This window comes from Pseudorca crassidens, chromosome 12 (assembly GCF_039906515.1).
Source record: "Pseudorca crassidens isolate mPseCra1 chromosome 12, mPseCra1.hap1, whole genome shotgun sequence".
NCBI classification, from domain to species: domain Eukaryota; kingdom Metazoa; phylum Chordata; class Mammalia; order Artiodactyla; family Delphinidae; genus Pseudorca; species Pseudorca crassidens.
The window spans coordinates 67,932,290-67,993,581 of NC_090307.1; the positions used below are offsets into that span (position 1 = coordinate 67,932,290).

The window sequence follows — 61,292 nt, forward strand, 5'->3', positions numbered from 1 at the left end:
TTTTTTAAATGCACACTGACATGACAGCTGTCACATACAATCTAACAAAATTGTTTCGAATGAAGTTAAAGAATACTAAGTGCTACTAGAGCCATCTTATGGAAAAAAAACAAACGAACCTTTTGGCTCACCTAGGTATTAATGATAGCCCTCTAACGGGGGAGGGGAGAATGGGACGGTGGAGTTTATTTCTTCTGATATTATTGCCCTCAGTATTTTCTGATTCTTCTGTAATAAGGAGATACTGCTTTTTTCATAAGAAAAAAAAAATGTGCCTGATTCTAAAGCCAAGCTCCTAACCTCTATACCAGATTGTAAAGGCTGGGCCTCCTGGTCTGCCCTTATCTTTTTGTAGCTCTGAATACCTTCATGCTTTCTTTCCCCATCAGTACTGACTCTCAGGAAAGGCTCTGCTTGCCCCATTTACACTGAGCTATTGTCAACTGACTCACAGGTGACTACGTATATTCTTCCTCTCAGGGCAGAACAGCCTAGAGCTGTGGGCATGAAGCTCTACCAGTGGAATGGTAACTATCAGTAGCCAGGTAGGAACACGGAGGGCCTTCTGGTCACCCCTGAAATCCCTGGACACAGGGAACTGCCCACCTTGGTTATATGCAGGAGCCTAGCCAGGGTGCAAACTTAGCCTCTGCTTCCAGAACAATCAACAAATACATACAGCTACACTTACAAGGCAGGATCCAAGCTTGAGGCTTATGCAACACTAGACAGAAAGCCTCTGAAATCCAGCCCACTTTTAAGACCCAGTTGATGATGACCTAGACTCAGGAGACCTGAGTTCAAGTTCCTGCTCTGCCACTAACTCCCTGGGAAACAGCAGTCCCTCTATTTTTCCTCTCCTGGCCTCAGTTTTGCCTCTGGTAAAGGGTCAGGCTTGGACGGGGTGACTTCCAAGTTTTCCCTCAGCTCCGCTCTGGGCTACTCTGGATCCTCCAGTTGTGTGTGTAGGCCTGGGACAGGGTCCAAAGAATTCCTCAAGAGTCAAACGATTAACCATTGGGCTGGGTCACTTCCAGAAAGGACTCAAAAATTAACCTGGTTACTCCTGTTTTCCCCTTTAATCTTTACCATCCACACTCTGGTGAGGCATCGTTCCTTTCCTGCCTGCATGGTCCGGGTGCCATCCTGCAACCACCTACCCAGGGTGCGCCAGTCCCTGCCCCCTCAATTCCCCCTCCCCCTAACTAAATTATGCCAATCCTCTCTCCCCCCAAATATTTTCTGACTTCCCAAGGCCCTGTGACCACAGCCCTCTGTTCAACTCTATATACTGTGCTATATCCCAGGGGAAGGTGCTTAGCACAGACTACCTGGGGTTGTAGTGACCTCTCCTATAGCCACTTCTTCCTACTTGGCTACTCCCCTTGGGGGTAGAAACTGTGCTGTGTTCAATCTTTTATCCTATGCACGGGTTCATTGTTGAAGATGCTGGAACACTTGAAATGCCTTTCACTGAGCTGAGAAACAAGGTCTGACAATGAGGAAATGTTCTTAACTCTTCAGAGTGCTTGTAAGCTCTCTTAGCTCCTTGGATCCTTATGGGAACCCTGTGAAACCAGCCAACCACTTAACTGGAGTGTGAAGCACTTAACATGGAGGTGAAGCAATCTCCTTAAGGCCACGTGGCAAGTTGGTGGTAGAGCACAAGCATATGCCAGAGTTTTTGCCTACGAGTTCTGGGCTTTGGGGTGTGTGGCACGCAGCAAAACCATAGCCTCACCCTCTTTTTAAGAAACTGCAGCCAGTTGCAGCCTCCATACCAACATATGGACACACACACACTTTATAAATACCTTCACACTGGCTCCAGGCTGCTCAGGGCTTCACCTCTTTAGAATCTCGGGCTGTTTCTCTCCCCACTTTCATCATCACTATTTAACAGTCCAGCACAGTTCCCAGCCAGATCAATACACTTTTCAAAGAGAATACAAAGGGCCAGGAGACACTGAACTTGGTCCCACTTGCTCTGGCATGCTCTCCTCAGCCCCTCCCTGTGCACCAACTGCTTAGCAGGGAGAAGAGAGGCATAAAAGCTTTAGAGTGTGGGCAAGCATCCAAGCACACAAGTGGGAGCTGAGCTTCCCAGTCAAAATATCTTTGCCCTGTCCAGTGTCCATGGAAAAATACTTTCTCCTCACAGCCACCACCTTTGCAGTTTAGCAGGGTCATTTAGGAATCTGTAAATAGATGCACATATTCATATGCATAGGACTCTTAGGTGCCAGTGTTTATAGACAGGTGCATTTATGCTAGTGTGTGTCGGGGGTGGGGCAGTGAGGGGGGTGCGTTGTGTAGGTATAATGTGGACATCCGTGGATGACATCTGCAGGTACCCTCCTGAAAATGCATACACATGTAGATGAGTATGTGGGTGGGCAGAAATCACCATTCACTCATCAGTTCAACACAGATGTATTGGTGTTTCTGGCACTGTGTGAGGCTCTGGGATGAATAAGACACAGTAGATGGATAGGTACACACCAGAGTACATGAGTGGTAGGTGTGTTTTTCAGTACTATGTAGATGTCTATGAAATCACTGCACATATGTATGTGTACGTCAGGGCCTACAGCAAGCTAGGATTGCATAAGTGAGGGTGCTTCTTCTGTCAATGCTGCAAGATGCTGCTATGCTCTCTCCCCAAGCCCCAGGGATCAGATCTAAACAGCCCTCACCTGAGCCTTGGGCAAGAGAGGCATCCTCTGCCCACTGCTCTACCAGGGAAGAAGTCTGACGTGTTGGGTCTCCCTCAACATTCCAGCCATGCCACCCTCCCCACCCACAGGAAGGTGAGGCAACATTTCTTGATAACAGGGCACCGAGAGTCCAGGCTGCTGGAAACCACCTGAGCTTCACGTGGTTTTATGGTTTCATAGTTAATGTTTGGCCCTGGGTTATTTCTACTCTAGGAGGTAAGCTGGAAAAGGCAGGGGAGAGATGGAGGCAGGGGAGATAAGGTGCCAGGTCACCTGCAAGAGGCACCCACGCCAGCAGTCACCTCTGGCACCACAATACCTGCAGTGTTCCAGGCCCTACCAAAGGAGGGAGCCACCCAAACAGGAGAGAGCAAGGGCTTCTGGGGACAGAGGTGGAAAAGAGAGCCCTTACAAAGTGCACCTCAGGAGCCCAGTGTCCCCTCTGCAGCCTTCAAATGGATGCAGGAAGTCCCTCTACCAACATGTCAGCCGGCCTCTGCGTGGTCACCTCTCAAGACACAGAAGCTCACGACCTCCAAGATGCTCTCTTGAAAATTTCTCTTTTATACTGGGACAAAAATCTACCTCCTAGCAACTTTCATTCATTGGTCCTACATTCCCTTTCAAAAAAATTAGTCTTCCTAGGAGTAACTGTCCTTTGATTAATGTCTCCAGAAGGTTTCAAATGCTAATACATAACCTGGGAAAAATACAGTATTATTTTATAGTTTATTTGAGTATTTTGCTTTCCCATTTGAAGTCTTTAAACTCCTTAAGAGTATGTATGTATATGGATGTATTTTTATGTATATACATGTACACACCATGTACATATTTTACATTTACTGTGGATGTATATATAATATACTTTCTATGTATATACTATATATATGTGTGTGTGTATGTTTACATATATAATGTATTTACCACCATTTAATTAATGTTTACCATACCAAGGACCATGCTCAGAGTTCATACTATCTTATTGCATCTCCACAGCACTATAGAGCACTATTATTCCTATCATATCAAAGAGAAAACAGATTACCTCAATACCTCAATTGAGGTCTCCCAGCTATGAGTAGAATTCAAACCCAGGTCATTTTGATTTTAGGCATGTCCTATTAAGCACACTATAATCTTTCATATGCCTTGTACACAGTAAACCAAAATAAATGCTAAATAAGTGAATTATTCATTTAATTAATTAACTAACCCATCCATTCCCAGTAACACTTAGAATAGGTGAGTTTATCACATTAATTGGCTGCATCTGGAATGGGTGAGATGTAGGACAAATGAAGAGAGAGAACAAGGAGACAGTCTGGGGTCTGGGCCACTTCACCGGAAGACAGGAACTCTTGACTTCAAGGTTTCCCCAGCATAGCTGGGGAGGGAGAGACAAGAAAGGAAATGCGGTGAGCTTCTGACCTTTGCCCAATCCCTGAGTACCTAGAATGCCCTTCTCTCCCATGTCAGCCTCTCCTCCTTCAAGATCCAACTCGAACGTCACCTTTTTCCTGAAGTTCATCTACCCATTCTTTCTCTCGAGGCAGAATTATTCCTCCTTCAGCTGTGTTCCCACTGAACTTCACACACACCTCGATTATAACACACATCACATCATGTTGTATTTGTCTGTCTGTCTCTCTAGACTGCAGCCCTCAAATGCTGGGCTTTATAGTCTCAGGGCCTAGGACAACGCCCTGCAGAGATGGCACTCAATGAACATATGTTGGGAGTGAGTCAGTGAGTGAGAGATCAGAGAAAGTGAGGGCCATCTTGTGGAAATAAGGGAACCCCTGAGCCCAAACCGGACCAGGAGTTGGTACCCCACAAATGACGTGTAGGTTGTCATCACTGTCATGGGCTACTACTATGAGGATTGGGATGGCAACCTCCTTATTCTCCACGGCCAGGGTCCTCCAGAAACCTCCCTACCGTTTCTGGTGAAAGCTGAAGTATGAATCACCTGCCACTCTAATACCCTTCACATTGGGGAGATCGGCCAGCCAGTCTCCCACCCTTCCTCTAGCTGTGCAAAGAGGAGGGGCCCCCCAGTTGGAAAGTTTACCAACCCAATATACCCAGGACTAAGAGGGAGAGTCTAGGAAACCTTGGAGGCCAAGAAATCTAGATAACTGGGAATGAGTAGACTGTGGACAGAAGAATTCAGAGAGGCCAAAACAGACAGAGGCTACAGCGGGTAAGCTCCAGATAAATAAACAATAAGGAACCTTTCAGGGCAGAGGATAAGAGCTCCCAGAGACACAATTGTTACCCCTTGGGAATGGCACAGCCAGCAGAAAAAGCCAGAAGCCTGAGGCAAGGACTGGGATGCGGCCAGGTAGAGAAGGAGTCACCAGGATGTGTGAGGCAAAAAAGGCTCTTAGACTGCATGTTTAATATCTAAGTCTAGCTGTTTCCCAGAGCCCTTTAGGGAACTCCCACAGTTTTTCCCAGAGCCCTTTAGGGAACTTCCAAGGTTTTTCTTATGGAACCTGGGGGCGAATTCACCAGGCTTAGATCAAAAGAATCTCAGACTGTGCCACAGGCATGTCTAAGAAACTCCTCTGGATGATACAGTTCTATCCATCAGGGCTTGATTCTATCCAAACAGGGCTTGATTCAGCTCAAAAACAAGCACATGAAAAGAAGCTCAGCATGACTCATCATCAGGGAAATGCAAATCAAAACCACAATGAGACACCACTGCACACCCACTAGGCTATAATCCAAATAAATAACAAAAGATAACAAGCACTGGAGAGAATCAGAACCCACATACATTGCTTGTGGGAATGTAGAGATGCAGCTGGTGTGAAAACCAGGGTGGTGGTTCCTCAAAAAGTTAAATGTAGAGTTAGTATGTGATCCAGCAATTCCACTGCTAGGTATATACCCCAAAGAGTTGAAAACATATGTCCACACAAAAATTTGTACGTGAATGTGTATAGCAGCACTATTCATAATAGCCAAAATGTGAAAACAAGCCAAATGTCCATCAATTGATGAAAGGATAAACTAAATGTGGCATATGTTATTCAGCATAAAAAGGAATATTGATGCATGCTACAACATGGATGTACCTTGGAAACATTATCTTGAATGAAAGAAGCCAGGCACAAAAGGTCACATATTTCCATGTATGTGAAATATCCAAAATAGGTAAATCCATAGAGAAGAAAGTAGATTAATGGTTGCCAGGGACTGAGGGAAAGCAGAAATAGGGTGTGACTGTATATGTTTCCCTTTGGGGTGATAAAAAATGCTTTGGAACTAGATAGAGGTGATAACTGCACAACACTGTAAATGTACTAAATGTCACTGAATTATACACCTTAAAATAGTTAATTTTATGTTGTGTGAATTTCACCTCAATTAAGAAAAAAAGACCTGGGCTACCAAGGCCATTTAAATCACTGCGTAGGCACTGCCTTCTCACCAAAGTGGACACCGTGCCTCTGCTTAACAAAGTCAGGGAGTCACAGCTAGGAACCTTCTCTACCCAGCCAGGCAGTGAGGCAGGGCTCCTCTTCCTCACTCTGTCTCCACCTCAGCAATTCTCTCTCTGTGCCTAATGAGGCCACGGGTGCCCCCAGAGCCCTCAGAAGGTGTCAAAGCAGAAAATCAGGGCAGAAGGGAGCTCCTGAGCACTGACCTTCCTCTGAGCTCACTGTGTGGCTCCTTCACAGTTCCCACAGCCAATAATTCACCAGCTGCCCAAAGCACTGGTCCTGTTAAAGGGGCCCAGGCTGGTGAGGGAGACTTTCTCTGCTTCCCAACAGATAATGACCATTTACTGATGGCCTACTATGGGCCAGCACAGCACATGTTATTTGACTTGATTATCATAATAAACCTCACAATAAGCCTATAAAGTAGATATTATCAGGGCCACAGTAGGACTTTCATGGATCCTAGGCACTGCTGCCCTCAGGGATCCCTTCCTGAACAAAAAAATGTTTAAAATTGTATTTAATGACTGCATTGGTATAAATATATTAACATTGTCTTAATGTTGTATATTAAGACATTTTCTTTTACCTAAAAGTTTATCTTTTTCTAATTTGAAAAGAAACTAAAACATTTCCATGAGCCCCTAAAAATATCATGGGTCCTAGATGTTGTACTTTCTGTGCCTGATGGATAAATTCATTCCTAGATATTACTGCCACCATTTCACAGATGAGAAAACTGAGGCTTAAATTACAGAGCTAAAAAGTGGTAGGAATAGGTGTATGGTCGGTTAATTTTTGACAAAGGTGCCAAAACAGTTCAATGGGGAAAGAATAGCATCTTCGACAAATGGTGCTTGGGACAACTGGATATCCACATACAAAGGAATGAAGTCGGACCTCTACCTCACACAATATACAAACATTAACTCAAAATGGATCAAAAACCTAACTGTAAAAGCTAAAACTTAAAACTCTTAGAAGAAAACATAGATCTAAATCTTCATAATATTATGGTTTCTTAGATATGACACCTAAAACACAAGCAACCAAAGAAAAAATAGACAAATTGGACTTCATCAAAAATTTTTAAAACATTTGTTTTTCAAAGGACACTATCAATAAAGTAAAAAGATAATCCACAGAATGGGAGGAAATATTTGCAAATCACTTATCTATTAAGAACTCTTTTTTTTTTTTTTTTTTGGCTGCTTCGGGTCTTAGTTGCAGTGCGCGGGCTCTTCATTGTGGCACACGGGCTTCTCTCTAGTTGTGGTGCACGGGCTCCAGAGTGCATGGGCTCTGTAGTTGCCTCACGTGGGCTTAGTTGCCCCACAGCATGTGGGATCCTAGTTCCCCGAACAGGGATCGAACCTGTGTCCCCTGCATCGGAAGGCAATTCTTAACCACTGGACCACCAGGGAAGTCCCTGATAAGAACATTTTTAAAACTTTCACAACAATTAAAAACCCCAATTTAAGAATGGACAAAGGAAATAGAAATTTCTCCAGAGATATGGGAATGGCCAACAAACATGTGAAGTGATGTTCAGTGTCATTAGCCACTAGGGAAATGCAGATTAAAACCATGAGATACAATTTCACACTCACTAGGATGGCTTTTTTTTTAAAGGAAGTAACAAGTGTTGGTGAGGATATGGAGAAGTCAGAGCCCTCATACGTTACTGGTGGGAATGTAAAATGGTGCAACCTCTTTGGAAAAATAGTTTGGCAGTTCCTCAAAAAGTTAAACATAGAGTATGATCCAGAAATTCTACTCTTAAATATATCCCAAAAGCAATTAAAATATATATTCACACACTTGAACACAAATGTTCAGAGCAGCATTATTCATAATAGCCAAAGAGTGGAAACAACCCAAATGTCCATCAAGTGATGAATGGATAGACAAAATATATTCTATCTACTCAATGGAATGTTATTCAACCATAAAAAGGAATGAATTATTGATACATACTACAACATGGATGCAACTTGGAAACATTATGCAGAATGAGAGAAGCCAGATACAAAAGGCCACATATTGTATGATTCCATGTTATATGAGATGTCCAGAACAGGCAAATCCATAGAGACAGAAAGCAGATTAGTGGTTGTCTGGGACTGAGGGGAGAGAAGAATGGGGAGTGACTGCTAACAGTTTCTTTTTGGAGTGATGGAAGTGTTCTGGAATTAGATAGTGGTTATGTTTGCCCAACTTTGTGAATATACTAAAAAACAATGAAATGTGTATTTCAAAATGGCCAAATTTATGGCAGGTATATGAATTAATCTCAATTTTTTTTAAAGAAAAAAGTGATTGCGGTTATGGTTGTATAACTGTGAATATGCTAAACACTATCAAAATGTACACTTTAAATGAGTGAATTGTGTGGTATGTGAATTATATCTCAATAAAGCTATTACCAAAAAAATTACTGTCCCTGGCAGTCCAGTGGTTAGGACTCCATGTTTCCACTACCAGGGGCCCGGGTTCAATCCCTGGTCAGGGAACTAAGATCCCCTCAAGCCATGTGACACAGCCAAAAAAAAAAAAAATTACAAGACTACAGTTCAAGTCCAGGTCTTCCCATTCCCAAATAAATTCTTTTAACCATGACATGACCCAGCTTTATTTGCAGGCTGACTAGTCCCTGAAGAGCTCTTTATCTCCCTCCTTTCCCCATACAAGCTCCTTTTTCACTCCCTACCTTGTCCTGCCCTCTGAACACCAAAAGCTCCAGGCAAGCGGTTTCTTCTTTCTAAGTGGTTTCTTCTTTCTAAGCAGTCCCTCTTCAATTGTTCCCAATTGCCTATAATCTAAAGCCAAATCTCCTCACCCTGGAAATCAAGGCCTCTCAAGATCTAGCACCAGCTTTCTTTTTCTAGTACTCTGCTCCACACCCCCAACATTCTAGCCAAACAATTCTTTCTGCCCTTCCCTGAATCATATCCTTTCCTGATGTCCCATGTGCCTAGAAAACCCTCTCTCCACCCCTCTACAGTACAGCCAAATCCTGCCCCTCTGCTCTGACACCACCTGGTAGCTTCTTTGAGTTCAAAATTTTACACACACACACGTACTGGCATTAATTCTTCCTCTAGTTCTCACAGGTCTCTATTTACACCTCTATGCATTTGTCCCTGTGTTAAGGTATTTGGACATATGTTCCTTGAAAACAGCAAAATAAACAACCCAGAGCACCCAGCCCAGTGTCTGGCACACAGTGGTACTCACAAAAGTCATGCTCAACTAACTGAAGTGAATTCAGTCTCACTCCCAATCACCTCACTTCCCTTTTTCCCCTAATGGCAGTTTTCCTGCCAATTAGAAATGCTACAGGCAATTTGAAGAAGGTATTTAGAATACTAATGGATGAAAATGGCTTTCAGCCACGTCTATTTCATATAAATTAATCGCTGTGAGTTTTATGGCCTTGGTTGCCTTGACTACACAACTGTTGGTGGCATACCCTGCTCAACTCAAGGAGTGGAAGTATTCCCCTGCCAGGTGACGTCAGCCAGGGGTGATACAAAGGGGATGAGAAATCAACATCTGAGGTATCAGTATCTTCCTGCCTGAGCTCGCTGGGATCCCTCCTGCCTCTTCCTCAGCTCCAACTGAGACAGCCAAGGAGTTGGGAAACCCAAAGGGTGTGCTGCAATTCTGCTCTGACAAGGTCCCAGGAAGGGAGAGCCAAGCCAACAACCCCCACTTTGGGTGTAATGTAGGGCTGCCCTCAGCAGAGGTGCCCTGCAATTTCCTAACCACCACTGCCCCCTTGTGCCCTGACTGGCCACATCCAACAATGTCCCACCCGCCCAAACCTCTAATGCAGCACTGCCCAACAGAAATACAATGCAAGCCACAATGTAATGTTTAATTTTCTAATAGCCACATTTTAAAAGGTAAGAAGAAACAGGTGAAATTAAGTTTAATAATATATTTTATATAACCCAGTATATCGAGAATATTAGCACTTCAACATGTAATCAATATAAAAAATTAGTAATGAGATAGTCTACATTCTTTTTTCCACTTTAAATCTTCAGAATCTGCTGTGGGCTTCCCAGGTGGAACAGTGGTTGGGAATCCGCCTGCCAATGCAGAGGACACGGGTTTGAGCCCTGGTCTGGGAAGATCCCACATGCCACGGAGCAACTAAGCCCGTGAGCCACAACTACTGAGCCTGCGCTCTAGAGCCCATGAGCCACAACTACTGAAGCCCGTGCACCTAGAGCCTGTGCTCTGCAACAAGAGAAGCCACCGCAATGAGAAGCCCACACACTGCAACGAAGAGTAGCTCCTGCTCACTGCAAGTAGAGAAAGCCCGCACACAGCAATGAAGACCCAAAGCAGCCAAAAATAAATAAATAAAATAAATAAATTTATTTAAAAAAACAATCTGATGTGTATTTTACACTTGCAGGACACCTCAATTCAGACAAGCCTTTTTCTTTTTTTTTTCTTTCTTTTTTCTTTTGTTGTACGCAGGCCTCTCACTGTTGTGGCCTCTCCCATTGCAGAGCACAGGCTCTGGACGCACAGGCTCAGCGGCCATGGCTCACAGGCCCAGCCACTCCGCGGCATGTGGAATCTTCCCAGACCGGGGCACGAACCCGTGTCCCCTAGCATCGGCAGGCGGACTCTCAACCACTGCACCACCAGGGAAGCCCTAGACAAGCCTTTTTCTTTTCCTTTTCTTTTTTTGATGTGGACCATTTTAAAGTCTTTATTGAATTTGTTACAATATTGCTTCTGTCTTATGTTTTTTGGTTTTTTGGCCCCGAGGCATGTGGGATCTTAGCTCCCCAACCAGGGATCGAACCCTCACGTCCTGCATTGGAAGGCGAAGTCTTAACCACCGTACCGTCAGGGAAGTCCCCAGACAAACCATTTATGTTAAGTGCCCAACAGCCACACATAGCTAGGGCTACTGTGCTGGACAGCTCAGCTCTAGTGCCTTGACCAGCACTGTTCCTGCTGGCCTAACCAACACTGTCTCGTGTCCCAAGCCACTGGTAACTCTAGACCAATCCTCTCCCCTAAGCTCCAGGCTCAGAGAGCTAGCTGCCCTCTCAGCCCCTCCACTTGCCTAACAAATCTCTGTAAGTTCTCCAAAACTGCATTCTCATTTTCCACCCCCAAACCTATCTCCACAGCCCACTCAACTCAATGACATCACCATCCATTTGTTGCTGGAATTAAAATCCAAAGGGTTATTCTTTTTCTTCACCCCCACCCCACATCCAAGCAGTCATCAAGTCTTATCGGTTCAGCCCATAAATACATCCGATTACTTGCCTCCATCTCCACTACGACCACCCTCGTCCAGGCCAACATCATCTTGCCTGGACTATTGCACTCACCTCTAAACTGTGTCCATTCCTACCCTTCCACCCCCTCACTCCACACCCACAAGGAGCACAAAGGGATCAGACCTCTCACATCCCTCAGACTGCTCACATCTCTCCATCAGCTTCACAGTGCCTTCTAATAAAATCTAAACTCTCCCTGCTTTGCCACACCCTTCATTAACTGCTCCCTGCACCTCGCTGCCCATCACTCTCCCACCAGACTTACACTGCAAACATGCCAAACTCATTCCCACTTCCCTCTGTCTGGAATGTTCTTCCTCGAGACCTTTGCATGGCTGGCTCCTGCTCATCATTCGGGTCTCTGAGCGGCCTTCCCTCACCATCCTATCTGCCAAAGTGTCCTCATCCTTAGTCATTTTCTATCCCATAACCTTGTTTTTATTTTCTTTATAGCATTATTCGTCACTCCCTGAAGTTGCCTTCTGTCTCCTTCCACTAGCACATAAGCTCCACGAGAGAAAGAATTTCCCTTCTGTTGTCCACTTCTGTTCTAGCAACTAGAACAGTAGCTGGCACATAGTAACCTAGGAATGAGAGTGTGAGTGAGTGAATGTTATTCCCTCCATCTGGAACACTCTCTCCACTAGATGGTTGGTTCCTTCTCCTTCAGGTCTTAGGTTAAGTGTCACCTGCCCAGGGAGCCTTCCCAAACTGCCCTGCTTTATTTTCTATCTCAGCTCAAAGCTGCACTTGTGGACGGCCCACAAATGCTTGTTGGACAGACAGCCTCCTGGCACCTCCCAGCCCCCACCCGGGGGTGTCCTGCCGGCCCCGCCCTCCTCCGGCTCCAGGAGCTGCGGCTGCCACCTCGTGGACCACAGGCCCCGCGCCTGACGGGAGCAGGGCCGCCAGCTTGGGAGAAAGGGGACGGGCCCGGGCAGATGGAGCAGACACCAGTCTCCGGAGCAGGGCCGAGGCTGAGACCCCCTCGCCCCCCTCCCTCCCCGCGCCGGCAGAGCCTCCTCCCTGAGAAGGTCTCGGAAGGCCCACGGGCCGCGCTGCGGGCGCCTTCCGCCCCGGAGTCCCCGCCCCGCCTGGCCGAACCTCCGCCACCGGGTCAAAGCTGCAGGCCCGTCCCCGGCCCCGCGCCGTGGCTGCTCGGAGCGCCCCCGCGTCCCGGGGCGATTCTCCTTCCCCTCAGTCTCGGGCCGCGGGCTTCGCGGTCCGGCTGCCCCGTCGTCACCGAAGCCCGGGCAGGGGCAGGGACGCGGCCCCGGTCACGCCGTCGGCCCCGGGCGACCTTCAAAGGCGACGGTATCCCCTGCAGCCTGCAGCCCAAGTCAGGCCGCCTCCGCCCCCTCCTCCTCCTCCGCGTCCCTCCGTCGCCCCAGGGAGGCCACCGAAGCCAGGTGGTGACCCGCTTGCCCCCGGGCCTCCGCGCTCGCTCCCACCCACGGCGCGGAGCTCCCGCCACCGGCCCCCAGAGGCCCCGCCGTCCCGTCAGGGTGCCGCCGCCCGGCTCCTCCCGCCCCCCCGGCCTCGACACGGCGACAGAGCCCCGAGGTGGCCCGAGAGGCCCAGTGGCTGACGAGAAACTTCGGGGTCCACTAGCCGTGTGACTTGACCAACTGACCTACTGACGGGCTGACTGACTGGCTGACTGGACCGACAGATTGACAAACTGACAGGATTTCTGATGGGATTGACAGGCTGACTGGATTGGCTGACAGGCTGACTGACGAGACTGACAGGTTAGCTGACAGGCTGGCCGACAGGATTGACAGGCCGAGTGACTGGACGGCTGACTAGATTGACTGGCAGGTTGGCAGCTGCGGGTGTTGCCGTGGCCTCTCAGCCTCGGCCTCCGCCTCCCGCTCACTTCACGCCAACTCACCCACCACCAGCGGGTTCCTGAACCAAAAGGCGCCGAGGTGGGCGGCCCCGACGTCTTTCAGAGGCCGAGCCGGAGCCCTTAGGCAGCCCGCGGCATCACCTGGTGGCCGCGCCCGGAACGGAGGGGAGGGGTCGGGGGGTGGTGGTAAAGGGTTGTGATGGGCGGGGCGATGGGGGCGGGTTAAGGGCTATGGTGGGCGGGGATAACGGTAGGGCGTGATTATGGTGAGCAATGTAGGTGGGCGGGGATAGAGGCGGGGCTACGGCTGGAGAGTGGAGGGGCGGGACCTTCGCTCTGCCCCTGGGTCTTCTTGTCCTCCCCGGCAGAGCGCGCGGGTCCCCTCTGGAGCCTGAGCCGCGCGGCAGGTCTGTCAGGCGACCTGATGGGGGAGCGAAGTTCCCGGCTTCCTTAGACCCGCTCCCGCCAGCAGCCTGGGCCTCCCGGCTGCGGCAGGGGACGGCGGGACCCTTCGGGGTCCGGGCCGACGCAGAGCTCCGCAGGGGTGAAACCTCTACACACGCGGGGCCCCAGAAGACTCTTAAGGGGCCTGGGGGACCTGAGTGAGCAGGTGGGGACAAGAACCGGTTGAATTTGCCTTGTTTCTGTTACTGGTCCCAGTCCTCACCCCGAGTTGCTCCCTACCACCATCCCGCTGCCTCTCAGCAGCTCACCTGCCCCCTCACCTGCCTTTCAAGGGCCTGTCTGGAGCGTGGCGAACACCGGCAAGCCCCCTAGGTGGCAGCAAAGGCCCGAGAAAGTGCTCCCAGAACGGACCCTCCCTTCCGCCCTAAACCCAGAAAGGCAGGGTAGAAGGGAGCCACCTCGCAGAGGAGAACTGAAGTCCAGAGCGGCAGGACCGTGCTCACAGCGCGCAGCGATTTGAACTGTGACTTGTGTCCCAGGAGAAGAGACACAGGAGAAGAGGACAACAAGGAGGGGCCAGAGACCTGCCATCCCAACCATGTGACCCAAAGGATGTCCTCACCTGTCTGAGGCTCAGTTTCCTTACCTGTAGAATTAGGGACAAGAAGGGCACCTGCTTCACAGGATGTTTTGAAGATTAAATGATATGCTGCAGAGAAATCACTTGGCACAGTGCCTGACACATGGTAAGTGCTCAGCAAATAGTCACATTAATAAACGTAAAGCAGCTTCCCATAGGCCTCCAAGACCATACCTAGCTGCTACCTGAGTGTGATGGCTTTGTTTAATGTGTCAGCTTGGCCAGGTTACAGTCCCCAATTATGCAATCGAACACTAATCTTGGTATTGTGATGAAGGTAGTCAATTTAATCAATTGACTTTAAGGGAGATTATCCTGGATAATCTGGATGGGCCTGATACAGTCCCATCTGGAAGGCCTTAAGAACAGATCTGAGGGGACTTCCCTGTGGTCCAGCGGTTAAGACTCCGCACTCCCAGTGCAGGGGGTGCAGGTTCGATCCCTGGTCAAGGAACTGGATCCCACGTGCTGCAACAAAGATCCGGTGCAGCCAAATAAATAAATGAATATTTAGAGCTGAGGCTTCCCTGAGGAAGAAGAAATTCTGCCTGTGGACAGCAGCTTCCACCCTTGGCAAGAGTTCCAGCCTGGCTTTACGACCACCTAGAGGGGTAGGATAGGGAGGGTGGGAGGGAGACACAAGAGGGAGGAGGTATGGGGATATATGTATAGCTGATTCACTTTGTTATAAAGCAGAAACTAACACACCATTGTAAAGCAATTATATTCCAATAAAGATGTTTAAATAAATAAATAAATAATGGATTGTGGGATTGGAAAAAAAGAGAAAGAGTTCCAGCCTGAGCCTCACAATTTCAAACTTGCCTCACCAGCCCCATACTAACATAAGTCAACTCTTTGCAATAAATCTCTTAATTTGCACCTCCTATTGGTACCATTTCTCTGGTTGAACCCTGTAATACACAGAGGAAGCAAGGGTGTCTGTGTGTGTATGTGTGTGCTGGAATCACAGGGCCCAATCCTCATGTTTATTCACTCCTTTTTAAGGTCAAGGTAGGGGCTTCCCTGGTGGCGCAGTGGTTGAGAGTCCACCTGCCGATGCAGGGGATACAGGTTTGTGCCCCGGTCCGGGAGGATCCCACGTGCCGCGGAGCGGCTGGGTCCGTGAGCCATGGCCGCTGAGCCTGCGCGTCCGGAGCCTGTGCTCTGCAACGGGAGAGGCCACAACAGTGAGAGGCCCACGTATCACAAAAAAAAAAAAAAAAAAAGAAAGAAAAAAAAATAAGGTCAAGGTAGCCTGTGCCTTTAGGGGTCTGTAGTTGGAGGCTAAAGCAAAACCATGGCTGTTTAAAGGCAGGGCTGGGGGGCGGGCCAGGAGGTGGATGCAGCAGAGGGCCCAGGTGCAGGCCTCTAACTCCCTTGCACCACCCCTGCCCCCAGGCTTTGGCCTCCAGGGTGCGACCTACTTGTTTCCAGGCTTTTTCTAAGATCCTCTTTTCCCAAGGGAGGCCAGGCTCATCCTCCTCCCCCTGCAGCGGGCGTAGGATTGGAAGGAAAGGTATAAACCGTGCTGTCTCCCCGGGAGCCAGCTGGTGAGGAGGCTTCTCCCTCTGTCACCAGCCAGTCCTCGTGTCCCCGACCCTGTCTCTCCCACCTCTGTAGCACAAGCCGTGTGTCACACGCACACCCACATTCCCACCCTCCTGCTCTAATCCCAACAGCTGCTGACATCCATCCATCCAGTCTACACTGGAGCACCATGCTGAGTGCTTTGCTCACCTCATTCAGCCTCAGCACAAACAGATGGGGTGGGAACTCCTACTGTCATTATTCCCATTGTACAGAGGGGGAAGCTGAGGCACAGAGGTGGCTCCTCCTGGGGAGAACAGCCCCCAGGAAGGGCCCTGAAGATCCACTGAGAACACCTGCGGTAGAGAGAAAGGGGCTCCGATCATGAAGCTCTGCAGAGCTGAGGGGTCTTGTCCCTTCTCAGACCCTCTGTTCGTGCCTCAGCACAGATGAAGAAGGTGGCAGGCCTGAAGGTGCTTGGCTTCCCTTCCTTCCTTCTTCCACCAGGAAACTGGGGAGGCTGTGGAACATGGTCTGGGGGCCAGGGGGTGGACTCCGGGGTCAGCAGGCCTGAGTCTGAGGCCTGGTGCAGCCACCTGCGAACGTGAGTGAGTCCTTCAGTAAGTTCTGAAAGCTGTCTGAGCCTCAGTTTCCCCATCTGTGAGATGGGCCAGTGAGGAGCTCCTGCCCTGGGTTCCTGTGGGGACTGTGAAGCAGCTGGCACTCGTCGGCACTCAGGCTTCAGGCCTCCAGGCTGTTCTCCCCACTTTTATCAGGGGGCTGGTGGAAGTGAAGGCCCTTGTCATAAACACAAGAGGTGGTCATTATTACTGCTCCAGAGACTTGGTCCCGCACCCCCTAAAACCAAACCAAAGCCTGCTCCTCCGAGGTCACGGCATTAAGGAGGCACTCCTTTTAGAGGCCGCCCCTACCCCTGCCCCTCATGCCTCCTTAAATGTCACACCCTGGACTCTTCTCCTGCCCACCTTAGCAGAGTCACTCTCCACCCCAAGGCCCTCATGCCATCCAGGTGTCTACCTGACACCATGCCATCCAGGTGTCTACCCTACCTGACCCTCACTCCTGGACTCTTCTCTTGCCCACATTAGCAGAGTCACTCTCCACCCCAAGGCCCTCATGCCATGCCAGGTGTCTACCCTACCTGACCCTCACTCCTGGACTCTTCTCTTGCCCACCTTAGCAGTCACTCTCCACCCCAAGGCCCTCATGCCATCCAGGTGTCTACCTGACACCATGCCATCCAGGTGTCTACCCTACCTGACCCTCACTCCCTATCCAGTGCCCCAGCAAATCCTGTCAGCTCAACCTCCCAAATATATGCACCTCATCCCTCCACCTCCCTGTCGCCACTCAGCTCCCCACCCCCCAATTTCCCTCCTGGGCAAACTGCTCTCCACTCTGCCCCACACAGATTTTGAAGATGCAAACAGGATTGTGTCTCCTCCTGCTCAAAACATGTCCATGGGGCTGCCCAGGGCTCTGGCCTCCGACGCCCTGTGAGGCCTGGTCCCTACCACCTCTCCACCCTCGTTTTACACCTGCCCGCTCCCTCCTGCCCTGCAATCGGCCACCAGCCTCCTTTCGGTTCCTGCTGCTCAGCACACTCCCTCTGCAGATGCTGTTCCCCCTGCCAAACAGACTTCTCCCCACGCCATTCCAACCCCCTTACTAACTCCTCTCCCGCCCTGGCTGCTTTGGGCACCTGTGTTGAACACGCCCCTGGTGCTCTCTGCCTTCCCTTCTGAGCGCTAAACTCGGGCTGCACAGCAACACTCACCGGGTGACTGCGCCGTTACCTCGGCCCCACCACACACACACACACACACACACACGACTGTGAGCTCGCTTAGGCTGGTTTGATCACTGTGGTATCCCTGGTGCCCGCACACAGAAGAGCAGAATCCACGCTTATAGGATGAGCCATAGGTGAGGGAGTGAGGCAAGGCACCTGCCTGACCTGGGCAGGGGACACATGCCCTGGTTTGCTGGGGGAGGCCCAGTTTTCATCTGTCATCCAGTATAATAATAATGGTGCCCTTATTCACTCTCAAGTGTCCCAATCTGGTGACATATTAAATGGTCAGCCTAGTTATTAGAAAGGAGAAGGGCTTCACCCCAGAGCTTCTGCTCCTTCCCAGCCCCTGCCCTGGCTTCCCATTTTTTCCCTACAAGACCAAAGCTTTTACTTCTTGTTCTTGAGATCTTTTTCTTCTGTTAATAATCTCCCTACATTGTCCCCAAGCCCCCAGAAATAAATAAGAATTCTATTTGTCCCTTTTACTGCAGAACTGTCCTCCTGGAGGGTTGCCATGGTGACCGAATGATGTCACTGCCCTGGAAACAGTTGCCTAGGAGATGAGTGATGTCACTTCCAGGAGATGACTGCCATGGAAACCCTCTTGGAACTAGGGGGTGGCCAGGAAAGTGAAGGAGGGGTGGAGGGCGGATGCAAAAGGGACAGATGTGAAAGGAGGAAGGAAAAGGGAGGGGGGAGAGCAGGAAAAAGGCCAGGAGGAGGATGGGGACCATCCCAGAGCAGTTGAAAATAACAGAGAATCACAGAATCTCCAAAATGCAAAAGTGCCCAGAGACCACCCCAAGCACCTGCCTCGTTTTTAGAGGCCGCTGAGAGGTGAGGACACACTCAAGGTCACACCACCAGTTTATAGGTGATGTTAGAACCAAGCTCAAGGGCTCATGGCCCTCGGTTTCTTACATGGCTCATTGGTAGATTTGGGTGCAGAAATGAAGGATTCCTTTTGGTCATTTCTTTTGTCAAAATTCCGGCCTCAGATCAGTCATTTACTCATGAAGTCAACAAATTCTTACTGTGAGCTGTGTGCTAGTTGCTGAGAAGAACCTGAGTGGCATTTTCATAGTTACTGTATTATTTTATATTTTTATTGTATCCCCCACTAGTGTTAGCCCCACAAGGACAGGTAATTCACCAAGGTATCCACCCCCAGCACCCTGCCCAATGCCTACCACATAGGAGCTCAACATGTTTGTTAACAAGACAGGTGATGAATGCCATCATGTGGTGCAGACCCACAGTACAGGAGCCCAGAGAGGGGCTCACAGTAGCTGGCAGGGAGGTGGGATTTCCTAGGTAGAGTTTGAAGAGGCCAAGATCAGAAAGCCATTCAAGAAGGCAGAGTAAAGACCTGAGCCAAAGTGAGAGCAGGCTGAACAGGTGGGTCCAGCTGGGCATGCTGTGGTCCACGTCTTCAGTCATCCTGTAGCTGTAGCCCCTACAGGTACCTCCCTTCTGGTAGAAGGAGCCCCGAGGATCGGAGGAAGACAAGCATCAAGGTCCATGTCCCTGGATATGCCTGGGGGTGGGGGTGGGGGTGGGGCAGCAAAGAAAAAAAAAAAGGCTGATCCAGCTGAAGAGGCAAATGTAAAGAAGGTAACAGAGAAGTGGGCTGGAGGGAGGAAGAGGTCCCATCAATGGAGACCTGGACTGTCAGGCTTCCAGCCTCTGCCTGAAGGTGACACATTCAAGACAAGAGCAAGGGCCTTGGAGCCCCACACAGATGCTCTGCCCCTTCCCAACTGCGTGACCGCATGAAAGTCACTTTTCCTCTCGAAGCCTCCTGACTGGAGCTACAGCCCAGTTCACAAGAATGTTAGCTCTGAATTGAAATGCATGTAAGGCCCCACTTTGCAGGTGATCGCTGAGTCACCCGCAGAAGGCAGTCGGCAAATGTCCTTTCCCTCTCCCTCCTGGCACAGCCTCTGCCCTTCAGACCAACATGGGAGCTGTACTTTGGGAAGATGAACTTGACAGTGGATTCCTTCGTCTTTAGCTCCCCAGCCTTTTGGAGCCCTTCCTTTGCTTGGCAACACAGGGGCCCACGGTCCAGGGGAGGTGGAGGGGAGAGGTGCCCGATGACTAGGAATAATCAGTCAAGTCTGACTCACAACCGCCCGGCAGGGAAGCCTCAACCAAATCAGAGGTTTCATAAGAGACGCCATTTCATTAGGCCCTGAAGGAAGGATTTGATTTGGGTAGGATGTCACAGAGGCTGGAGAAGAAAAGACAGAGACTAGAGAGGCAGAGGGGTTAGCTATTGTTATGACTTTTCTAGAACTCCTTTTCTCCAGGTGGGGATCAAAAAACCCATGGTGTGGTGGGAAAAGCCTTGAGGTAGGACTGACCCGGTTTTATCTCAGTGTTACCTCTTACCAGCTACGTATACCACCTGATACCTCATCTCCTCATCTGTTAAAAATAGTATCATTCTGGGACTTCCCTGGCAGTCCAGTAGTTACGACTCTGTGCTTCCATTGCAGGGGGCATGGGTTTGATCCCTGATCGGGGAACTAAATCCTGAAAGCCGCGAGGCCCTTGTATCATTCCTACCGTCCAGGGTTGCTGTAAAGACTCAGAGACCATGCACTTAAGGTGCCCAGAACACACAAGGTGTTTGAAATGGTTGTTTCCATCAGCCCAACGGCTGTTCTTTGTAACAGATGATCTGTTCAGTCCCACTCAGCTGTGACTCAGTGCCTGTGCCTGCCCCATAGTTTGGAGGTCTCCTGAGAACCGAGGACCCCCTCAGCCTTTGAACGGCACGTCCTGACTGCTGAACATAGCCTATTTTACAGAACCAAGAGGCATCCTGAGCTTCCCAATCCCAAGTGACTTAAGATGGCCAAGTATTTACCCGACAATAGCTCCATTATCAAGAATCCTACCCTTTCCTCCAACTCAAACAAATGGACCTTTGAGCAGGGTTTGAGGAGTAATTGAAAATCTGAGCATTAGTTAGCATCAATATATTTAAATTTCCTTTCCAAGTATAATTCATTCAACTCTAAGTGAAAATATTAAAAGCACTCAAAGTGTCCCCATAATAGGATGTGTGTCACATCCATTTTTTCTTCTCAACCCCAAGACTGTGGCCTGGTGAAAAGAACCATAAACAAGGATTTAGGGGACCTGAGTGCTAGTTTAGGTTCTGTCACTAACTTTGCAGTGAGACTCTGGGAAAGCCATTCATTTCTCTGGTCTTGTTTCCCTTGCAGTAACACTGAGATGACCCCATCTCATTTCATAAATTTATCTTGACAAGCTTTTTTTGTCTTTTTACTTTGATACTGACAAGTTTTAAAACATCAGAGTGTGCAGAACTGGAAGGAAGCCTTTGAGATCACACAATAGGGAAGGAAGGCTTCAGCTTTACGCCACGTGTAATTTCAAGTCCTCTCAAAGAACCCCATTTACCACTTGTAGGGCTGACTGGAATTGTGTGCCCATACTTCCCCACACCCCATTCCAAGACCCAAGAGGATGCCTTGCACATGGTACTTTGGGTTGAATTAAATCTTATATTCCAAATCCTACTCTTAAAAAACGAGGGGCCTGAGCCTCAAAGGTTGTCGGCTGCCTGGAGCCTACCAGAGGGCAGTTAGGACTCTGAATTTAAAGGTCGTGGGCAGAGGCCGTCCTGTGGCACCAGCTGATTCCAGAGGTCCACCACCTCTGCACCTCAGTTTCCTCCTCTGTAAGGTGGGAACAAAACTTTCCACAAGATGGTTGTGAAATGAAAACGTTAAGTGCTTTTTCTAAAGCCCTTTCTGTGAAGTGCACTCCAAATGGACGAAGTTTCAACGTCTACGAATTTTTATCAAAGCAAAATGCCTTAGGCACATAAAGCTCATGGCTTTAAAATACCTGACCTGCTAATTGAAGCAAAACCCGTAAGGATTTTTGCTGGCAATTAGGTCAACTTGAAATAGGCTTCCTAAGGACTACTTATTAGCATGTGGGTCATCCCTCTACTTCAGGATGAGAAAATAGGTTAAATGTCCACGCTCCACCACAGTGTAGGTTCAAGGACAGAGGCTGGGCGTGGCCACCTCCACCAGTCTAGTGTCAAGCTTCAGTCAAGAATAAGGTGTTTAGGGCCTTTGTGTACCTGAACCAATCCACTCGACAAGCATGTCCGGTCCCGAGCACCACGCTGGAGGGGACAGAAATCGTGAGTGGCTGGAGTCCACATCACCCGGGGAAGGAAGAGTCCACTTGGTGATGCAGGGCCTCAGGAGCGGCCTGAGGTGCAGGCAGATGGGGAAAGTGCACTAGAGGCCAGGCCATTCTCTTTCTTAAACTCAGAGGGAGGTCTGCTGTCTTATTTTTTAAAGAATACTCAAAGCTTTCTTAATAATGATCACTAAAGTTTATTTCAGGGATCCCTAATTAACATTTTATTCCATCTAGTGCAAAAGAATATTAAGAAAAACTGAGAACATGTACCGACTTTGGGTGATACCTAGCAACCAATGTTCCAGTAGGCCGAGTGGAGCTACACCCTCAAAGTCAGACACACACCCCTTCCAGAGGGGCTGTGCCATGGAACACGGCATTGGGGTCTGCTCGGCCCCTCCCATACAGGCACCAGCAACAGGAAGAGGGGATCAGAGAGGCTGTTAGCTGGGTTCACACAAAACTATTTAAAATTCATGAGTCTTTTGTGTACACTGCAAAATGTGTGATGGAATCAGGGGGCACCAAGACTCGCTATTCCAGAAATGCTTCAGGGTTTGAGAGATCAAACCAGGATTCCAAGCGGTGAGCCGTGATAGGGCTCCTTGAGAGCAGGAAAAACAAAGACCATACACACAGAGATGATATCCCCAAAGCAGCATTTATTTACCCACTGAATTCCAAAACATTTAATTTAGAAGTCTGGCATTTCATAATTACCCATCTTGATCGACATGGGCTGACACACATGGCGCTGTCAGGATACACAAGGACAATAGCCAAATAGTTACAAAAAAATAAATCCATGATTCTTAAACAGTCGCAACCAAAAAAAAAAAAGTTACAGGTATCAAAACTTTAGATGCATTGCATTGAAAAGAAGGTTTGTGCACATCATAATTTAAAGAGGCAAACAAGGCGCTACTGAAACCTCACGTTAAAGTTTATTATTAAGCTGATGGAAAGGAGCAAGTGGTCTCTCATATCAGCTTCCCTTAACAGTTTTCCATTAGCTAAGAAAGAGGTGGGAGGGGTGAATTCACTTTTGCATGCACAGATGTACTGCTTTAACAAAACACTAGCAGCTGGTTTTAAGTGGACCATTTAAATACCAACTGTAGCCTGTGTGGTTAATTCTCCTAACTTCCCCGAGGCTTTTCGCCTGCACTTCACCTAGATCAGCAGGCATAGGAAAATGCCTCCTTCAGAATGCACCTGTCTGCACAATTCAGAAAGGGAGCTCCTGTGGGCTCAAAGCAACCATCAGTCCAGCAATGCCCATAAATTTATCTGGAACTGCTTCCCGGGGGCAGAGAGCAGATCTGAGTAGCTGTGCTGCCATACAGATAGGTTTAGCACTAGATACTTAGTGACTGTGGTGAGGAAGGACCAGTGGTGATGGGGTCGGGGCGGGGGTGGGCCGAGGCGCTCAGTTGCCTTCTCCAGCTTCCTCGTCCTGCTGGTCGCTCGTCCAGAGGGTGAGGTTGTCTCGCAGCAGCTGCATGATGAGCGTGGAGTCCTTATAGGAATCCTCGTTTAGTGTGTCCAGCTCGGCTATGGCGTCATCAAAGGCTTGTTTGGCTAAGAGGCAGGCCTGCTCGGGCGCATTCTGGATCTCGTAGTAGAACACGGAGAAGTTGAGGGCCAGGCCCAGCCGGATGGGGTGTGTTGGCTGCATGTGCTCCTTGCTGATTTCGAAGGCTTCCTTGTAGGCTGCCTCTGAAGCTTCGACCACACTGTTTTTCTTCTCGCCAGAAGCCACCTCTGCCAGGTAGCGGTAGTAGTCGCCCTTCATCTTCAGGTAGAAGACCTTGCTCTCATACTGGAAGTCATTGCAGTTCTTGATGAGGAACTTGTCCAGCAGGGCCAGCACGTCATTGCACACTGTTTCCAGCTCCTTCTCGATCTTCTCCCGGTAAGCCTTAACCTTCTCCAGCTTCTTCTCATTCCCGTCAGCCGTGGTTTTCTGCTCGATGCTGCTGATGACCCTCCAGGAAGACCGCCGGGCACCGACCACATTCTTGTAGGCCACAGAGAGGAGGTTTCGGTCTTCATTGGAGAGAGGTTCGTTGAGCTCGGTCACCTGCAACATCCCCAAAAGATAAACACTGAGACCCGAGTCTGAAAACCCTGGAGAGAGATCTTCCCTTCAACCCAGTCAACAACCCTCCTCAAAAACAGGATTACGGACAAGCCACTCAAGAAAAACCAACTGGACAAGGATCCTATCTGAAGGGAGACTGCAGTCTAACAGAAGAGATAGATATTAACTCAAAATATTAGTGATAAGGACTCTGAAAAAGTCATAATAATTTAGGCCTTCTAAGATGCCGCCTTCACCTTGGCGGAGGTGTGGGGATAAAGATGTTGATGGAAGGTTGTGAGGTGCTGGTGCACAAGGAGGTGGTGGGGAAAAGCCCTGAGGCTCAGCTATTCTGCGTAAGATATTCTCACAGTAAAATCATACAATTCCTTTGTCAAATATCCAAAGGTTATCACAGACTGGAAGTCCACTTCCAGCTTTCTATTCTAGAAAGAACCAATCACACCTCCCTCAAACACTTATTAACAAAGAAGAGTTTCCCAGATGAGCTCAAACACCACACAGATCTAGTGGCCAGAGTTTCACCCTGGTTACACGTGGAACCCACTGGTAAACCCAGCCCTCCTCCAACCCAAAACAGATGCATTAGTGACAATAAGGTGTCCCCAGCCTCTGCTGAAAGGAGGCATAACTACTCAGCAGCAAGCTTTACTCTGACCTACCTGACAGGAAACCCTGACTGCCCATCAAGGATGGAAGCACCAATTATTTTAAGTGGAAACGTTAAATTTCAAATTCTTCATGATGCCAACTGCAAGCAAGCCAGCTGTGTCATCAGTAGAAGGAACACTGGACTTTGCTGTGCTGAGCTGTGCCACCAAAAATTCATGTTGAAGTCATAACCCCTGGTACCCATCAACGTGACCTTAGCTGGAAACAGGATCATTGCAGGTGTCATCAAGTCAAGATGAGGTCATACTGCATAAGGTGGATCCTATATCCAATGACTGGTGTCCTTATAAGAAAAAGGGAGATCTGAAGACGAAAGCCATTGCCATGTGATGATGGAGGCAGAGACTGGAGTGATGTGTCTACAAAGGCCAAGGATTACAAGGATTACCAGGAGCTACCAGAAACAAGGAGGGGCAAGGGAGGATTTTCCCCTAGAGCCTTCAGAGGGAGCACAGCCCTGCCAACACCTCGATCTCAGACTCTAGCCTTCCAAACTGTGATAAAATACATTTCTCTTGTTGTAAGCCATCCAGTTTGTGGTGGCTTTGTTTGGTGGTCCTAGGAAATTAATACAGACTTAGAATCAGAAAACTCTGGGCCCCAGCAAAGCCACTAACACACTAAATTGGCCTGTATCTTCTATAAAATGGGGGGATTCCTCAACTATGTTACCTACTGGGAAAGGTCTTTAATTTTAAAAACAGAAAAAGAAAAAAGAAGAGCACTTAGAAAACCACAAAACTCAACAAAAAGGCATTACTTAAATCAAACTATAAGGACAGAACTTGCTCCAATGGAAGGGAAAAGCCAAGTCTGATGGAGAAACTTATTAACAACATAATAAAACAGACACGCTTACCATGGATTAAGAAGACTGAGCAGCAGAGAATCATAAGTTTAAAAAAAAAGAATTAAAAAGGATGATAGGTCTATTTGAAAAATTAGTAGTTCAAGAACATAAGCAACAAATGTAATAATTAAACGTGTAAAATTAGAAAACTTGTGCCAAGTTCTTAAAAGTGAAACACGCAACTGTCTACCACCACCTCCCTCCTCAACAAATCCCAGACAAAATAAAAATACCAGCTCCCTCTTCTAACTTCCCCATTTCCCTGTCCCCAGAACCCCTACTCTTCTGCTGCAAATCATTAGCCAGGGATGGCCTCTCCCTCTTTGCCTAGTCAATCAACCCAACCCACTTCCTCCTTCAGCGTGGTCTTCAGCTACATTCCCCAGGAGGGCTGCCTGCAAGCCCGGCTCCTCATTCCTCCCCACAAAGACAGGAATGGTCTCCACGCTGGTCTGGGGCAATCCCCTCCTCTCTACTAATCCACAATCCATGCTCCCCTCAAGACCTGTAACCCCACTAGTTTTCTCCTTCAGGGAGTGCCTTTAAACACACTTGCTTACTAAAAGTATAAAGAGACATTGTAGATATTTTTCTGATAATTTGGCCTTTTAAGGAAGCAACCCTTATAAATCAAAATTCCATCTCAAATACTAAGACAAATCTCAGAATGCTTGAATCCTTTAGCATGACACTTTTCTAGGCCAATATTCAGTAAAACAAAACATGAGGCAAGAAAAGAATTTGAAAAGCTCCTCAGATCTTCCAATAAGTAAATCCAACTAAGGCCACTTGATGTTAAAATGCAAATGACATCCATAAGGAGCCACTATATACTTCATCCTGCGACCAGTAAAGCTGCTTTTGTTGGACTACTGCAAAGACACCTCATAGTATGTCCCCAGAGCACATCATTAAAATTGAGTGCATATCTGAAATATTTATATATCACACAGTGTTCGCACAAGGGGTGGTATCATTACTCAAAAAAAATCTTAAGGGCTTCCCTGGTGGCGCAGTGGTTGAGAGTCCACCTGCCGATGCAGGGGACACGGGTTCGTGCCCCGGTCCGGGAAGATCCCACATGCCGCGGAGCAGCTGGGCCCATGAGCCATGGCCGCTGAGCCTGCGCATCCACAGCCTGTGCTCCGCAACGGGAGAAGCCACAACAGTGAGAGGCCCGCATACCGCAAAAAAAAAACAAAAAATCTTAAGACATCTACAGTTTAGCCTGAGCTAGCTGTGTGACATTCAACAGAACACAGCTTTTCTGGGCATCAAAAGTCAAATAAGGGGGACTATCCCAAACAGTCTCCAAGGACTTCTTCAGCTCTGAAATCCTAGGATTCCATTTTTCCTGAGCAACTATAACAGGTGTGGTAAGGCCTGAGGTCAATACTATTGAATATCAACATAAATGTGGGTGTATCTGTAGGTTCCAGGAATCCGAGGATCCCTGCTCCATCAGGAATAAAATGCCAAAAAAGGCTACTGGACAATATTTATGACACCTTCACAAGAAAAATCACTGACTAGGAGTGTCAGTGTTTATGTAACGATCACCTGGTGGCCTGCCAGTCTGAATGAATCACTATCGGCATCAGCTGAGTGTGACTAACGGCTACACAAGCATTGTTCTCAGAACCCCAGCCAGGGCCTAACTAGGAAATAACTGGATACGTTTAAATATAGTGTGTTTTAATACTCCTGGATTACAGCTCGGTTAACAAAAGGAAACTTATGGGAGGAAGACAGTTTTATTACTTGATCGGATAACTAAAGAAAATTGGGAGTTTTCCCCAGATTGGAAAATTACGGACTGAAGTAAAATCAGATGGTCTATTAAAACAAGATTTACAGCCAGTCTTGGCTGGTGATACTTACTGCAAATAACCTTCGCTAATGTTAGTTAGCACGAGTTCCCAACACTTCAAATTCCAAAATACGGGAGCCAGGAGACTTCAAGAGAAGTCTCGTCACCCACTAAGAGGCGCAGACACTGGGAAGCAAATGATGTAGGGAAAGGAAAGCAGGAACGGGTCCCAACCACCCTAAGACTAAACCAGCGGGATGGCCATCTGCGGAGTCTACGGAGATGATTTACTGCATCTCAATAATCACGAGTTTCCAACTGATTTCTAATAAGGAACAAAGACTAAACACGGATTTCTCGAGATAGAAGAGACCCAGACAAAGGTTCTCAACCTTCTTTCTACTCCAACTCCAGTTTCAACACTCTCGTTTCCGTCGCACACCAGGTGCGCCCAGTGCGGCCACCCCAGACATCATATCTTCACGTGGCTATATCAGCTGCAAGGGGTTCCACCACCTCTGCTTGCAGCCACTCTGCTGTCTTGTTCTCCTGTCCACCTCCCCACCCCAGGTAATCCTACTTACAGGCTTCCTGAAAACCTTAAATTGATGGACCCTTCCCATTCAGGAAGGCTCTCCTCTCATCTCCTTTGAGGACTGGACTCCCTGCCAGCCATTCTGCTCATGTACATCCTCACCACGCAGCCTTTGGCTGCACCAACTCCTTTCACCCATTTTCTCTGCTCTGGACTACACAGCATTTCTGAAAGTCACGAACAACCTGGTCGACTACGAATTCATTTATCTTCCTATGACACCACTGGCTTACTCAAAAATCCCTAAGGGCCTCCTCCCACTAACTCACAAGGCAATAAACTATGTGTTTGTGAGTAAAAATAGACCCACTGCCAAAAACAGCCCACGGACTATTTGGGAAAATTTAAAGTTCTCAATCTGGGAAACATCCAACCTCAGAAGGAACACTGAGCAAACAAAAAAACATCACCCCTGAGCTGCCAAGCCACACTGCTCAAGTTGGGGTTGATGCGACTCCTCCTGAACAGCGCTCTCATCCTTCACAGCTACACACACACAGCACAGCCATCACCCCGAACTTTATAGCTACCCACACCCACATGCTACCAGCAAGCTTGCTTTTGATATAAGAGCTTATAACAGAAAAAAACAATCCTCATGAATAATTATGTAAACATAACCACATCATAAAATCTTTAAGCTTCTTTGGCAGAACCCTGTATATATTAAAAAAAAAAAAAAAAAACAAAAGTGAGCTTGAGGGATGAAAGCTTTTTTGGCTGACTGTTTCCCAAGTTAATGCCCCGAAAGTGAGGATTCTGCCTGTACCCCAGCTGGCAAAGCACCTGCCATTGGTCACCACTTGCCCAAGCCTGGAAAGACTGCCCTCTGTCTAAACCAGGGCGAGACTGCAGTTCTGCAAGGCTGGGAGAGGGGCCAGCTTCAAGCTCAGAGCAGGTGAGTTCAGGTTATGAATATTCACTCTAAGCTTAACATTAGTCAAAATAGCTCGCTTTGTATCGTTAAGAGACCACCTTTGTCTTGCTCTGAACATAAGTAAACATTTTCACAGGTCTTGGCAGGCATTATATATAACCCCATCTGAACAGCGTCACTCTACCCTACTGCCCCTGAGGCACCAGGACCGAAGGCTTCAGAAGCTGTGCCAGTTCCCATCACAGGGAAGTGCCAACACCCACCACCAAGGAGGGGATGCCACTGCGGCGAGGAGTGGGAGGGGCAGCCTCAATCTGGACACCTGGGAGCATCTCACCAACAACCTAGACACTGAAATTTGGGGGCCTCTAGGCTTACAAAATATACTAAAAGCAATATGGAAAAACAATTTCCTAAAACACCACAACTATAATGTAACATAGTCTTGCACTTCTCAATTCATAGCAAGAACTCAAATTCAATTAATACTTTGCTTCTTAAGCAAAAAAACTGGTCTTCAAGAGAACAGCACAATCCAGATGAGTCTGCCTTTCATGCTCCCCTGCTGCAGCTAAGAACCGTAAGTGGTAGATTCTGTTTTTAATCAAACTTGGCAAAAATGACTTACATCTAATAGAGGGAATTATTTGTTCAGAAGCCCACTTATGTTAATGGCTTGGAACTTAGTCACCAATGATGACAATGGCTAATAGACCAGAAAGTACACTAGAAAGAAATATGATTCCTTAGCCTCATGGGGCATTGTCACAGTGGTTAAAGTGATAGCTCTAAATTTGAGAGTTCAAATCTTCCCTTTACAACTCAACCTTGAGAAAATTAATCTCTTCACATCTCATTTGTAAAATGGAGTTAATAACAGGATCCATCCAGAGTTGTTCGCAAGATTAAATGAAAATGTACACATGGAATAAAAGCTACCATTTACTAACTGCCTAATAGGTAAAATGATAAATTTCATAAACTTGATGAATTGTAACATGGAAAACACATCTGGGGTATCCCCTCCCAAACCGTTTTTCTGGAAAAGTGTGACACTGCAGTCTACCACTAATATTAAATTCCAGACAATGATGAGAATATACATTTTTGGTTTCCTTAAGGGAGCAGTGAGGTCCTTGACTGTGGGAGCTCTTCCGGGGATAATGCAGCAACCCCAAATCCAGATGGGGACAACTCCCACGTCAGTGCAGCAAAGCTATGTGAACTGTTCACCAACTGAAGTGTCTTTTAACTGAGGATATTGCAAGAATAATGCAGAGACTTCTTCCTTCCTCAGTCAATACGTGACAAAGCGATACTTACATGGGAAACACGACTTGCTATTTTACATAGATTTCAAACGGTCCTACCAATGTGGCTTTAAGATGTCACACTAACCACAATTCTGGTACACCTCAAAATCATCCCTAGTTTCAATAACTGCAACACGGGTTAGGTCTCACCCTGGGCCACTCAGCTGTGCTCTCCTTTTACATACCACCTGCTCACTTCCCCACTTCCCAGGATCTCACAGCTGTTGGAATAACAGCCTCTGGCCACTGGTTGGACCTCTTCCCCTCCGACCCATTTCCTTAAGCTGCAGCTTTGTTGCCTGCACTTAAGATTGCTACAGATATTCTTCAAGTCCTTCAGACATATTTCTCCCCGTCCTTTGTCAACTTTGTAATCAATGTTAAAACACACCATGCCATCCCAAACAATTTTGACATTTTAAAACTTCATGATTGCCCCTATGTTTTAATATAAAAGATGACCAAGGGCAATAAGTGACATGACTGAATTATGTCTGTCCATGAATATTCACTAGAAATCTATCTGGTTAGTTACTCTCTTTCCTTAGAATCACTTAGTATTATGCACAAGTATTTTTATGCCACTTTATGGGTTTATCTCGTAGTTCTCATAAGATGGTACTGTACTCATTTTATAGAGGTTATGAATTGTATAAGGGCATTCCAAGCCTGGTCTAGAAAGGACTTGGGTTCGAGAATCTTTCACAGTGTTTCTTTCTAGTTAAGGGACAAGGTATGAGATGGGGGAGAGCTGGAAGAAACGTCTTTACTTCACTTCAAAAACATTTCTTGCCTCTTCAAATTAGGACGAAAGGCAGGGTGCAGTTCTCAACTGATGTGAGCCAACACCTTTGTTTCCAACATGCGTGATTTCTTAAAGCCTTACTGACAGCATCCTCCAGGTGACGCTGGTAGCATACGGAACATCAATCATTACAGGCAGGCAATATTATTAGCTACCATTTAAATTATAAAGGAAACAGAAAACAAGTTAGAAGAATGAAAGCTGGAAGCCCACTTGATAGTAACACGAACATTACAACTTACACACTTTAGAGGACCAGAAGACAAGAGATGTGAGCTTCAAGGTCACAGAGTGGTGGCATCAGAACATCCCCTCACTCAGGTGCGGTAGAGAAGCCTACTTACCTGCCCTGAAGAAAACCCACACAAGCCCAGAGGGTTATCAGAATTCCAACTCTTTCCAAAAGCTATATTTTAGGTCTATGATATTAATGAAATAGGGACTGAGTCTTCTCAATAAAATTAAGAATTTAACATACAAATATCAACTTAACAGGTAAAACATGAGAAACAGTTTTCCACTGACCCTTGCCAAGTCCTTTCCAATTAATATATTCCATTAATTTAGATGACCAAAAAAAATTATTTAATAGAGGAAACAGGCATACTGACCAAAAAAGTTCTTATTTTTTAATAGGAGTTACCTTGAGGGAATGTTTATCACAATTCTGAAATGACATAATTAGAGTATGCACTGAATTTTCAATGGCCTATCCAACCCATCAATCATCTCAGATACAGATATTACATATTCCCAATACATGAAAGGGTCCATTAGTTTGCAAAATCCTACCTTAATGTCTCAGAGAAAATCTGTGTACACAAGTAGGTAGCTGCAGGAAAGCATCTTTCAAGCCTGCTTTCGAAGACCAGAAAACCAATTATTTTCTCTCCACAAACTGTATTCCATTCGGTTACATCTCTGTATTCTTTCCTTACTTCCAATTGCAAGTTGCCTCGGGTTTCCTATAGCTCCAGAGCTACATTCTAGTCATTTTCCCTTAGCCTCAATTCACTTTGCTTCCAGCCCCATCCCTTCTTTATTCCCCAAAAGGCTCCTAAAACTGCGGCCTTCAAAGTGCCACTTGCAGGATAGGCGAGGGCCTCGCTAAAATGTCCAGAAAGCGGCCTCAACCGCACAATCCCAGTTCCACTCGGTGACTGGGGAGAAGAGGCGCACTTAAGTGTCACTTGCTGTGTGGACAGAAGTGGCTTTATCCCAAAGAAGATTAAGCTCAGGACCCCTTCCAAGGAAATGCACTCAGTCAGTCCTGTTTCTGTGAAATTTGCTAAACTCATATACCCTACTTTTTTTTTCTTGTAAGACCCCCAGAATTACACAGACTTCAGGTCCCAAACCTAAATCGTCCCTGGTCTGGATGAAAAGCTCCTACCTGGCCCACAACACCATGATCAACTCCGCATCACCAATGAATCAACAAATGGGTGGTGGTGGTTTCCAAACACCTGGTTCAACGTGTGATGTGAACGACATGGAAAAGATAACACTTCTTACCTGGATAATCCTAAACACGGACCTCAACAACATGTTTCATATATTAATATCAAAAGCTTTAAAAGGAATTTTTCACATGACTCTGAAATTTTACGGAGCCTCGATATTTGTAGTTTTTTCTTTAGGAAATCCCCTCCCAAGGCCCTAAGAAGGGCAAATGAGCTATATAACCCAGGGCAGTAATTCTTGAACTTAAACCCAATAGCACTTGCCACGAGGGCTGGTTCAAGTGCAGATATGAGTCCCACCCCTGCGAGTTTCTGAGTCTGTAGGTCTAGGGTGGGGCCCCGGCGGATCCTCCCACGTCTCAGGAGGTTGTGCACTGGGTGAACATGGCACGTTGGCGGCCGCAGCTGTGGCTCTACCCCTCTGTGACCTTGACGCAGAGATAAGTAATGTTTATTAAAAGAAAACGTGAACTACTGTGAGGAGACAGGGACAGTGGGAGGGTCACCGGAACTCTAGATCTCAGACACGCAGGTGGTATCTAATCCACCGCATTGGCCAGGGTGTGGCCGGCCGCGACTCCTTCCCCGGAAATGGAGCTGCAGACGAGTCTCCAGGGGTCTCGGGAAGGCAAAGGCACAAGGGCTCGCCTCCCCCAGGCGTCAGGACCCGTTTTAGTCTCCGGGCAGATGGGCGCAACATCCAACCTGGGAGGGGGCCCCAGGCCCGCCGCGCTCCCGCCCGCGTCCTCGTCGGACTTCAGGATGGGGGGTCTCCGCACACAAAGCGGACCCCGGGCGCGCGAGAATGGAACCAGAACGATGCCGGCGATCAGAGCAAAAGCGGATCGACATTACACCGAGTTCAGGTCGTGGCAGAGGAAACCAGGAGAGACAGGGCGCCACTCACTAGGTGATTCTTTATTACAAGTTGGGGTGTGTGGAGGAAGGCGAGAAGGGGTGACCCAGCCTGGCAGAACGGTCCAGGAGGAGAAATGCGGCTCCCTCACCCTCCCTCGAGCACCCTCCCCCACCCGCGGCTCCGAGCTGGGATGCCGCGACCCCCGCCCACCCCCGGGGTCCCCGCCGCGCCCCCTCCCTGGACACCCCCCAGGCCCGGCCGCAGGAAATGGCGGGGCGCGCGGCGGGCGCGGGAAAAGCAGGCTGAGAGCGGGCGGCCGCGCCCAGTGGGGCGGCGGGGTTGCCCCTGGCCCAGAGGGGGCCGCCGCCCGGCTGCCCACCCCTCCCCTGCGCCGGGCCCCCGGCCGGCCGCCCAGGCTCCCGGCGCGCTCACCGCCTTCATGGCGGAGGCCATGTCGTCGTAGCGCTCCGCCTGCTCGGCCAGCCGCGCCCGCTGAAGGAGCTGCTCGCGGTCCCCCATGTCGCTGAGCCCTGCCTCGCCTCGCGCCCCGCTCCGCTAGCTCGCCCGCTCGTCTTCTCCGGTCGCAGGGGAGGCCGCCGCCGCGCACGCGCACTGGCTCGCCGGCCGGCCCAGGCTGCAGGCAGCAGGTAGCGCCGCTCGCCCTCTCGCTGGCTCGCCCCGCGCGCTGTGGCTCGCGCCGCGGACGCCGCCTAGGGAGGACAGGCGGCCGCGCGGGGGGATGGGAGGACGAGAGGACGCCTGCGCAGTGGGAGCGGCCGGGCCGGGCGGCGCGGTGCTGCGCGAGTGGGGGGGGGGGAAGGGCGGGCCAGCCCTAACGGTCTATTTCAAGGTGACGTCACCTTCTATAAATAGCTGAGGCCACCGCCCCGCCCCAGAGCCGCGCAGGCGCCTAGCGAGTGCTGCATTTTACCGCCGCAGAGGTGGAGGTGGGAGAGGGGAGGGCTGGGGTTGGGAGGGCGGAGCGGGGGTGGGGGTGGGGGCCTCGGTGATGGCAGCCGTGCAGTCTGCGCACTGTCACGACCCCACCCGGAAAGGCGTCTCTGAGTCCAGGTTAGAGGTCTGGCTTGAGAAGGGCCCCCAAAGCAAATAAACCTAGTGCTTGGGGAAGCCAGGAGGCCGCGTGCTGAAGGGACGGACGTGCCCCGGACCCGCCCCCGCCCAGCCTGGCCGATGGGTTTCTAGGGGCCACACCCTGAGCTTCGGTCAACACTGGCCGGGCAGGATCAGGTCCGGCCTTTGGGGACAGCCCCAGGTACTTTCACTCACTGCGTCCCCTTCCTGGGAAGTGGCCTTGTGCAGACTGTGCCCTCCACGGGAGGAGAGACTGAGTGGCCCCGCTGGGACGGGTAAGAGTCACCACACACTTGCTAGGAGATGGGCCGGTGCTAGGCCTTTCCAGGTATGATCCTATATAATGCTCACAGCCCTCCACCCCTGGTGGGCCCTGCTGGCCTCCCCGTCTGTCAAAACCAGACTAGTGACTTGCTCAACGTTACACAGCCTGTAAGTGGTGGCAGGTTCCTCCTGTGGCAAAGAGGAGAGTGGACCAGCTGGTCACTGAGCCCAGTCCTGGCGTTCCATGCTGAGGACCCCTGGTGCCAGGCGCTGGTCTGGGTCCCGGACAAGGGAGGAAAATCCCAATCACTAAAGCATGGCCAGACTTAGTACAACATGCCAAGGAGAGTGCAGGTGAAGGGGCCTTATGTTCTCTGAGCATTTTATTGAGCACCTACTGCATGCTCAGCACTAGGGGAAGGAGTAGCCACAGAATAACTAAGATACAGCCCCTGCCTCTGAGAAGTGGAGGTCTAAAAACCGAAGAGCAGGTAAGCTGGACCTTGAAGGAGGTGAGAGTCAGCGAAAAGGTATTAGGGAGGGGGGTCCAGCAAGGGTGAGGGCTTGGTAGTGAGGATAGAAACAAAATGGGGAGGAGAGAGGCCTGGCAGTGGGACATGAGATGGGATAGAACAAGATCATGGAATGTTTTCAGTGCCAGGCTGAAGATTTAAGGCTTTATCCTTAAGTAATCAGGAGCCACCAGAGGCATGGAAGCCATATTTCAGGCCCAGAATCTTGCTCCACAGAGTTAGATGCATTAGAAGGGAGAGGGAGGGACTGGAGAATGGGCCTTTTCTGGACCTCAGTTTCACCGTCTGGAGCACTGGACTTGAAGGACTGTTTAAATCACTGTAGAATAGGAGAAATCCTGGAATGTCAGAGCTGGCAGGACCCTTAGACTCACCACGGTCCAACCCCTTATCCTACATAAGGGGAGAGTGAGGTATCAGGGGGAGGAGAGGCTGACCCCAGTTTGCACAGCCAGCAGAGCTGGGACCTTCATACTAGGTCTCCTGCTTCCTGGGCTGCCTTCTACCTGCTGTGATGCTACAGTGAGGACCTCAGTACCCATGACACAGCGTTTGGGAGGAAACCCCCACCCCAGGCTTCTCCATGCTTTGAGGATTCGCCTTTGCTAACTACAAATGGAATCGAGGTTAACAAACCAGGCTGATCTTTCCCCTAGTGAATATCGCTAAAGAGTGTAGTAGATAATAACTTATCATCCACCGTGGGCCTGATGAGGACAGATTCCCGTGAGAGGTGGAGGAGGGCCAGCACTGGGGGGCACCTCCACAGTTCCTTCCAGCCCTTAGAGGGGTTAGAGCCCTTCTAACTTCTTATCATGTTGGACTGAGATTGATTTCAAAACAGTAAAAATCAGATAGACTGGAGCATTCTAAATAACTGATTTTGACATTCATAAATGTCAAATGGGGGACAACTTTGGTTCGCCCATAAAGCTTTGCTTTCTTTCTCACCAAACTTCACTGTCTCCACCTCCTCACCACCCACCCACCACCCCCACCTCAGCCCAGTGTACTCTGGCTCTACCCCCACTCCTCCATCTAGATGGCCCTTGCTGTGGCCACCAATCTAAGGTCACTGCACAGTCCTCACTTTCCTGGCCCTCTTGGCTGCACTTGGCACAACTGCTCGCCCCTCCTTGACAGGCTCTCCTCTTAGCTTTCATGACCTTGCACTCTCCTGGCTCCCCTCTGCTGCTCCAGCCACTCCTCTTCTGTCTCCTGTGTGAGCTTGTCTTCTCAGCCTACCCGGAAATTCGGGGGTTCCTCAGAGCTCTGCCCAGGCCCTCTGCCTTATCCTGAGCGACCTTATCCACGCCCACTCTTGAACGGAAGGGGACATCTACCACGTTGCCAGCACTGGGCCAGGTGCTTTGCAGAGATGGGCATATTTTTTCCCTCAAGATACCCCTGTAAGGTAGGTAGGATTTCCATTCCCATCTTACAGATGAGGAAACTGGCTTGAAGATGTTCCATGTCTTGAGTAAAATCACACAGCTGGTAATCAGCAGAGCCAGGATTCAAGCTCAGTTCTGTCAGACTCCTAGGCCTGATGGCCCCACGATGTCGTGAGGTGTGAGCTGACAAGGGGTCAAGGTGTGACTCCCCTTTGGGGATCATTCAGATTGTAAAAAGCACACACAAGCCTCCATCTTGTAGCTTATACACTTATCAGCATCCATCTCCTTCACCCTTGGGAGAGAGCTGCCCACTCCCCAAAGTCTTGTAAATAAAGCCAGGATGACCACCTTGGATAGGTCACCTACTCCCAGGGGTCTAAGTCCTATCAAGCAATGTAGCTTTTGAACAATTTCCAAGAGGGCCTCTGAACCAAGGCAAGGGGGCTGATGATCAAGGTCAGACACACTGTGTGGCCCCCAGAGCTCCGAGCAGGTACCCAGAGCAGGGGCCAAGTCCGCTGCATCTTTACCTGGCAGGGTCTCACTCAGGGAACAGAGCAACACTCTCCCCCCAGCTATCCAAGGACATGTGTGTGATGTGATGGGGAAGAGGATCTGAACTCAGGTCTAAATCCTGCTCTGCCGGTTACCAGCTGAGTACCCTTGGGGAAGCCCCTTTTATTTTTGAATTTAATTTATTTTTTTATACAGCAGGTTCTTCTTTTTTTTTTAAATTTTATTTATTTATTTATTTTTGGCTGTGTTGGGTCTTTTTTGTGGTGCGCAGGCTGCTCATTGTGATGGCTTCTCTTGTTGTGGAGCAGAGGCTCTAGGCACGCGGGCTCAGTAGTTGTGGCGCACAGGCCTAGTTGCTCCGCAGCATGTGGGATCTTCTCTGACCAGGTCTTGAACCCGTGTCCCCTGCATTGGCAGGTGGATTCTTAACCACTGTGCCATCAGGGAAGTCCTTAGCAGGTTCTTATTAGTCATCAATTTTATACACATCAGTGTATACATGTCAGTCCCCATCGCCCAATTCATCGCACCCCACCCCCAGGAAACCCCTTTTAAATGGGACTGACCATCCTGTTTCTTAGGGTTGGGGTTCGGCAAGAGCACATTCACACCCTGCCTGCACCAGCCATCACAACTGTAGAAATTTCCTTGCTGCACCCCACCCTGAGCCAGTGGTAATGACTGCTTCTCACGCAGGACTGGATTTCCAAAGCATTGCCAGAGCCCTCTGCCAGAGCCCCGTGAATAGGTGACCCAGAAAAGGCACGTCCTGCTTTTTTCCTTGGGTGTCCTGGGACACTCTGAGCTCCCTGCGAAGTCTGGGTGCCAAGGGACGTGTTACAAAGAAGCCCTGGTATTGTTCTGGAGAGATGGCGTTCACACTGTCAGCATGGTTACCGGCTTGAGACGGAGGGGCCACCCACCCACAGGTTCGTGTCACCCAGATAGAATTTTCTTTCCCCTCCCCCCCCCCAAATGCAGACCTCCTGCTGCCCGGGTGAGCCAGCTGATCCCAAGCCAGTGATGATAGCACCACCACCAGGAGCAGCAGCTCTTGCTGTTAATTGCTGGCTGTCTGACTGGCTTGGGGGTAAACACTTGACCCGCCTGTACCAGCTCCCCAAATCCTCACAACTCTGGGAAAGAGGCTGTTAACCCCATCATATGGAAAGGGAGACCTAGAACAGTCAGGTGCTTACTCAGTGGTCAAGGCGGTCACCCGCGGCCTCCCACTCATGGCCACTCTCTGCCAACTGCCTGGGCCCCAGTGTCCTTTCACTGATACCAACTTCCACCCCCTGTGTCTAAGATCAGCCTGAGTGCACAGATTTTAGGATCAGCCAGAGCCTCCCGCCACTCTTTGAAAGCCCGCTTTGGGAGCAGATCGGCTTCCATGGCAGCTTTTGGCATTAAGAAGTGTGAAAATGTCCTGGTAGCTGCAATCTGTGAGCTGGCAGAGCTCAGAGCCCCATTCTCAGCACCACCCCCCCACCACACACACACAAGTTTGTTCAAAGGAGCTCAGCTCTGGGGGAGAAAGTGAAGCTGTTGCCTATGGAATCGCAGTTAAAATGAGGGTGAAAAAGGCTTTTGCTTCAGTTCGGCAGATGGTCAAGGAACTTGGGTTTCTTAGCCAGAATTTTCTAGATCCTTTGGCTGGAACCATCTGGATAATTGCCTCAAGCTTCTGTGTGGTTCTCACTAGGTCGCCCCAGGTGGGAGGGGCTGTGGTGGTCCAGGGAAAGCTGGAGGTCAGAGCCTGGAGTGCGGTGACTTCCAGTCTCTGAGCCTTGGATTTCCTGTCTGTGAAATGGGAGACTACACTGGCTTGGATGGCAGAGTTCTGTCTTTTTTCCAGCTCTGAAGTTCTAGGGTATGTCACCACTGGAAGTTCAGCAAATGACATGGCAGCTCAAGAGGGTGAAGCAGGGATGCCTCACAGGCCCAGTGTCTGGACCACATCCATACAAGGAGTGGAGGAAAGTAGCAGGACCTACTCCACAGCAGGCCACAGGCAGCGGTGGCCAGCACACTCCCACTTGGTCAAGGAAATGTCGGTGTTATCGTTCCGACTTTACAGATGTGGAAGCTGAGGCCCAGGGAGGTTAAGTATCTTGCCCAACTGCAATGCAGAGAGCAGGGAGCAGGAACCCGGATCCAGACCCACTCCACCATCACCATTCTTTCCATGCCCACCCCGACCTTCTGAGCACCTGAAAACGTTCTTTCAGTCTTTGAGCTGCACACATCAACAGCTGTCATCAACTGCTGCTTAAATCATAACCTTGGAAGTGAGGGTGAGGTTTGCTGAGTTTCCACCAAGGTTCCCTGCCAGGCAACTATGCTACAAAACAGCTTTTCCTCCCCAGTATGTTAGTAGGAGGCAAGCAGATTTCTACAGCCTTCTGTCTTCTTCCAGACAACAGTGGTGGGCTGGCCCTGACTCAGGAGACAAAGGGATCTGGCAGCACCAAAGACAGAGGAGAAGGCTGACTCCAGGGGGCTGGTCTCTGCAGATAGCCCTGAGCTGCCGCTGGGGTCATAGGTAGGAAGGACACGCTTTTCCCCTTAAAAGATACAAGCTCCTCCACCTGGCCCTTCATGGCCTGGCCCTGGCCCACCTTTCCAAGCTCAACACCTACTTGTTGGACATCCTAGGACCACCGGGCTCACAGAGCCTGCCCACAAGTTTCTACCAACCTTCCCATTCTTCTACCTCTTCCTCTAAGTCTTTAATACCCAGCTGAAATCTTACCTCCTCTAAGGAGCTTTCCCAGGTCTCCACCAAGAAGCACTGTCTCCTTCTGCTCACTCCCACTGTGACTCTGGAATCCACCACCTTCATGGACTTCTTTTGGTAGGATTGGTGTTTCCTGGCCAGCTACTAGGCATCAAGCCCTGTGCTATGCAATTTCATCTAATCCACGATCTCATTTAATCCTCATGACAATTGTGAGGTGGGGAATTCCTCTTGTACCCATTTAAGCAGATGGCGAAAAGGAAGCTCTCTTACCCAAGGTCTTGGAGCTAATAGGGGCAGAGTCACTCTTTGTCACTTATACCACCTGCTTCCCACTTCATAAGGAAGTTGGCATTTCCCTCGTAAAATGTAAACACTGGAGGACAGGGCCTGTGTTTCATTCATCATCTGAGGCCCTGGGGTGCCCCTCTTCATGAGTGCTGAATCGAATCTGATCACACCTTGTGCCTATTGCAGAAATGCCACCACAAGAGCCCTCTTTGTGAGTGGCCAAGGCCTTCCAGGAGGGAAACGCTTTAAATTGGCTGATAGCTAACTGACTGGCAGCCTCGTGGAAGATAAGACCGGGGAGAGAGCCAGGGGGAGGGAGGCAAGATTGCAGGGGCTAGGAGGGGGCTGAGAGGAGGAGGAGGAGGAAGTCTCCCGGATGAATTTGGCCACCTTGCAGTTACTTGGAGTATAAGATCTGGAGTTGCCAGACGCGGCCTCAAATCCCAGCTCTTCTGCAGTAGCTGGGATAGCCTGGGCAAGTCGCTGCACCTCTCTGAGCTTCAGTTTCCTCATCCGTAAAGTGGGCCTGTCGCTCACGTTGAACCTCCCACCCCCGGGGCTGATGCCAGGAGGAAAGAGGTTGTGGATGAGGGAGAGAGTGGGTGCTGCCTGCCAGAAGCCTGTGACAGTGCTGTTACTGCCTTTATTTAATTAATCAATTTATTCATTCATTCATTCATTCATTTTTGGCTGCGTTGGGTCTTCGTTGCTGCGCACGGGCTTTCTCTAGCTGCAGCGAGCGGGGGCTACTCTTCGTTGCGGTGTGCGGGCTTCTTACTGCAGTGGCTTGTCTTTGTTGTGGAGCACGAGCTCTAGGCGTGCAAGCTTCAGTAGTTGTGGCACGTGGGTTCAGTAGTTGTGGCTTGAGAGCGCAGGCTCAGTAGTTCTGGCGCACGGGCTTAGTTGCTCTGCGGCATGTGGGATCTTCCGGGACCAGGGCTCAAACCCATGTGCCCTGCATTGGCAGGCGGATTCTTAACCACTGCGCCACCAGGGAAGTCCCCTGTTACCTCCTTTATATGGGACAGTTGGAGAATCAGCCCAAGCTGAAATGCCCTCCCTGTGAAACCACTGGGCCCTGAAGGCCTGGGGGCAGCATGGAACTCACAGAATCACAGACTCACACTAAGGATCTTGGAGACAGCTCAGGCTGGCTTTCTTTCTCTGAGAGACAGCACTGCATGATGGGCCATTAGTCAGCTCTGCCAGCAGATGGGCCTGGCTTCAAATCCAGCCCCCACTTGTATGTGGCCTGGTTCCTCATCTTCAATATGGAATTAAAAATAATTCCTCTGCCACAGCTCTTTGGGAGGATCAGAGACCCAGGCAATGAGAGCTGGTTTTAGTGTTAACTATGGGGAACTGAGGCTCAGAGAAGGAAGAAAATTCACTCACAGTCACACAGTAGATTAGCAGCAGAACAAGGTCTATGCCCAGGCTCCACCCCAAAGCCAAGGCCTGGGCTTGTCCTTGGACAGCTGCAGCCTTACCTCAAAGAAGGCCGAGATGGGGAGTGTTGAAGGCCGAGGAGTTCACACTGAGATCTCTTGTGATATTCTGTGTCTCGCTGAGCTGAGGCCACTGCTTGGGTTGCCTATGGCCAGAGAATGTCAAAAAGCCCGCGTCAGAGCCTGGGATTGTGTGTCCAGCCTGGGGTCTGATCCACAATATTACCCAGGGCTTTGTGATGTCACCCCTCTGAGCCTCAGTTTCTCATCTCGCCAAATCAGAGTAAGCCTCCATGGCACGGTGAGGAATTCTGTGAAGGCACAGAGCTATTTTCATAACAGCTACCGCTGAGCTCTTGTCCTGAATCAAGCCCTGTGCCATCACTCGCCATGGCTTCGTTTGGTCCTCATAACACCCCTGTACAGCGGAAACCCAGCTTGTAGGTAAATGGCTGGGAAGGGGTAGAACCAGGGTCTGAGCTCCGATCCTGTTCCCTCTTCCTGAAACACTCACCCCTCCTCTTTCCAGACCTAACTCAGGCTCCTTCTTTGGGTTCAGCATAGTCGTAGCTTCCTCTGGAAGGATCCCTCGGCCACAAGCTGGGTCGGGCACCTGCTCTGGGGCACAGTGCTGGGTCTGCCCCTCTGCGTTGAGACTGTTTCTCCCTCTCCTCCACCAGACGGGGAATCCCATGATGCAGGGACCTTATCACGCTCATGACTGTATCCCCAGAGCCTAGAACTGTGCTTGGCATACAGCAGGTGCTCAATAAATATTTGCCGAATGACTAAAGGCATCGTGCCAGCATCGGGATGCCAGCCGGGCCCCGAGGGAGCAGGGGAGATGGAAGGAAAACTCCTGGACTCCTGCCACGCCTTACATTAGCGGCATCTTCTCTGAGTCCGACAGCCAGCCCCCTGGGACGCCATTTGAGCCAGCTGAATTCCAGGCACTGCTTCACTTTGGAAAGGCAGCCACAGCCCTCATCAAGCAGCCCGGTAATTGACGTCACAGCGGTGCCAGGAGCTGCCCCGTTAATATTTAATGCAGACTCCACTGCGGCAGAGCGGCAGGCTAGAAGGGCTGAGGGGCCTGCAGAGTCCCCAAAGGGTCGTGAGGAGGGCACAGATGGGAAAGGGCTTCCTAAACCGGAAAGCCCCCAGCAGATGAGCATTACACCAATGCGTTTTAGCCCCTGGCTTAACTCAGAAAGAGCCAGGGCAGCACGTGCCTGCCATGGGACAAGGAGACTGCTGACTGAGCCCTGGTGATAACTATGTGGGGGATTAGGGACTCCCGGGGACGTTTCCTGGAGACAGTGGAGGACAGAGCCCTGGCGCTGGCCAGACCTGGACTCCACCCCAGGTTTGCACTACGCAGCTGTGTGACCTGGGCAGCAGCTGCACCACTGAGCTCTCAGTTCTCTGATCTGTGCAATGGGCATAATGATACCCTCCCTGAGACGCTTTTGTGAGAATTAACATGAACGAATGATGTAAAGGACCCAGCTCATCACACAGTAGAACCTCAGCAGATTCTGGAGTGCCTTCTCCCAAACCAGGTGTGTGGGTGTTTCTTGCATTCATCGGCTGAAGTGATGTTGGAAGGGAAGAAGGAGCAAGGTTTGGACTTGTCACCATGGTGGGGCACCACCCCAGAGAGGCATCAGACAGAGGATGGACAGAGAGCCCAAGATGGCAGGAACAGAAGGGCCCTTTTGGACCATCTCTTCTGATTGAACCCCTCATTTGACAGAGGAGGATGCTGAGGGCCCCAGAGGGAGCAGAGCAGCCCAGAGGCTCATGCTGCAGAGCCGGGGTCTGACCTGGTCTGCAGTCACCGGCCTGAGACTGCATCCACTGAGGGATTTACCCAAGGCCACCCTCTCAGTGGAGGAGGCAGGTGACATGATAAGATGCTCTGTTCCCTGGCCTCTGCTTCTCTGGCCTGGACAAGGCAGGAGCCTCATCCTCCCCACCCGCTTCCTGGTCTCCCTCCAGCGTGTTTCCCCACAAATCCCGGGAGCTTCACAAAATGTAAATCCGACCACGTCATTCCCTGCTTAAAACGCTTCTGTGGGCCCAAACTCAGGGTTGCCAGAGAAAATACAGGAGGCCCCATTAAAACTGAATTTCAGATAAACAATGGTTTTTTAGTATAAGAATGTTCCAAATACTGCATGCACATAATTATACTTAAAAATTATTTGTTGTGGACTTCCCTGGTGGTGCAGTGGTTGAGAATCTGCCTGCAAATGCAGGGGACACGGGTTCGAGCCCTGGTCTTGGAAGATCCCACATGCCGCAGAGCAACTAGGCCCATAAGCCACAACTACTGAGCCTGCGCGTCTGGAGCCTGTGCTCTGCAACAAGAGAGGCCGCGACAGTGAGAGGCCCGCGCACTGCGATGAAGAGTGGCTCCCGCTTGCTGCAACTAGAGAAAGCCCTTGCACAGAAACGAAGACCCAAACGAAGCCAAAAATAAATAAATAAAATACTGAATACATAACTACTTTAAAAAAAAATACTTGTTGTTTATCTGAAATTCAGAGTTAACAGGACAACCTGTATTTTTATTTGCTAAACCTGGCAACCCTACGCAAACTGCATTCAGGAAAATGTTGGAGTGTTTAACTGGCCTCCGAGGCCCATTTGGGCCCCAAGCTCATCCTTTCCCTCTCTTCCACATGAACGCTCTGCTTCAGAAATGGCTCTTTGCCTTTATTTGAGAGTCCCGGGCTCTCCCTCTCCTCTGGCCTTTGCAGATGCTTCCTTCCGCTGGAACCATCTCAGTGCCTCCACGCCTCCTGCTGCCCCACCATGCTTGACCTGACATCCTTCAGGCCTCCGAAGGGTTGCTGCTTCCTCCTGGAAGCCTTCCTGGCTCTCCAGGCCTGGGCAGTACCTCTTCTGGGTTGCCACCGTGCCTTGGGCAGGTCCTCCGTCTGTTCTGGTCCCTTGATGGAGAGTAGGGATTCAGCAGACATTTGTCGCATTTGCTAAATTCCACAGCCCCTCGCACTTCCCCTAGCAAAAGTTTCCCCTCTTTCATCCAAGTCCTATGTGCTCAGATGTCACCTCTCCTCAGAGAGGCCTTTCCTGACCATCCTGGCTGAAACAGGACACACACACCTGCTGTCCCGCCCCACCCTGCCCCGGCCCCACCAGTCACTCCCTGTCCCGTTACCCTGTCTCATCCTGTCCACGGCTTTTACTGCTCTTGGGAATCACGATTTATTCACTTATGGACCCACCGTCCCTCTCCTCCACTGGGCAGCAGCTTCCACAAGGGCAGGGGCCATAATGGCTCGTTCCTTGCCGTCTCCCTAACATCTGTGGGGTGTCTAGCCCAGGCAAGATGCTGCAGACCATGGCTCGTGGTGAACTCGTGGGCCTGCCCCTTGCTGGTGTGGGCCTTAGGGGAGCAGAGTGGCGGGCATGAGCTCCCACCTTCCGTGTCCTCCAAAATCAGTACCCTTGGGAGGGCAGGAGGGCAGGCCAGGTGGCTGGCCTCTGTTTCAGGGGCAAGAGCTTCTGGGAGCACAAGCTGAGCAGGAAGGAAAGAAATCTGCCAAAACATTCATTTTCGGCGGGGGCTCAAATTCAGAGCAAGGAAGTCATTGGGTTTTCTCTCCTCTGTGTTGATTGCCAAGTGCCAGCTGCCCAGCCACATCCTCCTGAAGGGTCGCAAACCTGGGACACTAGGCAATGGGAGACAGTGTTGGGGGTACCGAGTCACTCCTTGGCAGCCAAGGATTTCTAAATCCCTAACACAAAGCAGATCCTCTGAGCTTGTCTTTTCCAGCAACAAAAAATAGGTCCAGCCACTGCCTCCACTGAGGGAAAAATGCACACCCAAGAGCAAAAGACTCTGCTCTGCAATGCCTCTTAGAGCTACTGTTCTGCATCAGAGAGCCCATCACACTGTTCAAGCCAGCCTGCTTTCGAGTCAGGGGGCCTCCTGTCTGAATTGTGGCCGCACTGTTGACTGTGTGACCTTGGCACGCAGCCTGACCTTCCTCAGCACCAACCTCTGCATCTGTAAACAGTGGACAGTGACGACCCAAGGCTGCAATGAAGAGTCAGGCAGGCCCTCAGCACAGCTTCAAGCACAGAGCAATGTTGAACTGATTGTAGTTAACTTACTAGTGTTTCTTCTCCTGTCCATGTAGGGGAATGGACAGCGAGGTTTGCAATGAAACAAGGACCCTTCCTGGGGACTAGAGCCAAATTTAGGAGTTGCCTGGCAGGGACTGGGGTTATGATGTGAAACCCTTGGTCCATGTTGGAGACATTGGAATGCTTGATTCTATTCAGCCACTGTTCTCTAAACAAATGAGAGGACCCCTCAGAGCATCCCTCCAACCCTCCTGGAGGCCCCCTGGTATGGATAAGTCAATGGTTTGTGGGTAGAGCCCTGACAAGGATTCAGGAGGCCTGGGTTGGAGTCCCAGCTCTGGCACAAATATGCTGTGTGACATGCAACAAATCACTTGCCCTCTCTGGGCTCTGGTGTCCTCATCTATAAAATGGGTCATTCCTCCCTTACTTACCAAACTCACAGAATTGTTGGGAGAATCAGATAGGAGAGTGTTTTAGAAAGCATTAGCTGTTTGATGAATTAAAGGAAGATTGTTACTAAAACTGAAAGGACTACAGGAAATGTCTGTACCTTCAGCTCTGTGCCTTTGCTATGAACCTAAAAGTGCTCTAAAAAACAAAGTCCATTTAAAAAAAAAAAGGAACCCTAGATTTTCCACCAAAGACCCTCTAAAGCCTTTAAGTCAGGCAATATAATGCGGGTTCAGGTTCTAGCTTGTAACTTGCGTGACTTTGGGCAAATCAGTTAACCGCTGGCACTGCCAGAGGTTTGGTTTTCCTTCTGCAGAGACAGTAGCCCTGGAGCAAGAGAAGGATTGGGAAGATGCTGCAAGATACAGGATAGATGAGATGAGGCAGAGAAGCCCAGCAGCCTCCCAACACCCTGGACAACCAGGGAGGAGGGTTCCCCACCTGAATTTGAGCTGAGGTGGGGGCTACCTGTTCCAGTTTGCATCCCCTGCAAGCAGCCCTCTGGATCTCAGCTCCACCCCAGGTAGATAGTGACTCAAGTTGTTCTGCAGAGACTGGTCCCTCTGCCCCTGTTGCTATGGCGCTGCAGCACAGCCTGGCCAATCAGGAAGGAGATGTGTATCTGAGCCTCTGTTGCTAAAGCCGGAGCAGGACGCCCAGCCAATGGGAAGGGCAGCAGAGTGGAGCCACCGTGGAAACCTCAGCCGCGAGATTCCAACCGGGTTTTTGTCTCCATGCCTTATTTGCAGGGGGTAGGCTGGGTTTTCTACATTCCTTTTTTGCAAAGAGCATCTTGCAGCCCTTGGAGGACACCCAGGGGTCACAGCAGGGGTGCATGACCAGAGGCATCTTCAATAAGTCAGAAAGGACCCCAGCTCAGCAGGACACAGCTTCAGATGTCCCTTCATCACTCTTCTCCCAGATGCTCAGCATCACCTGTGTCTATGATCTTAACCCATCCCCACAGCTCTGCCTAGCCCCCATCTGTCCTAAGACATGGAGGTAGGCTGCAGAAAAATCCCCACCCCCAAAGTAAGCAGAGGACCATGGGGCTCACCCCAAAGGGTGCTCTTCTTCCCTGTAGCTTTGTGGCTCTACACAAACTGTTCCTTCTCTTCTGCTACGTGCAGGGTCGGGCAGGAAGAGAGAGAGAGGAGGATCAGACACAGGTGCTGCACCTCTGTAAAATCAGAGGATGGGGCAAGCGGGCTCTGTGAGTCCTTTCAGAGCTCACATTCTAGACTCAATGCTATTTTAACCTTCAGGCTCTGGATAAAGGGGATCTACAAGGAGTAACTTTCCAAGGGGGAGCCCTGTAAATAATGCCAGTGGACACGAATAAGACTCAGATTGCGTTATGCCCTTAAAATGCCTGACCAGCAGGGCTGTCAGTTGTAGAGCTGAAGCCCACAGGGGTGAAGCTGCCCCCTCAAGGTCACACAGCTACCTGGATGCAGAGCCAAGACTGGAAGGCTAGCTCCCCGGCCCAGCTCTTCAGCCTGCAACGTGCAGCCTCCTTAAACCAGCCTTCTCACCCCTGAGCAGGCGTTCAGGGAGCGGTGCACACCCACACTCCTGACACCGTTATTTTGCAAACACAGACTTAACAACAGCAAGGGAAAGTGTGTCCCACCCCTTCCCTGCGCTCTCCTGGCTTTCACTCTGTTGCCTGGCAACAGTTCCATCCAGAAACCTGGGTATCATCCTAGGCAACTCCCTCACCCTCATTCTTCCCACCACACACATCTCCCCATCATGTCCATTTATCTCTTAAATGGCCTCACGCACTCCTCCCCTCCCCAACCCCTTCCCAGTCCGAGGTTCCATCATGGATTTCCTGGACAACTACATTGGCTTCTCACAGGTCTCCTGTTTTACACCTGCCCGTCCCATCCCCCCACTTCCATTTTCTATAACCATAGCCAGACGGTCTTTAAAAAATACAAATCTGATCATGTCACCTGATGCTTGCTTAGAACCTCTAAGGATAAAAATCGAAATCCTGAACATGCCCAGGAGGTCCTGCATCATCGGGCTGACGCCCCCCAACTTCATCTTGCCATGGCATGTGCTCTGCCCTCTCTGCCTGAAACATTCCCCACCCCCAATACACTTCCAATTCTTCTAGTTACTCCAGCTTGCCCATGAGTTCTCAGTTCAGTGGTCACTTCCTTGGGGAGACTTTCCTGACCTCCCTGTATAGGTTGAATTGCTCTGTTTTGGACTCTCCTGGCACCATGAACCCCTTTGACCTGTAGCACTTACCACAGTTGCAGTTTTACACTTATTCATGTCATTATTTGATTCATATCTGTAAGCCCTGCCCCCCTTGACGTAAGCTTCGAGTGGCTTTGTCTTGTTCTCTTCCTGAAACATATGGATGGATGGATAGATGGGTGGATGGATGGATGTGTATGTATGTATGTGCGTGCTATTGGATGATGGACAGGTGTATGGCTATATGGAAGGATGCTCTTATTTTCCCCAGGTCACTTAGAATCTAATCATATCTCCCTCTATTCTGTGGCAGCCAGTCCTGCGCATACAACATGCACCAAGCATCTCTCATGAGCCAGGAATGTGCCCACAGAGCCATGGGAGCCCAAGGAAAGAGATTGCCATGCCCTTGAAATTTAGGTAATAAAAATAGCTACTGAACTTCCCTGGAGGTGCAGTGGTTAAGAATCCGCCTGCCAATGCAGGGGACACAGGTTCAAGCCCTGGTCCGGGAAGGTCCCACATACCACGGAGGAACTAAGCCCGTTGAGCCACAACTACTGAAGGCCACGTGCCTAGAGCCCGTGCTCCGCAGCAAGAGAAGCCACCACAGTGAGAAGCCCGTGCACCACAACGAAGAGTAGCCCCCACTCGCCGCAACTAGAGAAAGCCCGCACGCAGCAGCGAAGACCCAACGCAGCCAAAATTAAAAATAAATAAATTTGTATTTTAAAAAAATAGCTACTTACTAGACCCATACTTAATAGATCACTATATGCTCTCCTCCCTGGAAGCTCCCCACTCCTTCCTCTCTACTTATCCAGACCCAGGCAGCGTCTCAAGGTTCAGTTTAAGTGTTACCTACTTCCCTGATCGCCCATACTCAGAAACGCCCCAGCACAGCCGTCGGGGCCACTCTTGCCGGTCCTTTCTCGTAAGTTGCTTCACATTATCCTTTCTCTGTGATTCTGCTGCTCTCTACCAGACTCTAAGTAAGCTCCCTGGGGGCAGGATTCACAGCTCCTAAAGGCCTCACTCCCTTTTTTAATCCTCACAGGACCCTGAGGGTGGTAATACTTACCTCCATTTTAAATAAGAGGAAACAGAATTGCCCAAGGTCACACGGATAGTAAGTGGTGAAACCGGTGCTGAAAGCAGGTTGAATCTAAGACCAAGACCCTTAATTGGTACCCCCCAGGCCCGAATATTTTCTCCACCAGGCCCCAATGGAGCTGCCCCACCTGTGCCTGAACACTGCCGGGTGGGGCAGCCTTATCTGTTGTTGAATACTTGCCTGTCAGAAACTATTCTAAGCCATGAACGTGCCCACCTGAAACTGCTCCCCAGAGACCCCAGGGGTGCAGGCAGAACAAGCGTGTCCCCTCTTCCACATGGCAGCCCTTTGGTAGTTTACAGCCAGCTCTCATGTCTCTCCTGCATCTTATCTTCTCCAGGGAGGGGCTGCAGAGTGGAGAGACAGTTAAACTGGAACCAGCAAACCTGGGTTCTCATCTCTGCTCAGCTGCTGTCCACGGACCAGGAAATTTCAAAAGAAATTAAGTAGGTGATTTGACAAGCCAGGACATTAAGAAGGAAGAAAGAGAGAGAGAGAGAAAGAAAGGAAGGGAGGGAGGGAGGGAGGGAGGAGGGAGGGAGGGAGGGAGGAAGGAAGGAAGGAAGGAAGGAAGGAAGGAAGGAAGGAAGGAAGGAAGGAAGGAAGGAAGAGAAAAGAAAGAAAGAAAGAAAAAAGAAAAGCAGGGAGGGAGGAAGGGAGGAAGGAAAACCTATCACTGGGACTTCCCTGGTGGTCCAGTGGTTAGGACTCCATGCTTCCACTGCAGGGGGCACAGATTCGATCCCTGGTCTGGGAACTAAGATCCCACATGCCGTGCAGGAAAAAAAAAAAGAGAGAGAGAGAGAATCTTATCACTACCTCCATCAACCTTATTTCATAAACGAAAGGGCATCCTGACACACAAAAAAGGAGGACAATCTGAGAATTAATTTAGCCTTATGAGAACACCCTATAGTGTCCCTATTTTTCTCATTTTGCCATGTCCTGTCTCAGACTCGAGGCAGGGGGATTGGCCCAGGACTGAAGCCTGCGGGGACCTCTGTTCCAAGCAATCAAAGGAAATACCGTCAGCCAGAAAAACCAGAGTAGAGCACTCGGCCTTCAGGACCCCAGAGTTACCCTGTTTTGAGAGGGAAGGAAGAGCTGGATGTCTGGCCATGAGCCAGCAGAGCTCAGGAAGCCAGACAGACTTCCCCATCGCGTCGCTGCTTCACATCCAGTTTCTATCTTGGCTTCACCGAGCAAAGGCTCTCCCAACTTCTGTAACTCTGTGGGCACTGTGTGAAAGAAGGCAGCACGCAAGCAGCGGCTGCCCCAGGCCACGTTGCAAGCAAGTGGACCCTACTGGAAGTCAGGAGGGCTGTTCCAGCTCTGTGGCCAGAGGCCGGTGAGAAAGGCTGGTTGGTTCTGCAAAGGCAGCAGATTTTCTCTTGGGGCGTTGTGTGCCCAGCCCAAAGGCTTTCTCCCCACTCCTTCACTTAATATTTACTGAACACTTACCATGTGCAAACACCGTGAGTACAAAGGTGGGCAAAGGGTGACTGAGTCTTTGCTCTCGTGGAGCTTAGGGTCTCGTAGGAAAGGCACAGATCGATCCAGGGAAGGAATGAGTGCCCGCTCACAGCTATGAAAAGGGCTGCAGCGCAGGTTCACAGTGCCTGGGGGCGTGCAGGGAGGCTGAGAGGCAATGGCCACACTGAGGAGGCATCAACCAGGGGCAAGAGGAGGGAAAGGTCATGCCAGGCAGAGTGCCTGGCATGGGACGAGCATAAATCACGCGAAGAACTGACATGAGGCCCATGTGACTGCAGGGAATGGAGCAAGGGGGAAAGTCATGCAAGGTGAGGCTGGAGAGGGAGGTGGGGCTGCCAGGCTGCTTCCAGGGGCTTGGTCTCTTCCCAAGTGGATTAGGAAGCCACTGAAGGGTGCTGAGCAGGCAAAGTGGCCCGGTAAGTGTTATTACTTGAAGGCAGAGAGGAAACACCAGTCAAACTGGTGATGACGGTGGTGATCATGGCAGTAGAGCTAATGGTACTGAAAGCTGGGTCCCATGCACTGCAATTAAGCCTCTTTCTGCATTAATGTAATTCTCACATTCGCCCTATGAGGCGGGCACTGTTACTATCCCCACTTTACAGCCGACAAAACCGAGGCACAGAGAGAATAAGTAATTTGCCCAAGGTCACGTAGTTTGTAGGTGGTAGAGCGGGCAGGTAAATGAGCAACCTCTGAGCACTTAAAGAAATTACTGTCTTCAAGAAGTCAAAGGACAGGGAACTGCTGTCCTACAAGAGAGTCCGGGGACAGCAACCCGGGATGAACCTGATTTGTAGCTTAGGCCCTTGTGGTTGGTTCTGTGAACAATCACTCACTGAGCGCCTACTGCATGCCAGGCACACTGTAGTAAGTACTGAGGACGTGAAGGGGATGAAAAACAGTCCTGGAACCTGCATTCCAGTGAGGAAAGAAGACAGTGCACAAGTGTGCCAGTGATGCAGGTGGTTTTGGGTGATGACAAGGGCTGTGCGGGGGAGATAACAAGGCAGTGTGATGGGCAGTGGCGGGCAGAGGGGTGGTGCTTCTCTAGACATGGGAGTCAGGCAGGGCGACAAGCAACACCAACAATGAGGAAGCAACAGAGCCATGATCTTGGGAGGAGGATTCCAAGAAGAGGGGAGAGTCATGCAAAGCCCCCGAGGCGGGGGCAACCTTGGGACTTCCACGGAACAGAAAGAGGAGACACTGCATGGTTCAGAATGAACAAGAGGAGGTGAAAACGGAGATGGAGGCTTCCAGAAGCCCAGGCCCCATAGGGCAAGGAGTTGGGGTTTCATCCCAAATTGTTGGGAAGTCACTGGAGAGTTTTCAAGCAGGGGAGGGATGCAACCTGTTATGTGTTTGAAAGACAGTATGTTGGTTGCTGTGAGGAGAATAAATTCTTCAAGGCAAAGGAGGATGCAGGAGGACCAGTTTGGTGGCTGCTGCATCAGATAAAGGTGGAGATGGGAAGAAGGGTCAGATTACAATATATTTTTGCTGATGGATTAGATCTGGGGGTTGAGAGAAGGAAATACAGAATAACTCCAAGGCTTTCAGCCTGAAAAACTGGGTAGATGATGGTACAGTGACTAAAACTGGGAAGACTGTAGGTAGAGCAGGTTTGGCTGGGAGCTGGGAGGACGCAGCTAAATCAAGAGCTGTGTCTGGTTTTTTTTGCTGTTGTTCTTGCTTTTTTTTTTTTTGGCCCTGTGGCACGGCTTGTGGGATCTTAGTTCCCTGATCAGGAATTGAACCCCGGGCCCTCGGCAGTGAAAGCATGGAGTCCTAACCACTAGACTGCCAGGGAATTCCCAAGAGCTGTGTTTTAGACACAACCAGTTTTTTATGCTCTCAGGTCTCTAGAGACCAGCCAAGAAGGCAGCTGGACAAATGGGTTGGAGTTCAGAGTTCAAGGCTAGAGGTCTACATGGAGACCCACAGGCATGTAGATGGTAATTAGAATTACAGGACCAGGTTGCCCAGGGAATGAGATGCAGAAAGGAGGTCCAGGGGCTCCGGGCTGGGATCCTCCAACGTGCGGAGACTGGACAGGGGCCCAGAGGCCAGCAAGGGAGGTCACGAAGGAGGCACAAGGAAAGCCCACCGGCTCTGCACCAACCAACCCTGTAACCTCAGGCAAGCTGCTCTCCCCCTCCAGACCTCAGCTTCCTCTCTGTAAACCAGAAGGGTGGCCCCACCCATCACTGAGGTGCCTCTAGCTTGTGTGACATTCCCGCAGCCCCTTGCCGGATGAAGAAACCAAAGCTCAGCCTTGCCCACCTCGTTTCCAGGCCTCCTACAATATCCTCACACCAGATGAAATACAAAAATACAGCAAAACCCAGCTCAAAGGGCCACTACCAAGGGGCAGGGGGCAGGGCAAGGTGACGGCGACCTGGAGTAGAATCCAGACTCTGCCACTTGTCAGCTGGGTGACCCCAATCCTCAGTTCCTTATCTGTAAAAGTGGCCAGTAATACCCAGCATGAGGGGTTGTTGCTAGAACAAAGCCAGGTAGCAAGCAGAGCACCTGCATGGCTCCAGGCACGTGTGCCCCGGGTCAGGTCCTTTCCCCTCTAGGGAGATTCCTTCCCTGAATGAGAAGAGAGGGATTCCAGGGTGGCTCTACTGTTGCAGAATAATGCAGTCCTGCTGCCGGTCAACCCCGGGGCTGCCAGCTCTGCGTCACCCCCGCCCCTCGCCTGCAGGCACGTGGCTGCCATCACAGAGACTAGCTGATCAGTCATCTGCCGGAACCTGGGGCGCCGCGGGGGCTGGGAGGTGGGAGAGGACATCGGCTCCTAGGCTGGCCATGGCTGTGGACCAGAGCCTCTTCCCAGGCTGCATTAGCGTGGCTGGCAAAGGGCAGTGAAATGACAGCAGGGAAATGCTTTATCAGAGAGCTAGTTGGAACTCGGGCCAATGTGTTCAGCCCTGATGACGGCTCCTGGCTCCGTGTCTCTTAGAAGCAGCCCTGGACGGGGGGTGGGGGGTGGGGGGGGTGTGGGGAGGCAGGAACTGCAGGCACAGCCATTGGAGGGGGAGTCGGGCTGGAGCCTGGATTCCTGGCCTGCCTCGGTCACAATTAGACTAATGGCTGCACTTACAGGGCACCTCCACCGTGCCAGACGCCGCGCCAGTGCTTTCCATAAAGGCTCATCAACACCCCTGCAAGGACTGCAAACATGTTCCTACTGAAAAGATGAGGAAACTGAGGCAGAGGGAGGAGGAGAAAGGCTTGCCCAAGGTCCCCCAGCCTTCAACACTCCTCTTGAGGATGCATCCAACAGGCGGAAACCCTTACATAGCTTGCAAGATCTTGCGTGATCCGGTCTCTGCAGTGACACCAGTCCCCCTGTCCCTCTCCCTCCTGCCCCCCAAGCTTCTTTCCATCACAGGGTCTCAGCCTCTTCCAGCCAGCTCTTCCCCCTCTCTGTCGTCTCTGCCGTTTGCAAGCCCTGCCATCCAACAGGCCTCCACAGAAATGCCCCAGAGCCTCCCCTGAGCCCCATATGTGGTCGGGGGCCCGTCAGACCTCCCACAGTGGCCTCTCCGTGGTCTTTGGAGCACTTTTCGCAACTATTCTTGTTCCACAGCCATAACCATAGTTATTTGTGTGGTTTTTGTTCATGCCCTTCTCCCTCCTGTATCCACACAAGGCCTGGCACACAGATGGTTCTTAATATATTGGTTGATGGGAGAGTGGAGGTTGAGCGTGTGAACAATGAATGAGTGAACAAACCGCAAATGAACCTCCCTCGTGCAGCGATGGGCTGGCTGTGGCTCTGCCGGGGGACCGTCTCCCTTAGAGCCTAAATCATAAAAACTGGAAACAGTATCTTGCAATCACAGGGATGCTGCCCAGGGAGGCGTGCACGGTGGGAAGTAGACCCCAGCTCCCTGTGTGGTTCCCCAGACCAGGCCAGCTTCTCTTTGTCGTCCCCCAGTCTCAGATCCCAGCAGTGGCAGCCAGGCTCCTGCAGGAGGTGGTGGTGAGGGGGTGGTTGGACTTGCCTCCTGTCTTGCAAGGGGAAGTGTGCCCCATTTCACTTCTGCTTTGAGGTGAGACACATCCCGTGTGTCAGACCACCCTGGAGTGCTCCCATCCTCCGAGCGCCAACAACCAACGGTGGCTAGTGCGGTGGTCAGGCCCTGGGGAGGCCAGACACGGCCCTCATCACTGTGCAGGGAGTCTAGGCCACAAGCCCTGTCCTCCCTACTTCCAGGACGTGGCTGCCCCACCCTGAAAGCCACTGTTGGTAGGCTGCTTCCTCCCACATCCCCCCCTTCTCTCTCTAAGGGAAGAGCTGTGAGGTGGAGAATCCCTGAGCCCAATCCTTCCTCTGCCATGTGTGTGCTCAGTAACCCAGGGTAAGTCCCTCCACTTCCCTGAGAAGCGGGGGAACTGCCCTCAGGCTCCAGCACTAGGACAATGGATGCACACTAGCTTGGGATCCAATGTTACTTTTCTTCTGTTTTCTTTCCCTCCCTTCTCAAGCTTCCAACCAGCTGGTGGTGTACCAGGCTCTCAGTGGACCTCCAGACACATTCAAATCAGAACGTTTGGACGGCCTCAATGCCCCTTTCTCTAGTCTTCCCCGGCCCCCCTGTGCAGAATTAAGTCCCCTCCTCTATTTCTGTAGTGCTTTACATGTCTGCTGCCCTCCACCAAGAAAGCAGGGCCACCTTGGTTCGGCTTTGCATAAACGTTGGGCTGAAAAAATGAATTCAACCGATTCTAAATGAGCACCTTTGTGGGATGGAGACCCGCAGTGGAGGATACAAGATGAGCAAGATGTGCTCTCTGCTCTTGGGGAGCTTAGATACAGCTGGAGAGGCAAGCCACATGTACAAGGGAAGGGAAACACAAGAGCCGCATCATAGCACGTGGGCGCTAAATACAACCAGGATTCTGACCCTGGTTCTGTCGATAACCTGCTATGTGCCTCTAAGCAGGTCTCTTAGCCACTCTGGTCTTGGAACCCAGCAAGAGAAATTGCTACAGGACATTGGGGATGGGGATGCCATCAAGAAAGGATTCAGATCTCCCCCATCAGGGGCAAGTGGCGGGCCCTCTTCCTCCAAAGTCACAGGAGGGAGGGGCCCCCCATCTGGACCGCTTTCCCCATCAGAATCTAGTTCAGGGCTTCTCAACATCAACACTACTGACATTTGGGACTGAATAATTCTTTGTGGCAGGAGCTGTCCCGTGCACCATACGGTGTCCAGAAGCAGCCACTGGATGCAGGTAGCACCTCCCGCAGTGTGACAACCAACTGTCCCCACATGCCCCTTGGGGGTCAAAATTGCCGCCAGCTGAGAGGCCGTGGCTCTCCTGATTCTCCTCCAGCGCTGTAGCCAGGGGCTGGACAAATGTTTCTCGGGCTTGCCTCTGGCAGAGCCCTGCTCGCCCCCTTGAGCTTGTGTCAGCTCAGGTTCTGAGGACACAGGGCTTGAGGAAAGGCAGGACACGACACCTTGAAAAGGGGCCCCTTCCCCAAGACAGCAGCTGATCACGCCTCCCAGAGCTCTCATCCTGGGTAGGAGGAGGACCCAGGATGTGAACCACTAGGGTTGGATGAACATCAAAGGCACTAGGGAAACATTTCTCTCCTGGGATGCCACGGGCTTAAAAATAAAATTTTCTGCTGCTTAAGAGACATTTGAGGATGAACAGGGGTGGGGGCAGGGGGACGGGAATGGAACCTGGATAAACAACCTGGTATATGAGACTCCATTCCAGTCACAGCCGCCACAAGCTGCTGAGGGATCGACAGGGACGCCAGCCCTCTGGGAACTCAGCTTCCCGTCAGTTGAGAAGGGGAGGTCTGGAATCTTGTGGGCCCCCAGGTTTCACCCAGACTCGCTGCCAAGGGAGACAGCACTCAGAGAGCAAGGGGCCTCCCCTCACCTTCGTGGGGGAAGAGGGCACCTTCTTGGAAGGACAGTGTCGTGATTCCCTGAGAAACAGATGGATCTTGCTGCAGCCAGAGAAGCAGGTGGAGGTCAAATTTAAAGGCTGGTGTGACTGAGTTCATGGTACCCACACATTCCAGGCCAGGCTTGGGGCCAGTGTGAAGGCCAGGAGCTGCCTGAAGCACTTGCAGGCTGAAGTCAGGGGCCAGAGGGGAGGAGCCTGGGGGGAGAGGAAAGACCCCGCCCCCTTCCTACCAGAGCCTTGAGGCCATGTCCACACCTGCACCCCAGCAGGGCCGCACCACACACGGAGCATAGTCAGCCAAAAGGGAGAGAGGGGCCCCCAGGACGGAGCAGAGGGCAACACCTCACTGTCCCAGCTGCAGCCGGAGGGGAGGGGGACAGCACAGCGGGCAGGGCTGGGTTCTGGGGCCCCACAGACCTGATTCCAGCCGCTGTCGGCTCTGTAGCCTGAGGCTCCGCCACCTGGGGCTCCTACCCCACATCTGGTGTGACTCCGCCAAAGATTACAAGATGGAAAGGCATGTAAAGTATGCTACACTGCCCAGAACGCAGGGAACCCTCGAGAAATGGGGCAACCATTTTTATTTCATGCATCTGAAGCTATTCAGTCTTCTCTCCCACTCTTTCCACTTTAGCAAAACCTCGTGGTGTCTCAGGTGTGTATTGTGTACTTGTTCCTCGTAATACCTGAAGTTTCCATTTTGTTTTGATGGGTCTCTTCCTACAAATGGGAGACGGGCTTCCGTGCCTCTCCAACATAGAATTTGGCAGTGTTGGCCCATCGTTTGGGGGTCCCGTGCCTGTAGGGGTCCCGTGCCCTGGGAGGTTCTCTGTCCACCCCTGCTGCCATCGTGCTGTCACTTGTCATTTCACCCTGCTCTTGAGTTCTCTGCCTTCCGGTGTGTGGCGACCTCTGTTCTGCTGATTTCCAGGCTGGTTAGGCCTGCGTGTAAAGTAAGAGGGAAGAATCCCAGAGAAGGGGTCTGCAGCAGGGTTTCTCAAATGGACCACCAAGACCGGAGTCACTCGAGCATCTGTTTACAGCGCAGAGTCCAGACCCCTTGAATCAGAATCTCTGGGGTAGGCTGTGGAATCTGTGATTTAAGCAGCTCTTAGGCACAGGAGCCTTGAGGAATCATGGGTGGGACTAACGCAGCTCCTTCTGCTTTGAAGCCCCTTTGGCTGATTTCTCGTTCCTTCGGTAAAGTGATGTGTTTCTTTCCCCATCATGTTTTCTGCAACCCACACCTGTGTGGTTCCTCACCCCAGACTCACTACTACGTCCAGGAGGCTGACTGGCACCGCCCCAGGTGTACAGGGGCCCATGTGCATCCACCTGCCCCCAGCACAACCACAGAACTGAGAAATGTCTCCAGAGCTGCCAGCCTCGGGCCACAACCCTGTTCCCAGTGGGCAGGAGCCAGGAGGCCCTTCTTCCTGCTCTTAGCAACGTGGCACATCTGCCAACAGAGGAAACTTCCCAGCAGAAGTTCCTGGGACCCAGATAAGGCAGAACAGCCACAGCTGTTAGAGGAGTGCAGCCTCTTGACCACACCGACTCCTACACATCCTACAAGGCCCAAGGCTCCTTCCTCTTTAAAGACTGCCTCGTCCATTCCTGCCCTCTGTGGTCATTCCCATCTCTAATCCCCTGGGGTTCACAGAGTCCCAGGCAGTCATCATCATCGTCATAACAGCTCATGTTTAGGAAGGGCTCACAACCTTCCAGGCACCGTCTTAGCTCTTTATGCGAATTCTCTCGGGCAATTTTCACAACCCCATGAGGGTATTATTGTCTCATTTTTCAGATGAGAAAACCAGGGCTCTGAGAGGCACAGTAACTCACTCAGGGTCACATGCTGGCAAGTGGCCCTGCTGGAATCTGGATCTGGTGCCTAGAAAGGTACTAGGCCAGGAGCCGGAGGCCCTGGTTCCTGCTGCTGGTCCCACCCTGAGCCTGGGGCAGGTCACTGTCTTATCTGGGAGAAAATGAAGAGGTTGGACCAGATGTCCAAGAACCTCCTGCTCTGGGGCTCTTGCCTTATGGGACCAGCCTCATCTCCACCCGCAGTGGGGTGACCCAAGGCATGTCACGCATGTGTTGGGGACTCAATGGCGTCAATTCTCAACACGAATGAGTGCCTTCCAGGAGTCAATTTAGGAAGCCAGACCGGGGATCCTTTCAAGGTGTTTCTCACAGTTCTTGTGTCCCTCCTACATGCTGGACCCCGTGAGGGGCCCTGCAGCGTGCACCAGCTCCCTTGATCTCACCAACTCATTCTTCTCTCATTAGCTGAAGAATGTGCCAGAAGAAAGTCCCAGCAAGTGAGCTGAAACGGGTCAGCAAATAATGACAGTGTCGCAAGCACAGAAAAAGAGAAACACTCAGAGGCATGCTCGCAGGTTTGTGTGTCTGGGTGGGGGCTGGGGAAGAAGCTGAGGCCACACCATTCCTATTTAATAGGGGAGGAAACAGGCTCAAGGGACAGAACCATCCCTGGTTCTCACAGCTAAGAGATGGCAGGGCTGGAATTTAAAGCCAGGTCCTTTTGGGCCCAAGCCCACTGCTCTTCTCTTTCCACCAACTAATGGCTATCACATCCTTACACCCGGTGGTGGCCTTGCGATCCGCACCTGTCCTCCGAGTCTAATCAAACCTTGCCCTCCCCAAAGGCCGGGCTCCGCACCTGGGCAGCAGGGAGGGAGGGAGGTGGTGGGCGGGCCTGAGGGACAGGTGGGAGTCTGATGGAGGAGGACTGAGTTTGACTCCCAGGTTCGGTCTTGGACAAGTGGGTGGAAGGAGGTGTGGAGCAGCGGGAGGAGGGATGCGGGGGGAGCAGTTCGAGGGCACGTGTTTCACGCCCAGCTCCCAAGGATGGGTGACTCGGGATTCTAACTTGTCAGCTGCCCCTTCTCCCACCAAATCATTCTCTGAGCCTTCTCCCGGGTCATCTTTGGAAGAGGGAAGAGGGCAGAAAGCAGGGGCGATTGCTGGCCTTACACGCAGGACACCAAGGATCACAGGTATGGCGGTGGGTGACCTGATCTGAATGGGCCAGCGGCTGCCGTGTCCACACAATGACTCAGGAAGCTGGCTCGGAAGCACATGAAGACTCCCGGCCTGGGGACATGAGGGTGGGCAGCCTGCATTTGTGTACTGCCTGCTGGTAAGTCAGCTCTTTCATATACATCTGTCTTTAGATCCTCCAACCACCCTGGGAGACACCCTCCCATTTTATAAGTGAAGGACACTGATGCTTAGAAAGGAGCAAAGATTCAGCAGAGGGAAGGGAAGGCGAAAAAGGAAAAGAAAATGGGTTTTTATGGAGGACCTGCTACATGCCAGGAATCAGCAAGTGCGGTCTCACATATGTTAACAGACCTATTCTTTCAAAATCTCTACAGGCAGCATCAACACCTGCATTTGCAGAGGAGAAAACAGGCTCCATTAAATAAGCTGGAAGCCCAGGGAGTGAGGGAGAAATTCAGATGGGACACCCAGTGCCTGGCCCTCGAGCCCAGAGCTCATTCATTCACCCCATGCGCTGGGCCAACAACCACTTCTCCAGCATCTTCCATTAGGCCAAACATTTAGGAAAAAAGGATGAACAAAATAGTCAAGCCCCCTGCCACGTGCCGCGTGTGGTGGGAGGAGGGCAAGATGCCGTGGGAAGACATGACGGGGTCCCACGGAGCTTCTCTGGAGAAGGGACCTTTGAGCTGAGGGCGGATGGATGACGGCCAGGATGAGTGAGGAGTGTTCCAGGCAGATGAAACAGCGTGTGCCAAGGGTCTGAGCCCATAAAGAGTTTCTGACGTTCCTGGTGGCTGGAGAGGAAGCCTGGGACCAGATTGTGCAGCTATGTCTAAGAGCTTTGAAGTTCAAGTCACCAAAGAGGTCTAAATAGGTGGGAGGAACAATCAGAGTGGTGACTGCCGAGTGGAGAAGGGCCTGGAGGGAAAGCAGAGACCAGGTGGGAGGTGCTCCTAGCCATGCAGGAGGAGGAAGAGGTGAGGGCCGGGCTGAGAGCGGCTGCAGGGCTCCTGGGAGAGGGGTACGGACTTGCAGGCCATTGAGGTGGTAGATCAATAGGGCTTGTGATTAACTCGGGGTGGAGGGGAAGTGGCGGGAGGGGAAGTGGCGGGAGGGGAAGTGGTGGGAGCTGTCAGGTCCCCCACCCTCTACCCCCTGGCCAGTGAGGGCGGGGCTGCGGTTGAGGACCATGCGGAGTCTTATCCCACGGAGCAGTGGGTCCTAACCTCAGCCAGAGTCAACAGAGGCTTCCTTGGATTTTTTTCGGAATGCCACATTTGTGCGTCATGTCAGGCTCACCTACTTAGCAAGACTCGCCTCCCACAACCAGGCCCGCGGGATCCCAGCACCTCGT

General features: G+C 50.7%; 1 protein-coding gene across 1 annotated transcript; it reads right to left on the reverse strand.

Moving 5' to 3' along the window:
* Positions 1–22,575: 22,575 nt before the first annotated feature.
* On the reverse strand, positions 22,576–33,990 carry YWHAH (tyrosine 3-monooxygenase/tryptophan 5-monooxygenase activation protein eta). Its single transcript, XM_067700142.1, has 2 exons — positions 33,714–33,990; positions 22,576–24,016 (listed from the first exon to the last, which is right to left on the reverse strand). Exons 1-2 carry the CDS (start codon positions 33,798–33,800, stop codon positions 23,363–23,365), a joined length of 741 nt encoding a protein of 246 aa, XP_067556243.1. The 5' UTR covers positions 33,801–33,990; the 3' UTR covers positions 22,576–23,362.
* Between the last annotated feature and the right edge of the window lie 27,302 nt (positions 33,991–61,292).

Coding starts and splice junctions, on each gene's coding strand:
- YWHAH (XM_067700142.1), bottom strand. CDS start 33,800: ATGGGGGACCGCGAGCAGCTCCTTCAGCGGGCGCGGCTGGCCGAGCAG. Junction 24,017..33,713: donor TGGCCTCCGCCATGAAGGCG/GTGAGCGCGCCG, acceptor GGGATGTTGCAG/GTGACCGAGCTCAACGAACC.